Source organism: Artemia sp. Qi Xiang Cuo, chromosome 12, assembly GCF_049724085.1.
Source record: "Artemia sp. Qi Xiang Cuo chromosome 12, ASM4972408v1, whole genome shotgun sequence".
Classification (NCBI taxonomy): domain Eukaryota; kingdom Metazoa; phylum Arthropoda; class Branchiopoda; order Anostraca; family Artemiidae; genus Artemia; species Artemia sp. Qi Xiang Cuo.
The window spans coordinates 637161-709249 of record NC_142805.1 but is presented as its reverse complement, the minus strand read 5'-3'; the positions used below and the strand labels follow the sequence as shown (position 1 = coordinate 709249).

Here is a 72089-nt window from a genome sequence, read left to right as displayed (position 1 = left end):
AGAAATAAAAACAATAATAATTATTAATAAATTCTTATTTTTTCAAAAAAAAAGTAAGGAAAAAAAAGGTAAAAAAAACAATTTACATTGTCACACTCTAACCATCCTCAGCCTTCCCTCCCCCCCCCTTCCCTATTCCATCCCCCTCCCTCCTTCCCTCTTCCTCCCCCCAATCTCCAAAAATTATCCTCCTTTTTCAACAAAAAAAATTCTTTAACTTTTTCTTAAATGAAACTAAATTATCGGCCGCTCTAATACTATCCGGGAGACCATTCCATACGCAAAAACTTTCAACAATTATTATGCATCATATGGTAACCAATGCCACTTAATATGAGTGTAATCAGTTGTCGTTGGGTTCATCGTTGATGACCTTGAAACAGCAATTTTTATTGTTGTGGTAAAAAAAAATCGCTTTAGCATTCAAGTATCTGGTGAGTAACGCAGTTATGCTCTGAAACTGGAAAAATACTCGTTAGTGCACAGATGAACTTGGGAATTTACGTGCTTGACCTTGAAGAAAATCATGTTTCATATATGGGTGAAGTTACTAATAATGTGAACAATACAGATTTGGATGCCTTTCTAATAACAACTGCTAGCTACTCCGTGCAATGCACTTATTAACAAACAAACCTTAGAAGATAATAGCTCAGCAGATCAAGCTTCTTTTAAAGGTATGTTGGGAAGCATGTTGAAAAAGGAACGAATGGTAGCCACCCATATCCTTCTTTTGCCCCTTTAGAGTCTTTCCTTGAACTGATTGAGATCTTAAAAAGTAATTTATTCGAAAAGTCACAATGTCTAATAACTAATCCTCTGGAGATATAATGCACCCAGGGCAAAGAATATACACTTTTCTCCTTTTTACATGCAGATTGTATCATAGGGAGCGCTAGAGCGCTGCCTAAGTAAAGAACGATGTGAGCATAATGTCTTATTTTTTGTTTGTTTGTTTGTTTGTTTCAAAGGGCTAGCGGCCTTTTTGATAGTCGAAAGTGATTGGAGGGTTAACTAACCCCCTCTCACGTAAACCATTTCCCCAAACGCATCCAATCAAAATTTTGAGATAGAGATTTTGTTCAAAGTAGTTGACAGGTCCGGAAATTATGTCTTTGAGGATGACACTCCCCTCTCAGCTCTCAGGGCATTGAGGCATTTTCTTCAACGTAGTTGAAAGTTCTGGATATTATGTCTTTGATGATGATACACCCCTCAGGGCAAGGAATGTAAGTTATGCCCTGGGGTCATATTAGGTTTTCATAGAGAGCATTGTCATAGAAACTTCGAAAGGGGCTCATTCAATTGGAAATTGAAAGGGATCGTGCCCTTTTTAATAGTCGAAATCGATTGGAGGGTAATTAACCCACTCTCACACCCAGCCTTTCCCCAAACACATCCAAGCAAAATTTTGAGATAGCCATATATTTATGGCTATCTCAAGTGGTTTAAAAAACCTCTTTTCCATATCATCGAAGAGGTAAAGATCTTGGTACTTTTTTGTTAGAGGTCTCGGCAGTTTCTTTTTCTCGTTAAGATTAGTCAAACATTACTTGTAAATTCTACAAGCAAGTCAGTATTTCATTGTCTTGTATGCGAAGATGCAGGTTTTTCCCAAAAAATATATTTTATTATACTAACATGTTTAAATACTTTTAAAATGCACTAGATCATTTAATTTTCTTATGAGCCCTTAAACACCTTTTTATGTTGGATTGGTACTCTTTTTTTTCTGGTTTGATCAAGTGGTTGGGGGTTTTTTTTTTCAGGTTTTTTATTTTTTTCATAGGTTTTTTATAACTACACATTTTTTTTTTTTTTTTTTTATGAGTTTTTAAATCTTAATAACCTCAGGCCTTTGATTGATCTTTACTAGGTTGCAGCTTTCGGTTCCACCATGACCATGGTTGTTTTTTGTGACCATGAATAACTTCCTTCCCTTCCTCCCCACGGTCCTGGGTATAGCTCTGATCATAAATTTATCCGTTGTTTGCATCTCGTGATACTTCACATCTTCTTTGTTAATTGGTTTTCTCCAATTCTTGACCCAGTGAAAAGCTTCCTACTAAGAGACTGTAATACATTTGTCAATTACATATATTATTTGATATTATTTTAAAATGTGTAATTATTTATTTATCTGTCATTTTTTTAGACATAGACATTTTTACTTTACCAAAAAAAAAACCTTCAACAAACATCAGAAATAACTAGACAACCACATTAAGATTTGAAAAAATAATCCTGTTGGTGGCTGTATCTTCTAACCGCCCTTTAATCAAAAATAAATAAAAACAATAATAATTATTAATAAATTCTTATTTTTTCAAAAAAAAAAAGTAAGGAGAAAAAAAAGTCAATAAAACAATTTACATTGGCACACTCTAACCATCCTCCCCCTTCCCTGCCTCCCCCCTTCCCTATTCCCTCCCCCCTTCCCTCTTCCTCCCCCCCAAACTGCAAAAATTATCCTCATTTTTCTACAACAAAGTTATTAAACTCTTTATTAAGAGAAACAAATCTATTGGCCATTATAGTACCAACCGGGAGACCATTCCGTCCCGAAACGTCTGTGGTCAGTCAAGAAAAACTTGAACTTGTTGAATGTCGTATCTCACTGACGAAATGGTCAACATTTCGTGTAGAATATTCGCGGTAGAGAAACTTGCGGGAAAATACATTCCAAAAGTATTCAGGAGATAACATTCAGAAAATATACAAAAGGAACTGCAACAAAAACTAAAATTCTAAGACAACGGGTGTAGACAAAACTTTTAAAGTCCTGCTGTGGTAATCATCTTACAGCTGCAAGATATGTTTCCATTTTCGTGACAGTTTATTATTGAAATCCAAAATCCTTGTTGCAACGGATTAATTATATTATGTCGATTAGACACAAAAGACTTTGGTTCCAGTGTCGGAGGCGAAGGAAATATTTTGAAAAACGGCAATAGCACGATCTGATTTGCTCAATATCTGTCTTGGTAAAGATTCTTTAAAATGGAGCGTTATGCAGTATGTGCGGCTGAGCAAGAGCATTGAGAAATCTTGCAAAAACTAAACGGTTAAATCGCGGATTATTTGTAACACCGTTCCCAGGGGCAGCTGATATTTACTTCTTGATATGCGCAAGAATCAAGACCCTTGTTGCACGGATGGATCTATCAATAGTTAAACCGAATATTTGGGGAGCGACTCACCGAATATGTGACTGGTAGGTGATTAGTAAGCAGCAGAAAGGTAAACAGTAGAATATAGGGTAATAGGGATATGGGTGGTTTGGTGCTGCGACGAGTTGTTAGTGGTAGTAGTAGAAATTTGGAAAAATCTAGTTTTTTGCTGCTGAAAATATGTTTCGCAAAAACTTTCAACAATTATTATGCAGCATATGGTAATCAATGCCACTTAATATGAGTGTAATCAGTTGTCGTTGGTTTCATCGTTGATGACCTTGAAACAGCAATTTTTATTGTTGTGGTAAAAAAAAATCGCTCTAGCATTCAAGTATCTGGTGATTAACGCCGTTATGCTCTGAAAATGGAAAAATGCTCGTTAGTGCACAGATGAAATTGGGAATTTACTTGCTTGACCTTGAAGAAAATCATGTTTCATATATTGGTGTAGTTACTAATAATGTGAACAATACAGATTTGGATGCCTTTCTAATAACAACTGCTAGCTACTCCGTGCAATGCACTTGTTAACAAACAAACCTTATGGTTCGTTTATACATTGCGGAAATTCATGCGGATTTAGCAATCCGTGCGGAAATTCCGTCCGTTTTCGTGCTAGAAAAAATCTCTAGCTTTCCGCAACGTTTTGGTCAAATCATGCCGGAATCTTGGCAAGGTTTTTAAATGAATAAAATCATGAGTATGGATTATCAAAAACTACACGATCTTATAACTTTGGTTCAAGGCTACCCCAGCTTCTATGATCCTGCACACCCAGGCTATAAAAAAAACTAAGAAAAACGGTGTCATTTGGCTCTCTATTGTTCAACAGCTTTCAGAAGGGGGTAAAAACATAGGTCATGCTGTTGCAATAATTTGAAATCTTTGCCTTAAAACGCAGCGTTATTTTAGCCATAGTTCGAACGGAAACGGACGGATTTCTGCATGGATTTCCGTAATGTGTAAACGAACCATTAGAAGATAATAGCTCAGCAGATTAAGCTTCTCGGAATTCGACTGTCCACTGCAATATAACGAGAACAACTGATGGTATTAAGTTTATACTTTCAGACATTGTTGAGGATGATGTTAAAAAGTTGTTGGACGGCAACCATTCCCTCTCCAAAGCTGCTCTTCCTCCAAAGATATCTTATCAAAATTTTGGAATTGCCATCTTATTAGAACTATTTCATAAAATCAATAACTATACCTCTAGGGATGACAAAACCCCCACAACCCCTGGCACAAGTATTTTAAGTTATGTAAGTTGCACATTGTTTATACACAGGGTTGGTTCTTGGGAAATGTGGTATGTTTGATCCTCCAAAAAGTATAAGAATATTAAGGTAAAACTTTTTGAAATTGTTGAGAGGGACGTCAAACAGAATCAAAGCACACTATATGAAGGGGAGTTTTCAAAAAGACCCAACCAAAATATCTAAAGAATGGCTAGTTGAAATTTTAAAGGTATGTTGGGAAGCATGTTGAAAAAGGAACGAATGGTAGCCGCCCCTCTCCTTTCTTTTGCCCTTTTAGATTCTTTCCTTTAAGTGATTGAGATCTTAAAGAGTCAATTATTCGAAAACTCACAATGTCTAATAACTAAGCCTCTGGAGATATCAAGCCCCCAGGCCAAAGAATGCAATTTTCTCCTTTTTACATGCAGAGTTTATCATAGGCAGCGCTATAGCGCTGCCTAAGTAAAGAACGATGTTGGCACAATGTATTATTTATCCTTTGTTTGTGTCCTTTAGACCAGGGCACTTCGTGTCAAAGGACTTTTCGTAAAAACTTCAAAAAGGACTCATTCGATTGGAAATTGGAATGGCTAGTGTCCTTTTTAATAGCCCAAAGTGATTAGAAGGCAACTAACACCCCTTCCTTTTTATAGAAAGTATGTTCGTAGAAACTTCAAAAAGGGCTTATTCGATTGGAAATTCAAAGGGCTGGTGGCCTCTTTAATAGTCGAAAGTGATTGCAGGGCGAATAACCCCCCTCTCACGCCCACCATTTTCCCAAACAAATCCAATCAAAATTTTGAGGTAGACATTTTGTTCAACGTAGTTGAAAGATCTGGAAATTATGTTTTTGAGGAGGACGCTCCCCTCACAGCCCTCAGGGCAAGGGTTGTAAGTTATGCCTTAGGGTCAAATAAGGTTTTTATAGGAAGCGTTGTCGTAAAAACTTCAATAAGGGCTAATTCGATTGGAATTTCAAAGGGCTAGCGGCCTTTTTGATAGTCGAAAGTGATTGGAGGGTTAACTAACCCCCCTCTCACGTAAACCATTTCCCCAAACGCATCCAATCAAAATTTTGAGATAGACATTTTGTTCAAAGTAGTTGACAGGTCCGGAAATTATGTCTTTGAGGATGACACTCCCCTCTCAGCTCTCAGGGCATTGAGGTATTTTCTTCAACGTAGTTGAAAGTTCTATATATATATATATATATATATATATATATATATATATATATATATATATATATATATATATATATATATATATATATATATAAGCCAGAATATAATTTGTACTGTACTGAAAAAAATTCTTTTAAATGTTTTCACTTTTATAACTATAAGAAATCAAAAATTAATTAAGATGTTAAGTAATAAATATCTGCATATATATACTAAACTGACAATGCAAATTTATTTCTGTAAATTCATTTGAATTTTTTAAGTAAAGTACAAATTATATTTTAGCTTTTAGAAAGCATAGGGTTTAGAACTCTGCTCAGATTAATTTCTGGTCGTGTTGAATTTGACTTATTTTAATTTATGTTTGTTTTGTTATTCATTTATTTATTGATACTGATTTTTGCTAATTGTATGCTTGGTGATTATTTGATTCTATTTTTGTTAATTTTTGGTTTAATGGAGTTCTTTACTTTTTTTTGTAAAAAATAATTTTTAAAAAAAGTTTTGCAAATATTTTTGTTCCAAATGAATAAAAAAAAGGAAAAGGTGGAATTTTTTATCCTGGATTATTTGAAAAAAACTACGTTTTCTAAAGAGTTAAAGAGGCTGAGTTACAAGGTCGAACCTTAAAACGTACAGGGATTAGGAGGCACAGTTGGGGGGCTGCCGCCCCCCAAACCCCCGTTTCCGTAGCCTTTAAATAAAAAAAAAAAAAAAAATTTAAAATGAAAGTAAGGAGCGACATTAAATCTTAAAACGAACAGAAATTATTCCGTATATGAAAGAGGCTGTGCCCTCCTCAACGCCTCGCTCTTTATGCTAAAGTTTGACTTTCTCACAACTCTTTTTTTAAACAATAAAAACTTTAGCGTAAAGAGCGAGGCGTTGAGGAGGGCACAGCCTCTTTAATATACGGAATAATTTCTGTTCGTTTTAAGATTTAATGTCGCTCCTTACTTTCAGTTTAAATTTTTTTTTTTTTTATTTAAAGGCTGCGAAAGCGGGGGTTTGGGGGCGGCAGCCCCCCAACTGTGCCTCCTAATCCCTGTACGTTTTAAGGTTCGACCTTGTAACTCAGCCTCTTTAACTCTTTAGAAAACGTAGTTTTTTTCAAATAATTTCTGCACGTTTTTGTACAGTTTATTACTTATTATTGCTTGACTAACTGTTAGCTGATCGTGTCAGGAGTTAAAGTTGGGGGGCTGCCGCCCCCTAACCCCCGCTCTTGAACATTCTTGTGTTAAGGCTTTTAATTCCTGAATACTCAAATCACGTCGCACAGGGTGCCTCCTAATCCCTGTACGTTTTAAGGTTCGAACTTGTGACTCAGCCTCTTTAACAGTCCCCCCAACTGTGCCTCCTAATCCCTGTACGTTTTAAGGGTTGACCTTGTAACTCAGCCTCTTTAACTCTCTAGAAAACGTATTTTTTTTCAAGTAATTTATACATGAAGAGAAGACTTCCAAAATGTGGTGCACAATCAGTTTCAAGTGCAACCCGCAAGATGTCCCTTATGTGGGTGTGTCTTACCAATCGGTAAAACTAGGAAAGGAATGTGGAAACAGTGATGTTAGCCGGCTTGCATTTACGATTATATTTAGCGTAATTGCAACCCGTTGCCACTTCCCCGCCAGGTGGAGGCGCCACTTTTTGTACTCTGTTGTGTGTTTGGACCGTTTTTTGGCTTACTGCTCTTTCTGGGTTGAGTCTGGTTTTTAAATATGGAAGATATGACCGACGACAGACATCAGAATACGGGGAAGAAATGGTAGTCTCCCTGCCTAACCGCGGCAGATCATGGACTGTTTTTCATGGATTGTTTTTGTTGTCTTTAGAAAAACAAATGTGGGCAATTGTTTTCAGAAAAACAGATTGTTTTACAAGTTTGTTGCTTTTGGAGACCATTAGAGCCTTAAACGAGACTAAAAGTGATGTTAATTACTGAACTATAATTTTTGGAGCACCATGAATGTTATACCTGAAAAGTGTATTTCCGAAGCATTTTTGATGACTCGAACTTCAGAGTCGTGTGAATTTCAACCATCCCCTTACACGTGTCGTCGGTAACACAAGGAGTTGGCGTTGTTTCCAAAGCTGGAGCCCGTAATAATATCAACCGTCCTTTCACGATAAATTAATTAAGACATTGTACCGAGGGTGTAGATGTCGTCATGCTTGAGGTCCACGTCTTCTGTTCGATGCAGAATAAGTTTTTCTGGATCAAAGTCAACAACATAGCGCGTGATCTTGTGTTTAAGTGTTCGCCTGTCCAAATTTAGAGCTAAAAATTCGGGAGTTTGAGTGAAAAATGTTCTCAGTTTGGTGACGTGATCGTTGGGACATGTTTCACCAGGCTATTCCGGGATTAGAACCGAATTGAAAGATATATCGCTGTTGTCGATAACTTCGTTGATTGCGGGCTCGTTTGGATTGAGTACACCTGGGATTGGGAAGGAACAGTCGGGAGTGCCTTCGAGATGTACTTAGGTTCTAGACCAGTGACATGTGCTACATACATTGAATCGATGGATTTTGTATTGGTAGAGAGATCGCAAGGCACTCACGTCATTGGCTCAATTTTCTGCGTCGAGCTGTTGGAATAGGTGAAACCAAAATTCGCACAATGATTGCTGATCTCTGCTTTGGTACTTGTACTGCGGCGGTAGGAGTTTACGAACAGCGTCCATTGTTTCGTACGTTTTCAGTGAACTGGTTGCCAAGCGTTTCAGTTCTTCTGCAAGGGGACCATGCATTAAAGAGAGTACGTCAAAAAGATAGCGTCGCATGGCAAAAAGGCACTGCATTGCTGCATTTGCATAAAACGCTGAGCCGTCTGTGTTTCTGAGGCCTTGTCGACCTGGGCCTATGCCACTGCGATATTCTTGATTGACAGCTGTTTCAATACCCGTTTTTTGGGGGGGGTATCAAGCTTTTGACTTTTTCAGTGTTTAGTCTCTTGGTGTTGGCTTTTTTCTTACTCTCAGCGTTTGTGGGTTCCGCTTTCACACCAGAAGCTGAGCAAGACCTTCGATTATCTTTGAATGCAGATGATTTGGACTTTTTAGGCGGTTTATCTGTGCCAATAGTTGTGGTCGTATCCCGTTTTAATTGTTGCTTTTTCGCCTAGGGAACTTTGGAAACTTTGAAGGGCTTAACGATTGTGAATTGAGAAAGATAGGGATGGTATTTTTGTCGAAGTCTATTGTACTCGACTAGAGATTCTGTGTCTGCACAAATTTTGGTTTTGTCAAGATCGATCAGGTGAAGACCTTCGCTCCCTAACCGCGGCAGATCATGGACGATTGTTTTTGTTGTCTTTAGAAAAACAAATGTGGGCAATTGTTTTCAGAAAAACAGATTGTTTTACAAGTTTGTTGCTTTTGTAGACCATTAGAGCCTGAAACGAGTTCGGACAACGTTAAAGGGGGGCTGTGGTGGGAGGGTCCAAACTTCCGGCCCAGTTTACCCCATGAAGATAAAGTCGGAGGAGGATGAAATTTTGCAAGTTTCTTAGTTTGAGCTTGGGCTACAAAATGCGATTACCGCCGTCTCTCTGCGACCTCTAGGACCTGAAATCGCTTAACATTGTGGTGGGTCGCCTCTTTATAGAGGCACAAGTGTGCCTCCTTGATTATTGCTTGACTAACTGTTAGCTGATCGTGTCAGGAGTTGAAGTTGGGGCTGCCGCCCCCCAAACCCCCGCTCTTGAACATTCTTGTGTTAAGGCTTTTAATTCCTGAATACTCAAATCACGTCGTACAGGGTGCCTCCTAATCCCTGTACGTTTTAAGGTTCGAACTTGTGACTCAGCCTCTTTAACAGCCCCCCCCCCCAACGGTGCCTCCTAATCCCTGTACGGTTTAAGGTGTGACCTTGTAACTCAGCCTCTTTAACTCTTTAGAAAACGTAGTTTTTTTTCAAATAATACACATAAACAGGTTAGACATGCTTTGTTATGAAAATTGACGCGCAGGATATTTTCATAACATAGCATGTCTAACCTGTTTATGTGTATTATTTGAAAAAAACTAAGGTTTCTTGTAAATGTAAATTCGGGAGATAATATTTTCGGTCTGAAAATATCAAAAGGCCCTAACAGGTCGAATTCTGCTTCGAATGAGTCCTCATTCAACCGGATCCGTTGCCAACTGTGGCCTGTAGGCGTGGCTAAGAAAAAAAAAGAAATGATGAATTTTAAGTGGCGATATTTGGTTTTTTGAAAAGCTGAAATTTCGAGGATAAGCTCCTGGGCCCTAGGAAAGCTTAACTTCTAAATTTCAGCCCAATCGGACAACGTTAAAGAGGGGCTGTGGTGGGAGGGTCGAAACTTCCGGCCCAGTTTACCCCATGAAGATAAAGTCAGAGGAGGATGAAATTTTGCAAGTTTCTTAGTTTGAGCTTGGGCTACAAAATGCGATTACCGCCGTCTCTCTGCGACCTCTAGGACCTGAAATCGCTTAACATTGTGGTGGGTCGCCTCTTTATAGAGGCACAAGTGTGCCTCCTGGATATGTCCTAAAAGGCTAAGTGTATTGAGGCAAAATTATGGGAAATGCTGACCAAAATCAAAAGAAAATATGAGTATCCAAGTTTTCAAAATAGCTCATCTGCAGTAAATTTGATATGGTTATACAAATCTATAGGACGCATGCCCATAAAATTAAAGTGTAGTAGGATTGGATATGTTATTTCATGCTGTTCCCACAAACTTGCACACACCAGTTCCCCCAGGCCCTTAATATCGTTACGCCATATATCACACAGAGGAAAAAGCCTTAGTTGGATCATGGTTTCAGCTGTAGCTGCAACCTACCAAAAGACGATCCACAGCCACCAGTAATCAACCTATGAAAAACGCGTTGTGAAAAAAGCTTACAAATGACAAAAAACTTCTCTCTGACACTGATTCAGAATGGTACCTATTTTTTCGGTTAATCTTAGAAGTAAAAGTTTATATCGACAAGAAAATTATGGTGGTTTAAAAGAAAATCCGGAAACTCCTTGAAAGTGGTTTCAGATCGAAATAAAAACTGCGCCATTGGAGTTAGCAGGGTCGAAAACAATTTAAAAGAGAATCATAGTCTTCCACAAGAAAATCACTTTTTGGCATAGGCAGTACTGAAATGTCTCCTGTTTGTTTTGTTTTTTTGTTTTCTTATATTAAAGATGCTGCCACAGGGAATCTGGTAGAACAGTATCTCAAATGTGACATATCCTAGAGAAGCAACTTTTTTTTAAAGATATGTATTATATTATGTTGTTGAAAGATGTATGTATTTCATCGTCTTGTATGCGAAGATGCAGGTTTTGCACAAAAATTCTATTTTATTATACTAACATGCTTAAATACTTTTAAAATGCACTAGATCATTTAATTTCCTTTCAAATGAGCCATTACACTCATTTTTATGATGGATTAGTACTCTTGATTTTATCTTTTGATAAAGGGGCAGGGGGTTGTATTTTTCAGGTATGAGATTTTTAGCATCGGATTTTTGTCACTACACATTTTTTTTTTTAACGCGTTTTTCAATCTTACTCACCTCAGGCCTTTGATTGATCTTTACTAGGTTGCAGCTGTCGGTGCCACCATAACCATGGTTGTTTATATGACCTTGAAGAACTTCCGTCCCTTCCTCCCCACGGTCCTGGGTATAGGTCTGATCATAAATTTATCCGTTGTTTGCATCTCGTGATACTTCACATATTCTGTGTTAATTGGTTTTCTCCAATTCTTGACCCAGTGAAAAGCTTCCTACTAAGAGACTGTAATACAGTTTTCGATTAAAGCTATTATTTGAGATGATTTTAAAATATGTAATACTTTATTTATCTGTAATTTTTTTAGACATAGACATTTTTACTTTACCAAAAAAAACATTCAACAAACATCAGAAATAACTATACAACCACATTAAAATTTTATAAAAAAATCCTGTTGGTGGCTGTATCTTCTAACCGCCATTTAATAAAAAATAAATAAAAACAATAATAATTATTAATAAATTATTATTTTTTCAAAAAAAAAGTAAGGAGAAAAAAAAGTCAATAAAACAATTTACATTGTCACACTCTCACCATCCTCCCCCTTCCCTGCCTCCCCCCTTCCCTATTCCCTCCCCCCTCCGTCCCTCTTCCTCCCCCCAATCTCCAAAAATTATCCTCCTTTTTCAACAAAAAAATTCTTTAACTTTTTCTTAAATGAAACTAAGTTATCGGCTGATCTAATACTATCCGGGAGACCATTCCTTACCGAAACACCTATGTTCCGTAAAGCAAAACTTGACCTTGTTTAATTTCTGATCTCACTGACGAAATGGTCAACATTTCGTGTAGAATATTCATGGTAGAGAGAATTGCGGGAAAATACATTCCAAAAGTATTCAGGAGATAACATTCAGCAAATATACAAAAGGAACTGCAACAAAAACTAAAATTCTAAGACAACGGATGTAGACAAAACTTTTAAATTCCTGCTGTGGTAATCATCTTACAGCTGCAAGATATGTTTCCATTTTCGTGACAGTTTATTATTGAAATCCAAAATACGTGTTGCAACGGATTAATTATATTATGTCGATTAGACACAAAAGACTTTTTTTCCAGGGTCGGAGGCGAAGTAAATATTTTTAAAAACGTCAATAGCAAGATCTGATTTGCTCAATATCTGTCTTGGTAAAGATTCTTTAAAATGGAGCGTTATGCAGTATGTGCGGCTGAGCAATAGCATTGAGAAATCTTGCAAAAACTAAACGGTTAAATCGCGGATTATTTGTAACACCGTTCCCAGGGGCAGCTGATATTTACTTCTTGATATGCGCAAGAATCAAGACCCTTGTTGCACGTATGGATCTATCAATAGTTAAACCGAATTTTTGGGGAGCGACTCGCCAAATATGTGACTGGTAGGTGATTAGTAAGCAGCAGAAAGGTAAACAGTAGAATATAGGGTAATAGGGATATGGGTGGTTTGGTGCTGCGACGAGTTGTTAGTGGTAGTAGTAGAAATTTGGAAAAATCTAGTTTTTTGCTGCTGAAAATATGTTTCGCAAAAACTTTCAACAATTATTATGCAGCATATGGTAATCAATGCCACTTAATATGAGTGTAATCAGTTGTCGTTGGGTTCATCGTTGATGACCTTGAAACAGCAATTTTTATTGTTGTGGTAAAAAAAATCGCTCTAGCATTCAAGTATCTGGTGAGTAACGCAGTTATGCTCTGAAACTGGAAAAATGCTCGTTAGTGCACAGATGAACTTGGGAATTTACGTGCTTGACCTTGAAGAAAATCATGTTTCATATATGGGTGAAGTTACTAATAATGTGAACAATACAGATTTGGATGCCCTTCTAATAACAACTGCTAGCTACTCCGTGCAATGCACTTGTTAACAAACAAACCTTAGAAGATAATAGCTCAGCAGATCAAGCTTCTCGGAATTCGACTGTCCACTGCATATATCACGAGAACAACTGATGGTATTAAGTTTATACTTTATACTTTCAGACATTGTTGAGGATGATGTTAAAAAGTTGTTGGACGGCAACCATTCCCTCTCCAAAGCTGCTCTTCCTCCAAAGATATCTTATCAAAATTTTGGAATTGCCATCTTATTAGAACTATTTCATATAATCAATGACTATACCTCTAGGGATGACAAAACCCCAACAACCCCTGGCACAAGTATTTTAAGTTATGTAAGTTGCCCATTGTTTATACACAGGGTTGGTTCTTGGGAAATGTAGTATGTTTGATCATACAAAAAGTATAAGAATATTAAGGTAAAACTTTTTGAAATTGTTGAGAGGGAGTTCAAACAGAATCAAAGCACACTATATGAAGGGGAGTTTTCAAAAAGACCCAACCAAAATATCTCAAGAATGGCTAGTTGAAATTTTAAAGGTATGTTGGGAAGCATGTTGAAAAAGGAACGAATGGTAGCCGCCCCTCTCCTTTCTTTTGCCCTTTTAGATTCTTTCCTTTAAGTGATTGAGATCTTAAAGAGTCATTTATTCGAAAACTCACAATGTCTAATAACTAAGCCTCTGGAGATATCAAGCCCCCAGGCCAAAGAATGCAATTTTCTCCTTTTTACATGCAGAGTTTATCATAGGCAGCGCTATCGCGCTGCCTAAGTAAAGAACGATGTTGGCACAATGTCTTATTTATTTTTTGTTTGTTTGTTTGTTTCCTTTAGACCAGGGCACTTCGTATCGAAGGAGTTGTCATAGAAACTTCGAAAAGGGCTCATTCGATTGGAAATTGGAAAGGCTTGCGCCCTTTTTACTAGCCCAAAGTGATTGGAAAGCTACTAAAACCACTCCCACGTCCATCCTTTCCCTAAGAATATACAAACAATGGTTTGATAGAGACAGTTCTTTCAATGTAGTTGAAAGTAATGGATCAATTTCCTTTGAGGAAGAAACTCCCCCCAAAGCCCCCAGAGTACGGGTTGTAAGTTATGCGCTGGGGGCATATAAAGTTTTTATAGAATGTGTTTTCGTAGAAACTTCAAAAAGGGCTTATTCGATTGGAAATTCAAAGGGCTGGTGGCCTCTTTAATAGTCGAAAGTGATTGCAGGGCGAATAACCCCCCTCTCACGCCCACCATTTCCCCAAACACATCCAATCAAAATTTTGAGATAGCCATTTTGTTCAACGTAGTTGAAAGATCTGGTAATTATGTCTTTGTGAAGGACACTTCCCTCAGAGCTCTCGGGGAAATAATTGTAAGTTATGCCGTGGGGTCAAATAGGGTTTTTATAGGAAGCGTTGTCGTAAAAACTTCAATAAGGGCTCATTTGATTGGAAATTCAAAGGGCTAGCGGACTTTTTGATAGTCGAAAGTGATTGGAGGGTTAACTAACCCCTCTCTCACGTAAACCATTTCCCCAAACGCATCCAATCAAAATTTTGAGATAGAGATTTTGTTCAAAGTAGTTGAAAGGTCCGGTAAGTATGTCTTTGAGGATGACACTCCCCTCTCAGCTCTCAGGGCATTGAGGCATTTTCTTCAACGTAGTTGAAAGTTCTGGATATTATGTCTTTGATGATGATACACCCCTCAGGGCAAGGAATGTAAGTTATGCCCTGGGGTCATATTAGGTTTTCATAGAGAGCATTGTCATAGAAACTTCGAAAAGGGCTCATTCAATTGGAAATTGAAAGGGATCGTGCCCTTTTTAATAGTCGAAATCGATTGGAGGGTATTTAACCCACTCTCACACCCAGCCTTTCCCCAAACCCATCCAATCAAAATTTTGAGATAGCCATATATTTTTGGCTATCTCAAGTGGTTTAAAAAACCTCTTTTCCATATCATCGAAGAGGTAAAGATCTTGGTACGTTTTTGTTAGAGGTCTCGGCAGTTTCTTTTTCTCGTTAAGATTAGTCAAACATTACTTGTAAATTCTACAAGCAAGTCAGAAACTAGTAGCCGGTTTACGATTTTTCTACTGTAGCCACTAATCCTCTCCTTGATTTTTATCAATTATATTTACTCAAGTTCAATATATATATATATTTATATATATATATATATATATATATATATATATATATATATATATATATATATATATATATATATATATATAAAAATATATATATATATATATATATATATATAAGCCAGAATATAATTTGTACTGCACTGAAAAAATTCTTTTAAATGTTTTCACTTTTATAACTATAAGAAATCAAAAATTAATTAAGATGTTAAGTAATAAATATCAGCATATATATACTAAACTTACAATGCACATTTATTTTAGTAAATTAATTTTAACTTTTTCAGTAAAGTACAAATTATATTTTAGCTTTTAGAAAGCATAGGGTTTAGAACTCTGCTCAGATTAATTTCTGCTCGTTTTGAGTTTGACTTATTTTAATTTATGTTTGTTTTGTTATTCATTTATTTATTGATACTGATTTTTGGTAATTGTATGCTTGGAGATTATTTGATTCTATTTTTGTTCATTTTTTGGTTTAATGGAGTTCTTTACTTTTTTTTGAAAAAAATATTTTTTGAAAAAAATTTTTAAATTATTTTTTTTCCAAATGATTAAAAATAATGAAAGGGTGTAAATTTTTTTTCTGTATATGTCAAAAAATGCTAAGGGTTTTGAGGCAAAATTTTGGGAAATGCTGACCAAAATCAAAAGAAAATATGAGTATCCAAGTTTTCAAAATAGCTCATCTGCAGTAAATTTGATATGGTTAAACAAATCTAAAGGAAGCATGCCCATAAAATTAAAGTGTAGTAGGATTGGATATGTTATTTCATGCTGTTCCCACAAACTTGCACACACCAGGTCCCCCAGGAACTTAATATCGTTACGCCATATATCACACAGAGGAAAAAGCCTTAGTTGGATCATGGTTTCAGCGGTAGCTGCAACCTACAAACAGACGATCCACAGCACATAGTAATCAACATATGAACAACGCTTTTTGAAAAAAGCTTACAAATGACAATAAATTTCTCTCTGACACTGATTCAGAATGGTACCTATTTTTTCGTTTAATCTTAGAAGTAAAAGTTTATATCGACAAGAATATTATGGTTTTTTAAAAGAAATCTAGAAACTCCTTGAAAGTGGTGTCAGATCGAAATAAAAAAAGCGCCATTGGAATCAGCATGGTCGAAAACATTTTAAAAGAGAATAACAGTCTTCCACAAGAAAATCACTTTGGCATAGGCAGCACTGAAATGTCTCCTTTTTGTTTTGTTTTTTTTCTGTTTTCTTATAGTACAGATGGAGCCCCAGGGAATCTGGTAGAACAGTATCTTAAATGTGACATAATATCAAAGAGACGAAACTTTTTTTTAAATATATTTATTATATCATGTTTTTTAGATATGTATTTATTTCATCGTATTGTATGAGAAGATGCAAGTAGAAAGGCCTTATTGACTCCGAACAGCACCACGTGGTTTATGGTTTTCTCACTGAGAATGAAAAAACAGAATTTTTCTCACTTGAAAAAACAGGAATTTCTCACTTTTATGGATGTTTCTTGGACGATTATGTGTGTTGGTCAATTTATTTGATGTTTTTCATGGATGTCAACATCAATTTATGTCTGTTTTATGGTTTTTGTCAGTGAGAATGGAAAAACAATATTTTTCTCACTTTGATGGATGTTTTCTGGATTATTGAGTCTAATATCACCTTTTAGAATTGTTTCCGGGGAAGTTAATTAATGTCTGACAGATGACGTCAAGTTAATTAATGTCTTTGATGTATTTCCAAAGAGAATTGTTTCCGGGCGAATGTTTATTAATACCTGACAGATGATGTCATGATTGATTGATTTGTCACGAAACGGGAATTAATTTGTTGTTTCTAAGGAGAATTATTGATTCACGAAAGGGAAATTAATTTGTTATTTCCAAAGAGAATTATTTCCGAGCGAATGATTATTATTGTCTTTGGAGTTCTACCAAGAAAATTATTTATTGGCGAATGTTTTTATGTTAGCGATGAAGTGATTAGCGCGGTACAGGGTTTCTTAGTAATTTCAAATGTGACAGCACAGGGATGCCAAAAACAAAAGGAACTCGCTGAAATTACGTTTAGGGATTATTTGGGCGAAACCGTTTTAGACATTTTAGGGAATTATTTCGGCGAAACAGTTAGAGACATTTTAAAAGATGATTTTAGAAGATGTTTTAGAAGAGTATTTGAGGGTGAAACTCTGTGGTCATTATAGTAAACAAGTTGTATTTGAACAGTGTTGTGAGGTCCTCTACCCCGACCCCAAAGGGCTCCGATCCCCCTACCCCAACCCCGAAGGAAGCCCCCCGGCCCCCAAAGGTTCCCCCAGGCTCCCAAAGGGTCCACCGGGCCCCCCAAAGGGCCCCAAAGGGCCCTCAGAACAATTTCCTTTCTTAATGTCCCTCCTAAACCAATTTTACAAGTTGAATTACTTATCTTTTTCATCCACAACTATACTTTACAGCTTTTTGGGTACCTCAACACCAAGAAATACTTTTCAAAGACCATTTCAGAGCAAGTTACTTTCTTAATGTCCCTCCTAAACCCATTTTACAACTTGATGTACTTATCTTTTTCAACCACAACTATACTTTACAGCTTTTTGGATACCTCAACACCAAGAAATACTTTTCAAAGACAATTTCAGAGCAAGTTACTTTCTTAATGTCCCTTCTAAACCTATTTTAAAAGTTAAAGTACTTATCTTTTTCACCCACAACTATACTTTACAGCTTTTTGGATACCTCAACACCAAGAAATACTTTTCAAAGACCATTTCAGAGCAAGCTACTTTCTTAATGTCCATCCTAAACCTATTTTACAAGTTGAAGTACTTATCTTTTTAACCCACAACTATACTTTACAGCTTTTTGGTTACCTCAACACCAAGCAATACTTTTCAAAGACCATTTCAGAGCAAGTTACTTTCTTAATGTCCCTCCTAAACTAGTTTCCAACTTGAAGGACTTATCTTTTTCACCAACAACTATACTTTACAGCTTTTTGGATACCTCAACACCAAGAAATACTTTTCAAATACCATTTCAGAGCAAGTTACTTTCTTAGTGACCCTCCTAAACCAATTTTCCGACCTGAAGTACTTATCATTTTCACACACAACTATACTTTACAGCTTTTTGGATACCTCAACACCAAGAAATACTTTTCAAAGACCATTTCAGATCAAGTTGCTTTTTTAAAATCCCTCCTAAACCTATTTTCCACCTTGCAGTACTTATCTTTTTCATCCACAACTATACTTTACAGCATTTTGGTTACCTCAACACCAAGAAATACTTTTCAAAGACCATTTCAGAGCATATTACTTTCTTAATGTCCCTTCTAAACCCAATTTCCAACTTGAAGTACTTATCTTTTTAATCCACAACTATACTTTACAGCTTTTTGGTTACCTCAACACCAAGAAATACTTTTCAAAGACAATTTCAGAGCAAGTTACTTTATTACTGTCCCTCCTACACACATTTTCCGACATGAGGTCCTTATCCTTTTCAAGCACAACTATACTTTACAGCTTTTTGGTTACCTCAACACCAAGAAATACCTTGCAAAGACGATTTCAGAGCAAGTTACTTTCTTAATGTCCCTCCTAAACCTATTTTATAAGTTAAAGTACTTATCTTTTTCATCCACAACTTTACTTTAGAGCTTTTTGGATACCTCAACACCAAGAAATACTTTTCAAAGACCATTTCAGAGCAAGTTACTTTCTTAATGTCCCTCCTAAACCCATTTTCCAACATGAAGTACTTATTTTTTTCATTCACAACTATACTTTACAGTTAGAGTTCTAGTTTAGTTTAGTTTTAGTTTTAGTTAAGAGTTTAGAATTTTAGCTTAGAGTCTTAGCTTAGAGTTTTTGTTAGAGTTCTAGTTTATTTTAGTTTTAGTTAAGAGTTAAGAGTTTTTAGCTTAGAGTCTTAGCTTAGAGTTTTGTTGAAGTTCTAGTTTAGTTTAGTTTTAGTTAAAAGTTTAGAGTTTTTAGCTTAGAGTCTTAGCTTAGAGTTTTTGTTGGAGTTCTAGTTTAGTTTAGTATTAACTTAGAGTTTTTTGATAGAGTTCTAGTTTAGTTGAATTTTAGTTAAGAGTTTGATGTTTTACCTTTGAGTTTCAGTTAGAGTTCTAGTTTAGTTTAGTTTTAGTTAAGAGTTAGTTAGCTTAGAGTTTTTGTTAGAGTTCTAGTTTATTTTAGTTTTAGTTAAGAGTTTAGAGTTTTTAGCTTAGAGTCTTAGCTTAGTGTTTTTGTTGAAGTTCTAGTTTAGTTTAGTTTTAGTTAATAGTTTAGAGTTTTAGTTTAGACTCTTAGCTTAGAGTTTCTGTTAGACTTGAAGTTTAGTTTAGTAATAGTTAAGAGTTTAGAGTTTTAGCTTAGAGTCATAGCTTAGAGTTTTACTTAAAGTTGTAGTTTAGTTAAGTTTTAGTTAAGAGTATCGAGTTTTAGCTTAGAGACTTAGCTTAGAGTTCTAGTTTAGTTTTAGTTAAGAGTTTGGTGTTGTACTTTGGAGTCTTAGCTTAGAGTTTTAGTTAGAGTTCTAGTTTAGTTTAGTTTTAGTTAAGAGTTTAGAATTTTAGATTTGAGTATTGTCTTAGAGTTTTTGTTAGAGTTCTAGTTTAGTTTAGTTTTAGTTAAGAGTTTAGAGTTTTTAGCTTATAGTCTTAGTTTAGAGTTTTTTGTTGAAGTTCTATTTTAGTTTAGTTTTAGTTAAAAGTTTAGAGTTTTTATATTAGAGTCTTATCTTAGAGTTTTTGTTAGAGTTCTAGTTTACTTTAGTATTAACTTAGAGTTTTTTTTATATAGTTCTAGTTTATTTTAATTTTAGTTAAGAGTTTGATGGTTTAACTTTGAGTTTCAGTTTGAGTTCTAGTTTAGTTTAGTTTTAGTTAAGAGTTTTGTGTTTTAACTTATAGTCTTATCTTAGAGTTTTAGTTAGAGTTATAGTTTAGTTTAGTTTTAGTTAAGAGTTTAGAATTTTAGGTTAGAGTCTTAGCTTAGAGTTTTTGTTAGAGTTCTAGTTTATTTTAGTTTTAGTTAAGAGTTTAGAGTTTTCAGATTATAGTATTAGCTTAGAGTTTTTGTTGAAGTTCTAGTTTAGTTTAGTTTTAGTTAATAGTTTAGAGTCTTAGCTTAGAGTTTTTGTTAGAGTTCTAGTTTAGTTTAGTAATAGTTAAGAGTTTAGAGTTTTAGCTTAGAGCCATAGCTTAGAGTTTTACTTAAAGTTGTAGTTTAGTTAAGTCGTAGTTAAGAGTTTCGAGTTTTAGCTTAGAGACTTAGCTTAGAGTTCTAGTTTAACTTCAACTTTAACAAAAACTCTAAGCTAAGACTCTAAGCTAAAACTCTAAACTCTTAACTATTACTAAACTAAACTATAACTAAAAAAAAAAATATATGATAAGACTCTAACATAAAAAATCTAAACTCTTAACTAAAACTAAACTAAACTAGAACTCTAACAATAACTCTAAGCTAAGACTCTAATATAAAACTCTAAACTCTTAATTATTATTAAACTAAACTTCAACTTTAACAAAAACTCTAAGGTAAGACTCTAAGCTAAAACTCTAAACTCTTAACTAAAACTAAACTAAACTACAAGTCTAACAAAAACTCTAAGTTAAGACTCTAATCTAAAACTCTAAACTCTTAACTAAAAATAAACTTAACTAGAACTATAAGAAAAAATATAAGCTATGACTCTAATGTAAAACTCTAAACTCTTAACTATAAATTTACTAAACTATAACTTTAACTAAAACTCTAATATATGACTCTTAGCTAAAACTATAAATTATTAACTATAACTAAACTTAACTATAACTATAACAAAAACTCTAAGATAAGACTCTAAGCTAAAAAAACACTAAACTCTAAATAAAACTAAACTAAACTATAACTATAAGCTAAGTCTCTAAGCTAAAACTCGAAACTCTTAACTAAAACTTAAATAAACTACAACTTTAAGAAAAACTCTAAGGTATGACTCTCATATAAAACACTAAACTCTTAAATATTACTAAAATAAAATTCAATTCTAACATAAACTCTAATATAAGAGTATAAACTAAAACTCTAAACTATTAACTAAAACTAAACTAAACTAGAACTTCAACAAAAACAATAAGCTAAGAATCTATGCTAAAAACTCTAAACTATTAACGAAAACTAAAATAAACTAGAACTCTAACAAAATCTTTAAGCTAATACTCTAAGCTAAAATTCTGAACTCTTAACTAAAAATGAACTAAACAATAAGTCTAACTAACACTCTAAGCTAAGACTCTAAGGTAAAACTCTAAACTCTTAACTAAAACTAAACTAAAATATAACTCTAACTGAAACTAAAAGTTAAAACATCAAACTCTTAACTAAAATTAAACTAAACTAGAACTCTAGAAAAAAAACTCTAAGTTAAGACTAAACTAAACTAGAACTCTAACAAAAACTCCAAGCTAAGACTCTAAGCTAAAAACTCTAAACTTTTAACTAAAACTAAACTAAACCAGAACTTCAACAAAAACTCTAAACTATGACTCTAAGATAAAAACTATAAAATCTTAAATAAAACTAAAATAAACTATAACTCTAACAAAAACTCTAAGCTAAGACTCTAAGATAAAATTCTAAACTCTTAACTAGAACTAAACTAAACTAGAACTCTAACTAAAACTATAAGATATGACTCTAAGTTAAAACAACAAACTATTAACTAAAACTAAACTAAACTATAACTCTAATATAAGTCTCAAAGCTAAAACTAGAAACTCTTAACTAAAAATTAACTAAACTACTACTTTAAGTAAAACTCTAAGATATGACTATAAGATATAACTCTAAACTCTTAAATATTACTAAACTACACTTCAAGTCTAACAAAAACTATAAGTTAAGACTATAAGAAAAAACTCTAATCTCTTAACTAAAACCTAAACTGAACTAGAACTTCAAGGAACACTCTAAGCTATGACTCTAAGCTAAAAACTCTAAACTCTTAAATAAAACTAAACTAAACTAGAACTCTAACAAAAACTCTAAGCTAAGACTCTAAGCTAAAACTCTAAACTCTTAACTAAAGCTAAACTAAACTAGAACTGTAACTTAAACTCTAAGCTATGACTCTAAGGTAAAACACCAAACTCTTAACTAAAACTTAACTAAACTACAACTTTAAGTAAAACTCTAAGCTATGACTCTAAGCTAAAACACTAAATTCTTAACTGTAACTAAACTAAACTTCAACTCTAACTAGAACTCTAAGCTAAGACTCTATGTTAAAACTATAAACTTTTAACTAAAACTAAACTAGAACTCTAACAAAAACTCTAAGCTAACACTCTAAGCTAAAAACTCTAAACTCTTAACTAAAACTAAACTAAACTAGAACTCTAACAAAAACTCTAAGCTAAGACTCTAAGCTAAAAAACTCTAAACTCTTAACTAAAAGTAAACTAAACTAAAACTCTAAGCTAATAATCTAAGCTAAAACTCTAAACTCTTAACTATTACTAAACTAAACTTCAACTTTAACAAAAACTCTAAGCTAAAACTCTAAACTATTAATTTTTACTAAACTAAACTTCAACTTTAACAAAAACTCTAAGCTAAGACTCTAGACTAAAACTCTAAACTCTTAACTATTACTAAACTAAACTAGAACTTCAACAAAAACTCTATGCTATGACTCTAAGCTAAAAAACTCTAAACTCTTAACTAAAACTAAACTAAACTAGAACTCTAACAAAAACTCTAAGCTAAGACTCTAAGCTAAAACTCTAAACTCTTAACTATTACTAAACTAACTTCAACTTTAACAAAAACTCTAAGGTAAGACTCTAAGCTAAAACTCTAAACTATTAACTAAAACTAAACTAAACTAGAGCTCTAACACAAACTATACGCTAAGACTCTAAGCTAAAACTCTAAACTCTTAACTAAAACTAAACTGAACTAGAACTCTAACAAAAACTCTAATCTATGACTCTAAGGTAAAACTCTAAACTCTTAAATATAACTTTACTAAACTATAACTTTAACTAAAACTCTAAGCTATGACTCTAAGCTAAAACTCTAAATTCTGAACTATAACTAAACTAGAACTCTAACAAAAACTCTAAGCTTAGACTCTAAGCTAAAAAACTCTAAACTCTTAACTAAAACTAAACTAAACTATAACTCTAAGCTAAGTCTCTAAGCTAAAACTCGAAACTCTTAACTAAAACTTAACTAAACTACAACTTTAAGTAAAACTCTAAGCTATGCCTCTTAGCTAAAACTCTAAACTCTTAACTATTACTAAACTAAACTTCAAGTCTAACAAAAACTCTAAGCTAAGACTCTAAGCTAAAACTCTAAACTATTAACTAAAACTAAACTAAACTAGAACTTCAACAAAAACTCTAAGCTAAGACTCTAAGATGAAAACTCTAAACTCTTAACTAAAAATAAAATAAACTAGAACTCTAACAAAAACTCTAAGCTAATACTCTAAGATAAAATTATAAACACTTAAATAAAACTAAACTAAAGTAGAACTCTAACTAAAACTCTAAGCTAAAACTCTAAGGTAAAACACCAAACTATTAACTAAAACTAAAATAAACTATAACTCTAACTGAAACTCAAAGGTAAAACATCAAACTCTTAACTAAAATTAAACTAAACTAGAACTCTATAAAAAAAAACTCTAAGTTAAGACTAAACTAAACTAGAACTCTAACAAAAACTCTAAGCTAAGACTCTAAGCTAAAAACTATAAACTTTTAAATAAAACTAAATTAGAACTTCAACAAAAAACTCTAAACTAAGACTCTAAGCTAAAAACTCTATAAGCTATGACTATAAGGTAAAACACCAAACTCTTAACTAAAACTAAACTAAACTAGAACTCTAAGCTAAGTCTCTAAGCTAAAACTCGAAACTCTTAACTAAAACTTAACTAAACTACAACTTTAAGTAAAACTCTAAGCTATGACTCTAAGCTAAAACTCTAAACTCTTAACTATTACTAAACTAAACTTCAACTTTAACAAAAACTCTAAGCTAAGAATCTAAGCTAAAACTCTAAACTATTAACTAAAACTAAACTAGAACTTCAACAAAAACTCTAAGCTAAGACTCTAAGCTAAAAACTCTAAACTCTTAACTAAAACTAAAATAAACTAGAACTCTAACAAAAACTCTAAGCTAACTAACTCTTAACTAAAACTAAACTAAACTAGAACTCTAACTGAAACTCAAAGGTAAAACATCAAACTCTTAACTAAAATTAAACTAAACTAGAACTCTATAAAAAAAAACTCTAAGTTAATACTAAAGTAAACTAGAAATCCAACAAAAACTCTAACATAATACTCTAAGCTAAAACAATAAACTTTTAACTAAAACTAAACTAAACTAGAACTTCAACAAAAACTCTAAACTAAGACTCTAAGGTAAAAAATCTAATCTATAAACTAAAACTAAAATAAACTAGAACTATAACATAAACTCTAAGCTAAGACTCTAAGCTAAAATTCTAAACTCTTAACTAAAACTAAACTAAACTAGAACTCTAACTGTAAAGTATAGTTGTGAATGAAAAAAATAAGTACTTCAAGTTGGAAAATGGGTTTAGGAGGGACATTAAGAAAGTAACTTGCTCTGAAATGGTCTTTGAAAAGTATTTCTTGGTGTTGAGGTATCCAAAAAGCTTTAAAGTATAGTTGTGAATGAAAAGATAAGTACTTCAACTTGTAAAATCGGTTTAGGAGGGACATTAAGAAAGTAACTTGCTCTGAAATGGTCTTTGAAAAGTATTTCTTGGTGTTGAGGTATCCAAAAAGCTGTAAAGTATAGTTGTGCGTGAAAAGGATAAGTACTTCATGTAGGAAAATGGGTTTAGGAGGGTCATTAAGAAAGTAACTTGCTCTGAAATTGTCTTTGAAAAGTATTTCTTGGTGTTGAGGTAACCAAAAAGCTGTAAAGTATAGTTGTGGATGAAAAAGATAAGTACTTCAAGTTGGAAAATGGTTTAGGAGGGACATTAAGAAAGTAACTTGCTCTGAAATGGTCTTTGAAAAGTATTGTTTGGTGTTGAGGTACCCAAAAAGCTGTAAAGTATAGTTGTGAGTCAAAAAGATAAGTACTTCAACTTGTAAAATAGGTTTAGGAGGGACATTAAGAAAGTAACTTGCTCTGAAATGGTCTTTGAAAAGTATTTCTTGGTGTTGAGGTATCCAAAAAGCTGTAAAGTAGAGTTGTGGGTAAAAAAGACAAGTACTTCAAGTTGTAAAATAGGTTTAGAAGAAACATTAAGAAAGTAACTTGCTCTGATATTGTCTTTGAAAAGTATTTCTTGGTGTTGAGGTATCCAAAAAGCTGAAAAGTCTAGTTGTTTTTTAAAAGGTTAAGAACATCAAGTAGGAAATTGGGGTTAGGATTGTCAATAAGAAATTGACTTGCTCTAATACTGTCTTTGATAAGTATTTCTTGGTGTTGAGTTAACCAAAAAGCTGTAAAGTATAGTTGTGGATGAAAAAGATAAGTACTTCAATATGTAAAATAGGTTTAGGAATGACATTAAGAAATTAACGTGTTCTGAAAAGATATAGTAACGCCTAATAAAAGTATTTAAAAATGAGGGCTCAGGGGTCTTTGGGGCGCGGGGGGCCCTTTGGGGGGCCCGGTGGATCCATTTGGGTGCCCGGGGGACCCTTTGGGGGCCGGGGGGCTTCTTCGGGGTTAGGTTTTGGGGATCGGAGCCCTGTGGGGTTGGGGTAGAGGACCTCACAACACTGTTCAAATACAACTTGTTTACTATAATGACCACAGAGTTTCACCCTCAAATTCTCTTCTAAAACCTTTTCTAAAATCATCTTTTAAAATGTCTCTAACTGTTTCGCCGAAATAATTCCCTAAAATGTCTAAAACAGTTTCGCCCAAATAATCCCTAAACGTAATTTCAGCGAGTTCCTTTTGTTTTTGGCATCCCTGTGCTGTCACATTTGAAATTACTAAGAAACCCTTTTGCGCGCTAATCACTTCATCGCTAAGATCAAAACATTCGCCCGGAAACAATTCTCTTGGTAGAACTCCAAATACATTAATAGACATTCGCTCGGAAACAATTCTCTTTGGAAACAACAAATTAATTCCCCTTTCGTGAATCAATAATTCTCCTTAGAAACAACAAATTAATTCCCCTTTTGTGAAAAATCAATCAATCATGACATCATCTCTCAGGTATTAATAAACATTCGCTCGGAAACAATTCTCTTTGGAAATACATAAAAGACATTAATTAACTTGACGTCATCTGTCAGACATTAACAAACTTCCCCGGAAACAATTCTAAAAGGTGATATTAGACTCAATAATCCAGAAAACATCCATCAAAGTGAGAAAAATATTGTTTTTCCATTCTCACTGACAAAAACCATAAAACAGACATAAATTGATGTTGACATCCATGAAAAACATCAAATAAATTGACCAACACACATAATCGTCCAAGAAACATCCATAAAAGTGAGAAAATTCCTGTTTTTTCAAGTGAGAAAAATTATGTTTTTTCATTCTCAGTGAGAAAACCATAAACCACGTGGTGCTGTTCGGAGTCAATAAGGCCTTTCTACAGATGCATGTTTTTCAAAAAAAATATATTTTATTATACTAACATGTTTAAATACTTTTAAAATTCACTATATCAGTTAATGTTATTATGATACAATACACACATGTTTTTGTTTGATTGATACTATTTTTTTTATCTGTTTATATAGTAGGAGAGTGGTTTTTTGGTTAGGTTTTTTTTTTTTTTCATTTTTTGTTTGTAAAGACACATTTTTTTTTTTAACTAGTGTTTAAATATTAAAAACATACGGCAGGGTTTTTTTATTGAAAATTCTTAATAGGTATGTTCCACCATAACAATGGTTGTTTTTGTTACAATGAATAAATTCATTCCCCTCCATCCCACGGTCTTATCCGTTGTTTGCATCTCGTGATACTTCACATCTTCTTTGGTAACTGGTTTTCTCCAATTCTTGACCCAGTGAAAAGCTTTCTACTAAGAGACTGTAATAAATTTTTAAATTAAATATATTATTTGAGAGGATTTTAAAATATGTAATTCTTTATTTATCTGTCATTTTTTTAGACATAGACATTTTTATTTTACCAAAAAAAAAACCTTCAAAAAACATCAGAAATAACTAGACAACCACATTAAGATTTAAAAAAAAATAATCCTGTTGGTGGCTGTATCTTTTAACCGCCCTTTAATCAAAAATAAATAAAAACAATAATAATTATTAATAAATTCTTATTTTTTCAAAAAAAAAAAGTAAGGAGAAAAAATTCAAGAAAACAATTTACATTGGCACACTCTAACCATCCTCACCCCTTCCTCCCTCCTCCCCTCTTCCTCCCCCCAATCTGCAAAAATTATCCTCCTTTTTCTAAAAAAAAGTTCTTTAACTCTTTCTTAAGTGAAACAAAGCTATCGGCCCCTCTAATACTATCCGGGAGACCATTCCATATCGAAACGCCTATGTTCCGTAAAGCAAAAATTGACCTTGTTGAATGTCGGGTCTCACTGACCAAATGGTCAACATTTCGTGTAGAATATTCATGGTAGATAGAATTGCGGGAAAATACATTCCAAAAGTATTCAGGAGATAACATTCAGCAAATATACAAAAGGAACTGCAACAAAAACTAAAATTCTAAGACAACGGATGTAGACAAAACTTTTAAATTCCTGCTGTGGTAATCATCTTACAGCTGCAAGATATGTTTCCATTCTCGTGACAGTTTATTGTTGAAATCCAAAATCCTTGTGGCAACGTATTAATTATATTATATCGATTAGACAAAAATGACTTTGGTTCCAGGGTCGGAGGCGAAGTAAATATTTTTAAAAACGTCAATAGCAAGATCTGATTTGCTCAATATCTGTCTTGGTAAAGATTCTTTAAAATGGAGCGTTATGCAGTATGTGCGGCTGAGCAATAGCATTGAGAAATCTTGCAAAAACTAAACGGTTAAATCGCGGATTATTTGTAACACCGTTCCCAGGGGCAGCTGATATTTGCTTCTTGATATGCGCAAGAATCAAGACCCTTGTTGCACGGATGGATCTACCAATAGTTAAACCGAATTTTTGGGGAGTGACTCGCCAAATATGTGACTGGTATGAGATTAGTAAGCACCAGAAAGTTAAACAGTAGACTATAGGGTAATAGGGATATGGGTGGTTTGGTGCTGCGTCGAGTTGTTAGTGGTAGTAGTAGAAATTTGGAAAAATCCAGTTTTTTTGCTACTGAAAATATGTTTCGCAAAAACTTTCAACAATTATTATGCAGCATATGGTAACCAATGCCACTTAATATGAGTGTAATCAGTTGTCGTTGGGTTCATCGTTGATGACCTTGAAACAGCAATTTTTATTGTTGTGGTAAAAAATAATCGCTCTAGCATTCAAGTATCTGGTGAGTAACGCAGTTATGCTCTGAAACTGGAAAAATACTCGTTAGTGCACACATGAAATGGTGAATTTAATTGCTTGACCTTTAAGAAAATAATTTTTCATATATTGTTGTAGTTACTAATAATGTGAACAGTACAGATTTGGATTCCTTTCTAATAACAACTGCTAGCTACTCCGTGCAATGCAGTTGTTAACAAACAAACCTTATAAGATAATAGCTCAGCAGATCAAGCTTCTCGGAATTCGACTGTCCACTGCAATATAACGAGAACAACTGATGGTATTAAGTTTATACTTTCAGACATTGTTGAGGAAGATGTTAAAAAGTTGTTGGACGGCAACCATTCCCTCTCCAGAGCTGCTCTTCCTCCAAAGATATCTTATCAAAATTTTGGAATTGCCATCTTATTCAAACTATTTCATAAAATCAATAACTAGACCTCTAGGGATGACAAAACCCCCACATCCCCTGGCACAAGTATTTTAAGTTATGTAAGTTGCCCATTGTTTATACACAGGGTTGGCTTTTGGGAAAGGTAGTATGTTTGATCCTCCAAAAAGTATAAGAATATTAAGGTAAAACTTTTTGAAATTGTTGAGAGGGAGGTCAAACAGAATCAAACCACACTATATGAAGGGGAGTTTTCAAAAAGACCCAACCAAAATATCTAAAGAATGGCTAGTTGAAATTTTAAAGGTATGTTGTGAAGCATGTTGAAAAAGGAACGACTGGTAGCCACCCCTATCCTTCTTTTGCCTCTTTAGATTCTTTCCTTGAACTGATTGAGATCTTAAAAAGTCATTTATTCGAAAAGTCACAATGTCTAATAACTAAGCCTCTGGAGATATCATGCCCCCAGGGCAAAGAATATACAATTTTCTCCTTTTTACATGCAGATTGTATCATAGGTAGCGCTAGAGCGCTGCCTAAGTAAAGAACGATGTGAGCATAATGTATTATTTTTTGTTTGTTTGTTTGTTTGTTTGTTTCCTTTAGACCTGTGCACTTTGTATTGAAGGAGTTTTCGTAGAAAATTCGAAAAGGACTCATTCGATTGGAAATTGGAATGGCTAGTGTCCTTTTTAATAGCCCAAAGTGATTAGAAGGCAACTAACACCACTCTCACGCACATAATTTCCCCAAGAATATTCAATCAAAATTTTGAGATAGCCATTTTGTTCAATGTAGTTGAAAGATCTGGAAATTATGTTTTTGAGGAGGACACTCCTCCCACAGCCCTCAGAGTAAGGGTTGTAAGTTATGCCCTGGGGTCATATAAAGTTTTTATAGAATGTGTTTTCGTAGAAGATTCAAATAGGGCTTATTCGATTGGAAATTCTAAGGGCTGGTGGCCTCTTTAATAGTCCAAAGTGATTGCAGGGCGAATAACACCCCTCTCACACTCACCATGTTCCCACACACATCCAATAGATACTTTAAGATAGCCAGTTTGTTCACTATAGGTTACTGTTGCGGAAATTATGTTTTTGTGGATGACGCTTCTCTCACAACCGCCGGGGAACTGGGGGCAATTCATGACTTAGGGTCATATAAGGTTTTTATAGGAAGCATTGTCATAAAATCTTCAATAAGGGCTAATTTGATTTTAAATTCAACGGGCTCGCGGCCTTTTTGATAGTCGTAAGTGATAGGAGGGTTAGCTAACCCCCCTCTCGCGTAAACCATTTCCCAAAACGCAACCAATCAAAATTTTGAGATAGAGATTTTGTTCAAAGTAGTTGAAAGGTCCGGAAATTATGTCTTTGAGGATGACTTTCCCCTCTCAGCTCTCAGGGCATTGAGGCATTTTCTTCAACGTAGTTGAAAGTTCTGGATATTATGTCTTTGATGATGATACACCCCTCAGGGCAAGGAATGTAAGTTATGCCCTGGGGTCATATTAGGTTTTCATAGAGAGCATTGTCATAGAAACTTCGAAAGGGGCTCATTCAATTGGAAATTGAAAGGGTTCGTGCCCTTTTTAATAGTCGAAAGCGATTGGAGGGTATTTAACCCACTCTCACACCCAGCCTTTTCCCCAAACACATCCAATCAAAATTTTGAGATAGCCATATATTTTTGGCTATCTCAAGTGGTTTAAAAAACCTCTTTTCCATATCATCGAAGAGGTAAAGATCTTGGTACGTTTTTGTTAGAGGTCTCGGCAGTTTCTTTTTCTCGTTAAGATTAGTCAAACATTACTTGTAAATTCTACAAGCAAGTCAGAAACTAGTAGCCAATTTACGAGTTTTCTACTGTAGCCACTAATCCTCTCCTTGATTTTTATCAATTATATTTACTCAAGTTCAATATATATATATATATATATATATATATATATATATATATATATATATATATATATATATATATATATATATATATATATATATATATATATATATATATATATATATATATATATATATATATAAATATATATATATATATATATATATATATATATATATATATATATATATATATATATATATATATATATATATATATATATATATATATATATATATATATATATATATATATATATATATATATATATATATATATATATATATAATTTGTAATGTACTGAAAAAAATTCTTTTAAATGTTTTCACTTTTATAACTATAAGAAATCAAAAATTAATTAAGATGTTAAGTAATAAATATCTGCATATATATACTAAACTGACAATGCACATTTATTTCTGTAAATTCATTTGAATTTTTTCAGTAAACTACAAATTATATTTTAGCTTTTAGAAAGCATATGGTTTAGAACTCTGCTCAGATTAATTTTTGGTCGTTTTGAATTTGACTTATTTTAATTTATGTTTGTTTTGTTATTCATTTATTTATTGATAATGATTTTTGATAGTTGTATGCTTGGTGATTATTTGATTCTATTTTTGTTATTTTTTTGTTTAATTTAGTTCTTTACTTTTTTTTGAAAAAATTATTTTGTAAAAAAAGTTTTTGTGCAAAAATTTTTGCAATTATTTTTTTTCAAAAGGATTAAGAATAAGGAATGGGTGGAAATTTTTTTCCTGGATATGTCCTAAAAGGCTATGTGTATTGAGGCAAAATTTTGGGAACTGCTGAGCAAAAAAAAAAAAAAAATATGAGTATCCAAGTTCTCAAAATAGCTCATATGCAGTATATTAGGTACAGGTAAGGGTATTAAGAAGTTTAGAGGGATTTCAATGAAAAAGGCGTGGGAGGGGGCTGGTGACACCCCAACCACTTTTTAAAACTCCCCCAACATGTCCTGAAAGTTCTAACTCAATAACCTCACCCGTTCAGTATTGTAGATCCTCCATCTTGATAAACTAAATGCACATAGTACATTTTGATTTAGCATAATTTACCCCTCAGCATATTCCATAGTTTCACCTTAATGCCCTTTGCCTTTTTGGATGCGCCCAGAATCAACATTTTCCCCTTTTCCTGATGGTAAATCCTGCATGCTTAATTGCATAATTCATAATCCTTGCCCTGGTGCTGTGAGGGAATGTCATTCCTGTAAGTTATGCCTTTCATTTGACATGATTATTTCATTTTGTAAAGTAGATTAAACAAAAGAAAACAAGTTTTTTTTTAACTGAAAGTAAGGAGCGACATTAAAACGAACAGAAATTTGTCCGTATATGAAAGGGGCTGTCCCCTCCTCAACGCCTCGCTCTTTACGCTGAGTTAACCTTCAGCGTAAAGAGCGAGGTGTTGAGGAGGGGATAGCCCCTTTCTTATTACAGAATAATTTCTGTTGTTTTAAGTTTTAATGTCGCTCCTTAATTTCAGTTAAAAAAAACTTTTTTTTTATTTAATTTCTGAACGTTTTTTGATTAATGCAGCTTTGGTCTTGGCTCACTGTACATGAATAATTAGAATGAAATTTGCATAATAATTTTACTTGTTTCGACTAAATGGCTTTCTCGATATTTTGTTCAGACGTAACTTACGAATTAACTTACGTAACGAACTATTTGTATGTTTATAGTATATTAGGGAGTTTATTTCTATTCAATACCTCGCTCTTTACGCTAAAGTTGAAATTTTGTTCGAATCACAAACACCTGAATCACAAAGGCCGTTTAATTATAATAGATAGCCATTTTTAAATTTATAAAAAACTTTAGCGTAATGGGCGAGGTCTTGACTATGAGGCGAACCCCCTCATATACGTAATAATTTCTGTTTGTTTTAAGTTTTAATGTTGCTCCTTACTTTCAGTTGAAAATACTTGTTTTTTCTCATTTAATTTCTGATCGTTTTTTAATTAATGCTTTGAAATCCGGCGCCCCCTTCATAGAAATCCAACCCCCCTCCCCCTCCACCAGAAAAAATATCCCTCCTGAAACGTCTGTATACTTCCCATTAACCAATGCCATATGTAAACAATGGGCAAAGTTCATAACTTGCAGCCCTTCCCCTGGGAACTGGGGGGGGGAGGATCAAGTCATCCTCAAAGACATATTAATTAGATTTTCGGCTATACTGAACAAAATGTCTATTTCAAAATTTTAATTGGTTGACTTCCGGAAAAAAATGAGCGTGAGAGGGGGCCAAGTTTCCCTCCAATTTTTTTGGTCTCTTAAAAAGTGCAATATAACTTTTTTTTTAAGTTCATATGATACCTTTAATTATATACTAGGAATACATGATTGATACGATCACCCCTTGGGAAATAAAAATAAACCCCCATCCGTGATCTTTCTTCGTGAAAAAAAAAAAAAAATTTCCACATTTTTGCAGATGAAAGCATGAAACTTCTAAAGCAGGGTTCTCTGAAACGCTGAATCTGATGGTGTGATTTTCATTAAAGTTCTATGACTTTTAGGGGTTGTTTCCCCCTTTTTTCGAAAATAAGGCAATTTTTCTCAGGCGTGTACCTTTTGGTGGGTAAGACTAAACTTAATAAAACTTATATATTTGAAATCAGCATTAAAATATGATTCTATTGATGTATCTATTGGTATCAAAATCGCGGTTTTTAGAGTTTTGGTTACTATAAAGCCTGGTCGCTCCTTACTTACAGTTCGTTACCACGAACTGTTTGATACTCTGAATGAACAGTTTTCTTGAAGTTAAGACTCGATCTAATAAGTCGAAATTTTACGTCCGAAAAAGGAACAAAAAGTCAATTCCCATCTAATTTGTCCTCTTGTGTGAAATTTCGAGACTGTAAAAAACTAAAAGGTTCTGAGTTGTAATATTTGTAACAAATACAATCCCAGTTAGACATGTTTAAGCGCCATTTTTTTGTCCGAAGATAATGGAACAAACAATAAGAAATTTGAACAATAGAAAGTAGTGGTCAAAAATTTGGAGTGGACAATGGGGGCATTTCCCCCTCATTCCCAAGTTGGTTTGCCCCTATCCCTTTGAATTTAAGAAAAAATACTTTTTGGCTAATTCAATTTAAAAAAAAATCATTAATATGCATCCCCTCTTTTTTTTACAATAACTGAACCCCCCCCCCCCCCTTTAGCTGTTAATACAGTTGTTAAAAATAGCGCTTTATTTAAATTTTTGTCTGTGTTTAATTTATACCCAAAAATAAAATAACAGTGAAATTGGATCTTTTCTGATGCAAAATTGTTGGGTGAGGTGCCTTTTGAAGGGGGCTAAGTGGAAATATTTCCCAATAGAGTGGGTAGTCCACCCATTCGAGTAGTTCAATATCAGCAGTTATTGTAATATTCATGTTGTGACTAATCTGTGAAAGAAAATGACAATCCGTTAACATTGTAACAATTCTTGTAATATATGTTTTCCTGGTGTTAATTTATAACTTGTGCTAATAATATATGTGACGAACAATTTTTGTCGAATTCTGAATAGAATTAAGTGCAGTTCTTGCCAAAAATTGCAGAATGGACAAAAAATTGTTTTTAAGTCTTGGAATGATGTCGTAACTAAGTGAGAGGAAAATAAACCCGGACAAAGGAAGTACATGGACAAAAAAAAATATTGTATTATTTATTCATAGAGCGTTCTATCCTGTTACAGTTTCACCAACGCCTCTGAAAAAGACAGCTCATCATAGATAAATGTTTTTAGTTTCTGTTTCTATTGGCACGATTAAAGGAAAGAAATGATCGTTTTTCTTTTAATTGGATTGACAGCTAATGTAAGAAAGATTATACTAATTATCATTTATGCAAGGGTGAATAATCAACCCTTTAGAAGTTTTTGTTTCTTCCATCTTATTGCTTCATTTTTATGCGAAAAAAAAAATTTAAGCTGTGCACAGTCTTAGAGGTGCGTTTATGGCCAGGGATGTAGCCAGGATTTACCAGCAGGTAACGGTTACTTTGTAAAATTATTTTTTTTAAATACTTAAGGGCATGTCTCAACTATGGTATTGACGATTTTTTTTTTTTTTAATCTAGCCCTATCCTTATAAGAAAAGTCAAGCCATGATATATAACATAGAACAAGGGACTATTCGCAGAAAAATATTATATCTTTAGCCCCTTGTATTTGAAACTTATGTATCATCGATGATTCTAAAAAGAAGCTTTTCATTTTTAATATTGATTAAAAATTATTAACTAACGTTCATATTAAGGAAATAACTAACTCTAAAGTAAGACATTTAATCAACCCCATCCTTATTGCGAACTAGATGTAAAAACAAAACAAAGAGAAAGTCTGGTAAGCAAGAAACGCCTGTGTTTAGAGCGTCGTCAATTTCTATTAGGTACAGTAATTTGATTTTCTTCCTCTTAGAATGTACGGATCTAATTACTCTTCAATCTTCAACTTTTATAATCCTTTTACTGCTGCAGCTAGGATCTGGAATAAAATTAAATTTTACTTTTTTTAAAATCATAATAAGTGCTGTATCACCGCCTAGGTAAAGTGACATGTGCCTTTTGGAAGGTAAAGAAGGTACTTTTCAGGTAAAACCCCCCAAAGTATCCAGATTATCAAAGCAACAAGGCACATCAGGCAAACACATGTGCGCCAGATCCTCCTACACCCCAGTCTTTAGAAAGCTTTACTTTTTACTCCCTTCCTTAAAGTTCCTATCTCTTCCGAATCCTTTTTCATGGCATCTTTCCACTCTATTCCAGAATGCCCTTCCTTTCGCTTGCCCCAGATGGATTGCCAAAAAACAAGATAATTGGCACTCGACCATTTAAAGATGAATCGATGCAGCCACGTTTTTCTTCCAAAATCTATTGTTTTCGTTAACGGCCCAGAGTTCAGTTTACTTACAATGGACATTAAAAAAAAAAAAGTTCATCGTTTTTCTTTTTTTCTGAGCTACTCACGTTTCAGAACCATACAAATTTTACCTCGGTCATTATCGTATCTTTCAATATTTTAGTCTTGGTTCGTAGGTTTATCTTTAGTGTTCTAAATGTTTTCAGCTGGCACTGCTTATTAGGATAAGCTCCCAAAAAAGCTAATGTACTTACCCGATAAAATTTGGTCTATTTTATTCCATTAGTTGCTTGACCAAGGGATAAAAATGCCAAATTTGGGAACTAAATTGGTGACTGTAAAGGGTAAATAACAGTATTTTTTTTTAAATACACATTTTTGGTTTTCATTGCTGAATTAAAAGGCTTGAGAAACATACTGGTTGTGGTGGGTGCTAAACCTGTTTCATCTGAAGAGAACGTAAAACCCAGCTTAGCTGACATTTATGCGAGTAACTCTTGGCAGACCAGGACAGCTTATTCGTTTCTTTAACTCAATTGAATATATTTCTTTGTGTGCGTTTTTACATTTAATTCGTAGTTACTGTTTACTATCAACTAGTTTAGGGGAATAATGTTCAGCAATATTGCCGTTGGTGACTTGAATGAAAATTTTTCTCGTCTCCAAAAGAGAATCTGAAAAAATAAACGAAATCGTTTGAAATTCCACGAAGTTAATGGTAGCGAACTGTAAGTAAGGAGCGACGTGGCTAAATAGTAACCAAAACTCTAAATAACGAAATTTGTATATCAATAGATATATATAAGAAATCGGCTTATTATGTGGATTTCAAATAGATAAGATTCATTAAGTTAGTTTATTGTTACGCATCAAAAGCTACGAGCCTGAGAAAAATTTGCCTGATTTGAAAAAAAGGAGATAAATACCCCCTATAGGTCAATGAATCCTAATGAAACTCACACTATATTATTTAGCGTATCTGAAAGCCTTATCATAGAAGTTTCAATTTCCCATCTGCAAAAATGATGAATTTTGTATTTTTTGCCAGAAGAAATATTACGGACGTTTTTTTTTTTTTTTGTTGGGTTTTGGTTTGTTTTTTTTTTTTTCCCTGTGGTGATCGCATCAAATTAATAGTCCTATAATATCGAGAGAGGGCTAATTTTGTTCAGCATAGTTGAAAAGTTAGATAACCATGTCTGTAGGGATAACTTGACCCCCCAGTATACAGACATTTTTTGGGGGGAGGGGGGTTGATTTTTCTGCATGGGAGATTTTCCATAGGGAGAATTTTGCGTGGGGAAGGAAGTTTCCAGGTGGTGAACTTTCTAGGCTTTGAGGGGAATACTACTGACGAGGGAGGGGGGTATTTTATGTAGTAAGAACTTTTCATTGGGAGATTTACCATGGGGGGAGGGCATTTTCCATGGAGGGGAGCCAGATATCCTGGCATTATTTAAAAACGATAAGAAATTAATTTTTAAAAAACAAGTTTGTTTCAGCTGAAGATAAGGAGCGACATCAAAACTTGAAACAAACAAAACTATTGCGTAGATGTTGAGATTGTCCCGTCCTCAATACCTCACTCTTTACGCTATAGTTTGACTTTCTATCCAGATTCTTTAAGAACGGTTTCTGAAACACGAGGGCCGTTTAATTAGAAAAATTAGCCTTTTTATAAGTTTTAAAAAAGCTTTAGCGTAAAGAGCATGGTCTTGAGAAAAGGGGAACCCTCTCATATGCGGAATAATTTCTGTTCGTTTTAAGTTTTTGATATTATCCTTAATTTCAGTCGAGAAAAATCATTTTTTTATTCAATATTGAAAGAGGTGATTTTGATTCATACCAGGTTAAAAAAAATGCACATTTGAATTATATATATAAACAAGACTTTGCTGCGTAAATAAATGTGTTTCAACCAAAATTTATAAACTTCATTCCCTATACAAGGTTTTCTCTGAAATTTCTTACATTCTTTTGTAGGAAGGGCTCTTTTCTGTTGTTCATCATTTCAGCCTTGTTTTAAGCCCACTCATATTTTAAAAGTTTAGACAAAGAAAAGTAGCGGAAAGTTTTAAGTAGAATTAACGTTTGAATAACCTGACACACACATTACACAACGATATAATTGGTTTTGGAGGCCATTAGTAATATCTGTTAATAACACGATAAATTTCCAGATTTTGGACACGATATATATATATATAATATATATATATATATATATATATATATATATATATATATATATATATATATATATATATATATATATATATATATATATATATATATATAAGTAGAGAGGGGTCAGGAGGTCCCATCCCTCACCCCTGCTGCCACCTATAACTTTTTTTACATAATTCATGGATGGTTATGTGTGTCGGTCGATTTATTTGATGTTTTTCATGGATGTTTAATGGTTTTTGTCAGTGAGAATTTGAAAAACAGGAACTTTGTCACATTTATGGATGTCAACAGCAATTCATGTCTGTTATATGGTTTTCTCAGTGAGAATGAAAAAACAGGAATTTTCTCACTTGGAAAAACAGGAATTTTCTCATATGGAAAACCATAAACCACGTGGTCCTGTCACGAGTAGCACCTGTGAACTTGATTTACATAATCGCTAGGGGAAATTATTGATTCACGAAGGGGAGAATTAAGAAACATTAAGGCTTCTTTAATCTTAGGTCTGAGGGATAAACGTTCTTTAGGTCAGAGAGAAAAATTAATATTCTATTTTTAAATAGGGCTTCATTGATCTTTAGTGTCAGGAATTATAATTGACATCACTTGTTATCTTGGAATTATGCGGGAGTCTAAAGAAATAGAAATTCTATTTTTAAATACGGCTTCACGGAGCTTTAAGTCGGAGAGATAAATTGATATTCTAACGAAACCCTAATAGTTTAGCTAGGAAAATTTATGAGATGAAGAGATTAACGTAGGAAAGGGTTTCCTAGAAATTTGAAATACGTTAGCGCAGGGATGCCAAACAAAAGGAACACTCTGAAATTACGTTTAGGGATTATTTGGGGCGAAACCGTTTTATCCATTTTATGGGATTATTTCGGCGAAACAGTTAGAGACATTTGAAAGAAGATTTTAGGAAAGGTTTTAGAAGAGAATTTGAGGGTGAAACTCTGTGGTCGTTATAATACACAAGTTCCATTTGAACAGTGTTGTGAGGTCCTCTACCCCAACCCCAAAGAGTTCCGATCCCCCACCACCACCCCGAAGGAAGCCCCCGGTACTCAAAGGTCCCCCAAGCTCCCATAGAGCCCCAGCCCCCCAAACGCCCTCCTCAGACCCTCAAAGGCCCTCCTCTGGTCCTCAAAGGGCCCCCGGACCCCCAAAGGGCACCCCGGACCCCAAAGGCCCTCCCCCCGGTCCTCAAAGGTCCCCCGGGCTCCCAAAGATCCACCGGCGCCCCCAAAGACCCACCCAGACCCCCAAAGGCCATCCCCGGGCCCCCCAAAGGCCCATCGAGCTCCCAAAGGACCAACGGGGTCCCAAAGGCCCTACAGCGGTCCCCAAATGTCCCCCAGACCCCCAACTGTCCCCCCGGACCCCCAAAGGCCCTCCCCCGGCCCCCAAAGGGCCAACAAGCTCCCAAAGGACCAATCGGTCCTCAAGTGTCCCCCAGCCGCCCAAAGGCCCCCCCGGTTCTCCAAAGGCCCGCCCCCGGTCCCCAAAGGTCCCCCGGACCAGAGAAGCGCCTCCGGGATGCGCCGTGGGCCCGGAGCGCACCACAGGATGTGCCACAGGGATGCGCCGCGGGTCAGGAAACCGCCGCGGGGGATGCGCCGCAGGGAGGCACTGCAGGAAAGCGCCGCAGGATGCGCCGCAGGGATGCGCCGCAAAAAAAAGTAAACTAAAAAGTAAAAATTTCGAAATGTTATCCCCCAAACGCCCTCCTCAGACCCCCAAAGGCCCTCCCCTGGTCCTCAAAGGTCCCTCGGGCTCCCAAAGGGGCAACCGGCCCCCCCAGGGGCCCCCCAACACCCTCCCAGGGCCCCCCCACGAGGCCCCGCGCCCTTTTTTTAACTACTTTTTTATGGCTTTATTATATCTTTTCTGAACAAGTTCAATTAATAATGTCATTCCTAAACACATTTTCCAACCTAAAAGAGTCCCCTACCCAATTCGTAAATACTTTCTTGAATTTTTTAACATGGTATTTTTTTAAATTTTTTGCGTATCTTAAAATGACATGAAATATGCTTACGGCTCTACCAATCATACTCTGTGTTTGTTCATGGACACGACGTGGCTTTCCCACTGGTACTCTATGGCAGGTTATTGACACTACCTAGTTTATTGCATGCATTAAATCAGCATTTTTTACGCAGTGGAAGGATAAACACACAATTCATATCTGTAAAAAAGTGAGGATGAATTATTCGACGAACGTATGTGCACATGAAAAAATCATTGTCGTATTGAATACTGACAAGGAGAAATACCTGAGCTATGAAACAAATGCAAACGGTAACACTATTGGAAATGTATTCATGCGTTGTCATGACAGCGAGAAGTTAGATTTCTTTTGAGTACCGAAGAATTTCAATCGTGTAAACGATGGATATTCAAGAGCATCATTACCAGAGAAATTAGTGCTCAAAGAGAATGCAAACTTAAAAATAATTGTCGATGATCGGGGACAACTCCTTGCTAGGGTTTCTGGTAACACATTACCTGTTGATAAATTCTATCATCATCTTTCCGGTATTAGCATTTTAAAGAGAACAAGAAGGAGAAGACAGGCATACTCCTGCAATAATGTCATTAATCATATCTTGTCAATATGCCAAAACTTCCATCTATGTAAATATAATGTGACAGTATACAGTGAAATCACAGGCAGAATAAAAAGGACATTAGCAGACAATATCATCAATGAATATAAAGATGAATTGACGGAAAGTGAAGCGCAAGTGTACTAATAATGTGTAATAATGTATTTAATGTATTTTTATATTAATATTCTACATCTCATTATTTCATTAAAAATATTTTATGCATTATTTTGTTAAGTGTTCATTATTTTAGGGTATTCTAGAACGTCAAACGTTCAGAATATCTATTAAAAAGGTCAGAGATGAAAGAAAAAGAAATTTTAGAGATAAAGATACTACTAGCAGGCTCAATGTTTCATAGAAGATAGAAAAGTTCAAGATCTCTTCTGAATTTTACCAAAGAACACAATTCACTTCTAATTTCACCAGAGAAAATAAAATGCTTCCACTTCAGTTTTAAGTTCACTGAGACATAAAAAATTTAAAATTCACTTCTAAATTTTTCTGTAGAAGATAGGAAAAGTTATGCTATGATTATGATTATTTTCCATGGAGATAAAAAGTTTCACTTTAATTCTAAATTTTCTTAAATTCAATTCCGACCTTTCTTAAAGAGTCAAATTTAAAGTTCTATTCCAAATATTTTCCCGGAAGACGAAAAGTTCAACTTCGATTCTGAAATTTTCTCAATGAAAATGAAATAAGCTATTGATCATTTCTATTTTCCCAAAATAATATAAAAATTTTCCCCTTCAGTTCAGATTTTTCTCAAACAAATGAAAAAATTTAAAATACTGTTTCAAATTTTTCATAGAAGATATAAAAGTTCAAGTTCTCTTCTGAATTTTATCAATAAAAATTAAATAAGTTACTGATCAATTCTAATTTCACCATAGAAAATAAAAAGCATCCACGTCAGTTTTAAGTTCACCAAGACATAAACAATTTTAAGTTCACTTCTAAATTTTTCCGTAGAAGATAGGAAAAGTTATCCTATGATTGTGTTTATTTTCCATGAAGATAAAAAGTTTCACTTTAATTCTAAATTTTCTTAAATTCAATTCCAACCTTTCTCAAAGAGTCAAATTTAAAGTTCTCTTCTAAATATTCCCCCGGGAGAAGAAAAGTTCAACTTCAATTCTGAATTTTATCAATGAAAATGAAATAAGTTATTGATCATTTCTATTTTCACAAAATAAATATAAAAATTTTCAACTTCAGTTCAGATTTTTCTCAAACATATTAAACAATTTTAAATACTGTTTCAAATTTTTCATAGAAGATAGAAAAGTTCAAGTTCTCTTCTGAATTTTACTAAAGAACACAATTCAATTCTAATTTCACCAGATAAATAAAAAGCTTCCACATCAGTTTTAAGTTCACCAAGACATAAAAAATTTTATGTTCAATTCAACATTTTTTCGAAGAAGATAGGAAAAGTTATCCTATGATTGTGATTATTTTCCATGAAGATGAAAAGTTTCACTTTAATTCTAATTTTCTTAAATCCTGAAATGACATGAAATATGCTTACGGCTATGCCAATTGTACTCTGTGCTTGTTCATGGACACGACGCGGCTTTCCCACTGGTACTCTATGGCAGGTTATCGACACTACCTAGTTTATTGCATGCATTAAATCAGTATTTTTTACGCAGTGGAAGGATAAACACACAATTCATATGTGTAAAAAAGTGAGGATGAATTATTCGACGAACGTATGTGCACATGATAAAATCATTGTCGTATTGAATGCTGACAAGGAGAAATACCTGAGCTATGAAACGAGTGCAAGCGGTAACACTATTGGAAATGTATGCTTGCGTTGTCATGACAGCGAGAAGTTAGATTTCTTTGGACTATCGAAATCATTCAAAATTGCTCAAGGTGGATATGCGAGAGTGAGAGCACCAGAGATGATAGTGCTAAAGGAGAATGCCAACTTAAAAATAATTATCGATGATCGGGGACAACTCCTTGCTTACAGTTCTGGTAGCACGATACCTATTGATAGATCCTATTCCCATCGTTCTGGTATTACTATTCAAATGAAAGCAAAGAAGAAAAGAAAGGCCTACTGCTGCACTAGTGTAATAAACCATATCATGTCTACCTGCCAGAACTGCCATCTATGTAAAAATAATGTGAGAATAGACAGTGAAATCACAGGCAGAATAAAAATGACATTAGCAGACAATATCATCAATGAATATAAAGATGAATTGACAGAAAGTGAAGCGCAAGTGTACTTGTAATGTGTAATAATGTATTTAACGTATTTATATATTAATATTATACATCTCATTATTTCATTAAAAATATTTTATGCATTATTTTGTTAAGTTTTCATTATTTTAGTGTATGCTAGAACGTCAAACGCTCAGAATATCTATTAAAAAGGTCAGAGATGAAAGAAAAAGAATTTTTAGAGATAAAGATACTACTAGCAGGCTCAATGTTTCATAGAAGATAGAAAAGTTCAAGATCTCTTCTGAATTTTACCAAAAAACACGATTCAATTCTAATTTCACCAGAGAAAACAAAAATTTTCCAATTTAGTTCATTATTTCCCAAAGACATAACGAAATTTAAAGTTCAATTCTAAATTTGTTTGTGGAAGATAGGAAAAGTTATGCTATGATTAAGATTATTTTCCATGGAGATAAAAAGTTTCACTTTAATTCTAAATTTTCTTAAATTCAATTCCGACCTTTCTCAAAGAGTCAAATTTAAAGTTCTGTTCCAAAAGTTAACCCTAAAAGGTTAAAGAATTTTTCTGAAATTATCTTAAGCCTGAGACGTGTTTATTCTTTAGAATAGTACTACGCCACCAAAAATATACATTAACATTAAAAAATCCATGGCAAACACATTAAAGTTAAACAATTTTGAGAAAACAAAAAATTAAAACAAAAAAATGTTAGTTAAACCAAAAAGGTTAAAGAATTTTTCTGAAATTACACTTTCAGATCCAGTATGTCAGGAAACACACTTTCAGGTTCAGCATGTAGGAGAACCCTAAATGCTCATCCCTAAAAAGGGAAGTTAACTCTAATGGTTAAAGAATTTCTCTATTTATGTAGAGTTTCAACTAGCTATGGATAAGTTTGTTAAAGACAAACTATTTTCTTGCGAAAACACACAAAATCAGAAAAAATGTTCAATGTTCCTTTAGTACCTACGCAATTAGGCTTAAATGAAGATATTTATGCAGAGTTTCAACTAGCTATGGCTAAGTTTGCTAAAGACAAGCTATTTTCTTGTGCAAACACACAAACTCAGAAAAAATGTTCAATGTTCCTTTAGTACCTACGCAATTAGGATTAAATGAAGATATTTTTGCAGAGTTTCAACTAGCTATGGCTAAGTTTGCTACAGACAATCTATTTTCTTGCGAAAACACACACAATCAAAAAAAAATTATTCCATATTCCTTTAGTACCTACGCAATTAGACTGAAATGAAGATATTTATGCAGAGTTTCAACTAGCTATGGCTAAGTTTGATAAAGACAAGCTATTTTCTTGTGAAAACACGCACAATCAGAAAAAATGTTCAATGTTCCTTTAGTACCTATGCAATTAGACTAAAAATGAAGATATATATGCAGAGTTTCAACTATCTATGGCTAAGTTTGCTAAAGACAAGCTATTTTCTTGTGAAAACACACAAAATAAGAAAAAATGTTCAATGTTCCTTTAGTACCTACACAATTAGACTAAAAATGAAGATATTTATGCAGAGTTTCAACTAACTATGGCTAAGTTTACTAAAGACAAGCTATTTTCTTGCGAAAACACACAAACTCAGAAAAAATGTTAAATTTTCATTTAGTAAGTACGAAATTGGGCTTTAATGAAGATATTTATGAAGAGTTTCAAATAGCTATGGCTAATTTTGCTAAAGACAATCTATTTTCTTGCGAAAACACACAAAATCAGAAAAAATGTTCAATGTTCCTTTAGTACCTACGCAATTAGACTAAAAATGAAGATATTTATGCAGCGTTTCAACTAGCTATGGCTAAGTTTGCTAAAGACAAGCTATTTTCTTGCGAAAACACACAAAAATCAGAAAAAAATGATCAATGTTCCTTTAGTACCTACGCAATTAGACTAAAAATGAAGATATCTATGCAGAGTTTCAACTAGCTATCGCTAAGTTTGCTAAAGACAAGCTATTTTCTTGTGAAAACACACAAAATCAGAAAAAATGATCAATGTTCCTTTAGTACCTACGCAATTAGACTAAAAATGAAGATATTTATGCAGAGTTTCAACTAGCTATGGCTAAGTTTGCTAAAGACAAGCTATTTTCTTGTGAAAACACACAAAATCAGGAAAAATGATCAATTTTCCTTTAGTACCTACGCAATTAGACTAAAAAATGAAGATATTTATCCAGAGTTTCAACTAGCTATGGCTAAGTTTGCTAAAGACAAGCTATTTTCTTGCGAAAACACACAAAATCAGAAAAAATTTTCAATGTTCCTTTAGTACCTACACAATTAGACTAAAAATGAAGATATTTATGCAGAGTTTCAACTAGCTATGGCTAAGTTTACTAAAGACAAGCTATTTTCTTGTGAAAACACACAAAATCAGAAAAAATGTTCAATGTTCCTTTAGTACCTACACAATTAGGCTTAAATGAAGATATTTGTGCAGAGTTTCAACTAGCTATGGCTAAGTTTGCTAAAGACAAGCTATTTTCTTGCGAAAACACACAAAATCAGAAAAAAAAATGTTCTATATTCCTCTAGTACCTACGCAATGAGGCTGAAAGGAAGATATATACGCAGAGTTTCAACTAGCTATGGCTAATTTTGCTAAAGACAAGCTATTTTCTTGCGAAAACACACAAAATCAGAAAAAATATTGTTAGGTTAGATTAAGTTAGATTAGGTTAGGTTAGCCTACGTACGTGCGCATATAGGTTAGGTTAGGTTTGATTAAGTTAGGTTAGGTTAAGTTAGGTTAGGTTAGATTAAGTTAGGTTAGGTTAAGTTATGTTAGGTTAGGATAGGTTAGATTAAGTTAGGTTAGGCTAAGTTAGGTTAGGCTAGGTTAGCCTACGTACGCGCGCGTACGTAGGCTAACCTAACCTAACTTAGCCTAACCTAACTTAATCTAACATATCGTAACCTAAATTAACCTAACCTAATTTAATCTAACCTAACTTAACCTAACTTAATCCAACCTAACCTAACCTATCTGCGCGCGTACGAAGGCTAACCTAACCTAATCTAACTTAATCTAACCTAACAATATTTTTTCTGATTTTGTGTGTTTTCGCAAGAAAATAGCTTGTCTTTAGCAAACTTAGCCATAGCTAGTTGAAACTCTGCATATATATCTTCATTTCAGCCTAATTGCGTACGTACTAGAGGAACATTGAACATTTTTTTTCTGATTTTGTGTGATTTCGCAAGAAAATAGCTTGTCTTTAGCAAACTTAGCCATAGCTAGTTGAAACTCTGCATAAATATCTTCATTTAAGCCTAATTGTGTAGGTACTAAATGAACATTGAACATTTTTTTCTGATTTTGTGTGTTTTCGCAAGAAAATAGCTTGTCTTTAGTAAACTTAGCCATAGCTAGTTGAAACTCTGCATAAATATCTTCATTTTTAGTCTAATTGGGTAGGTACTATAGGAACATTGAACATTTTTTCTGATTTTGTGTGTTTTCGCAAGAAAATAGCTTGTCTTTAGTAAACTTAGCCATAGCTAGTTGAAACTCTGCATAGATATCTTCATTTTTTAGTCTAATTGCGTAGGTACTAAAGGAAAATTGAACATTTTTTCTGATTTTGTGTGTTTTCACAAGAAAATAGCTTGTCTTTAGCAAACTTAGCCATAGCTAGTTGAAACTCTGCATAAATATCTTCATTTTTAGTCTAATTGCGTAGGTACTAAAGGAACATTGATCATTTTTTCTGATTTTGTGTGTTTTCACAAGAAAATAGCTTGTCTTTAGCAAACTTAGCGATCGTTAATTGAAACTCTGCATAAATATCTTCATTTTTAGTCTAATTGCGTAGGTACTAAAGGAACATTGATCATTTTTTCTGATTTTCTGTGTTTTCGCAAGAAAATAGCTTGTCTTTAGCAAACTTAGCCATAGCTAGTTAAAACTCTGCATAAATATCTTCATTTTTAGTCTAATTGCGTAGGTACTAAAGGAACATTTATCATTTTTTCTGATTTTTTGTGTTTTCACAAGAAAATAGCTTGTCTTTAGCAAACTTAGCCATAGCTAGTTGAAACTCTGCATAAATATCTTCATTTAAGTCTAATTGCGTAGGTACTAAAGGAACATTGAACATTTTTTCTGATTTTGTGTGTTTTCTCAAGAAAATAGCTTGTCTTTAGTAAACTTAGCCATAGTTAGTTGAAACTCTGCATAAATATCTTCATTTTTAGTATAATTGTGTAGGTACTAATGGAACATTGAACATTTTTTCCGATTTTGTGTGTTTTCACAAGAAAATAGCTTGTCTTTAGCAAAGTTAGCCATAGATAGTTGAAACTCTGCATAGATATCTTCATTTTTAGTCTAATTGCGTGGGTACTAAAGGAACATTGAAAATTTTTTCTGATTTTGTGTGTTTTCACAATAAAATAGCTTCTTTTTAGCAAAATTAGCCATAGATAGTTGAAACTCTGAAGAAATGTATTCATTTCAACCTTATTGCGTAGTTACTAATTTAACAATGTACATTTTTTTTTCTGTTGTGTTGTTTTGAAACAATAAACTTTATTTTGTTGATAAAAATAGGCAAAAGCTCCATGAATTTCTTCAAAAATATATTAATTTCATACTAATTGAGTAGGTACTAATGGAACATTGAACATTTTTTTTGAGTTTGTGTGTTTTCGCAAGAAAATAGCTTGTCTTTATCAAACTTAGCCATAGCTAGTAGAAACTCTTTATAAATATCTTCATTTAAGCCTAATTGCGTAGGTACTAAAGGAACATTGAACATTTTTTCTGATTTTGTGTGTTTTCGCAAGAAAATTGTTTGTCTTTAACAAAATTAGCCATAGCTAGTTGAAACTCTACATAAATAGAGAAATTCTTTAACCATTTAGGGTTAACTTCCCTTTTTAGGGATGAGCATTTAGGGTTCTCCTACATGCTGACTCTGAAAGTGAGTTCCCTGACATACTGGATCTGAAAGTGTAATTTCAGAAAAAATATTTAACATTTTTGGTTTAAATAGTATTTTTATATATTAATTTATAGGTTTCATAACATTTTCTACATAGAATTGGCGTGCCCGAAATTGTCGATTTTTAATTCATATTATCAGTGGCGTATTACACATCTAAAGAATAAAAACATATAAGACTTAATATACTTTAAGATTTATTTTATATAATTGTATGGTTAAATTTGTTAACAAAAATTTAAATTTGAATCTTTGAGAAAAGTACTGGCTTTAATTTAATTTAATTTATAATTAAAGTGAAACTTTTTATCTCCATGGAAAATAATCACAATCATAGCATAACTTTTCCTATCTTCTACGGAAAAATTTAGAATTGAACTTTAAATTTCTTTATGTCTTTGTGAAATAATGAACTTAAGTGGAAGATTTTTGTTTTCTCTGGTGAAATTAGAATTGAATCGTGTTTTTTGGTAAAATTCAGAAGAGATCTTGAACTTTTCTATCTTCTATGAAACATTGAGTCTGCTAGTAGTATCTTTATCTCTAAAAATTTTTTTTCTTTCATCTCTGACCTTTTTAATAGATATTCTGAGTTTTTGACGTTCTAGCATACCCTAAAATAATGAACACTTAACAAAATAATGCATAAAATATTTTTAATGAAATAATGAGATGTAGAATATTAATATATAAGTACGTTAAATACATTATTACACATTATTAGTACACTTGCGCTTCACTTTCCGTCAATTCATCTTTATATTCATTGATGATATTGTCTGCTAATGTCCTTTTTATTCTGCCTGTGATTTCACTGTCTATTCTCACATTATTTTTTACATAGATGGCAGTTCTGGCAGGTAGACATGATATGATTTATTACACTAGTGCAGCAGTAGGCCTTTCTTTTCTTCTTTGCTTTCATTTGAATAGTAATACCAGAACGATGGGAATAGGATCTATTAATAGGTATCGTGCTACCAGAACTGTAAGCAAGGAGTTGTCCCCGATCATCGACAATTATTTTTAAGTTGGCATTCTCCTTTAGCACTATCATCTCTGGTGCTCTCACTCTCGCATATCCACCTTGAGCAATTTTGAATGATTTCGATAGTCCAAAGAAATCTAACTTCTCGCTGTCATGACAACGTATGCATACATTTCCAATAGTGTTACCGCTTGCACTCGTTTCATAGTTCAGGTATTTCTCCTTGTCAGCATTCAATACGACAATGATTTTATCATGTGCACATACGTTCGTCGGATAATTCATCCTCACTTTTTCACACATATGAATTGTGTGTTTATCCTTCCACTGCGTAAAAAATACTGATTTAATGCATGCAATAAACTAGGTAGTGTCGATAACTTGCCATAGAGTACTAGTGGAAAAGCCGTTTCGTGTCCATGAACACGCAGATAGTACGATTGGCATAACCATAATAATATTTTAGGTCATGTCATTATTTAAGAAAATTAAATTTACAGTCGAACTTTTCATCTTCATGGAATATAATCACAATCATAGGATGACTTTTCATCTCTTCTTAAAAAAAATTTTTAATTGAAAATAAAATTTGATATGTCTTGGTTAACTTAAAACTGATGTGGAAGCTTTTTATTTCTCTGGTGAAATTAGAATTGAATTGTGTTCTTTAGTAAAATTCAGAAGAGAACTTGAACTTTTCTATCTTCTATGAAAAATTTGGAACAGTATTTAAAATTGTTTCATCTGTTTGAGAAAAATCTGAACTGAAGTGGAAAATTTTTATATTTATTTTGGGAAAATAGAAATGATCAATATCTCATTTCATTTTCATTGATAAAATTCAGAATTGAACTTGAACTTTTCTTCTCCCGAGGGAATATTTAGACGAGAACATTAAATTTGACTCTTTGAGAAAGGTTGGAATTGAATTTAAGAAAATTTAGAATTAAAGTGAAACTTTTTATCTTCATGAAAAATAAACACAATCATAGGATAACTTTTCCTATCTTCTACGGAAAAATTTTAAAGTGAACTTAAAATATTTTATTTCTTGGTGAACTTAAAACTGACGTGGAAGCTTTTTATTTTCGCTGGTGAAATTAGAATTGATCAGTAACTTATTTCATTTTTATTGATAAAATTCAGAAGAGAACTTGAACTTTTCAATCTTCTATGAAAAATTTGGAACAGTATTTTAAATTTTTTCATATGTTTGAGAGAAATCTGAACTGAAGTGGAAAATTTTTATATTATTTTGGGAAAATAGAAATGATCTATTGCTTATTTCATTTTCATTGTGTTAATGTCAGAATAGTAGTTCGTATTTTCTTCGCGAGGTACAATATTTTGCGTATAACATTATATTTTACTCTATAAGACAGGTATAACCTGAATTGAAGAAAAGATATAATTAAAGTGGGAACTATTATATGTCTAGGCAATAATCACAAACATAAAATAACTTTTCATATCTTCTACAGAAAAATTTAGAAGTGAACTTTAAATTTTTTATGTCTCAGTGAACTTAAAACTGAAGTGGAAGCATTTTATTTTCTCTGGTGAAATTAGAAGTGAATTGTGTTCTTTGGTAAAATTCAGAAGAGATCTTGAACTTTTCTATCTTCTATGAAACATTGAGCCTGCTAGTAGTATCTTTATCTCTAAAATTTCTTTTTCTTTCATCTCTGACCTTTTTAATAGATATTCTGAACGTTTGACGTTCTAGCATACCCTAAAATAATGAACACTTAACAAAATAACGCATAAAATATTTTTAATGAAATAATGAGATGTAGAATATTAATATAAAAATACATTAAATGCATTATTACGCACTATTAGTACACTTGCGCTTCACTTTCCGTCAATTCATCTTTATATTCAATGATGATATTGTCTGCTAATGTCCTTTTTATTCTGCCTGTGATTTCACAGTGTACTGTCACATTATTTTTACACAGATGGCAGTTTTGGCATATTGACAAGATATTATTAATGACATTATTGCAGGAGTATGCCTGTCTTCTCCTTCTTGTTCTCTTTAAAATGCTAATACCGGAAAGATGATGATAGGATTTATCAACAGGTAATGTGTTACCAGAAACCCTAGCAAGGAGTTGTCCCCGATCATCGACAATTATTTTTAATTTTGCATTCTCTTTGAGCACTAATTTCTCTGGTAATGTTGCTCTTGAATATCCATCGTTTACACGATTGAAATTCTTCGGTACTCCAAAGAAATCTAACTTCTCGCTGTCATGACAACGCATGCGTACATTTCCAATAGTGTTACCGCTTGCACTCGTTTCATAGTTCAGGTATTTCTCCTTGTCAGCATTCAATACGACAATGATTTTATCATGTGCACATACGTTCGTCGAATAATTCATCCTCACTTTTTTACAGATATGAATTGTGTGTTTATCCTTCCACTGCGTAAAAAATACTGATTTAATGCATGCAATAAACTAGGTAGTGTCGATAACCTGCCATAGAGTACCTGTGGGAAAGCCACGTCGTGTCCATGAACAAGCACAGAGTATGATTGGTAGAGCCGTAAGCATATTTCATGTCATTTTAAGATACGTAAAAAAGTTAAAAAAATACCATGTTAAAAAATTCAAGAAAGTATTTACGAATTGGGGAGGGGGCTCTTTGAGGTTGGAAAATGGGTTTAGGAATGACATTATGAATGGATCTTGTTCAGAAAAGATATAATAAAGCAATAAAACATTATTTAAAAATATGGCGAGGGGACTCTGTGGGGGGCCCTGGGAGGGTGAGGGGGGGGCTGGGTGCCCCTTTGGGAGCCCGAGGGACCTTGGTGGACCAGGGGATGGCCGGTGGGGGTCTGAGGAGGGCGTTTGGGGGATAACATTTCGAAATTTTTACTTTTTAGTTTACTTTTTTTGCGGCGCATCCCTGCGGCGCATCCTGCGGCGCTTTCCTGCGGTACCTCCCTGCGGCGCATCCTCCGCGGCACTTTCCTGACCCGCGGCGCATCCCTGCGGCACATCCTGCGGTGCTTTCCTGGCCCACGGCGCATCCCGGCGGCGCTTCTCTGGCCCGGGCGACCTTTGGGGACCGGGGGAGGGCCTTTGGGGCACAGGGGAGCCTTTGGGAGTCTGGGGGACACTTGAGGACCGTTTGGTCCTTTGGGCGCGGGGGGGACGTTGGGGGGCGGGGGGTGGGCCTTTGGGGGTCGGGGGGGACAGTTGGGGGCCTGGGGGACATTTGGGGACCGCTGTAGGGCCTTTGGGACCCCGTTGGTCCTTTGGGAGCTCGATGGGCCTTTGGGGGGCCCGGGGATGGCCTTTGGGGGTCTGGGTGGGTCTTTGGGGGCGCCGGGGGCTCTTGGGGCGCCCGGGGCCCCTTGGCGGCCCGGGGGGAGGGCCTTGGGGGCCCGGGGGGCCGTGTGGGGGGCCGGGGGGCCGTTGGAGGACCAGAGGTAGGCCTTTGAGGGTCTGAAGAGGGCGTTTGGGTGGCTGGGGCTCTTTGGGAGCTTGGGGGACCTTTGAGTACCGGGGGCTTCCTTCGGGGTTGTGGTGGGGGATCGGAACCCTTTGGGGTTGGAGTAGAGGACCTCACAACACTGTTCAAATGGAACTTGTGTATTATAACGACCACAGAGTTTCACCCTCAAATTCTCTTCTAAAACCTTTCCTAAAATCTTCTTTCAAATGTCTCTAACTGTTTCGCCAAAATAATCCTATAAAATGGATAAAACGGTTTCGTCCCAAATAATCCCTAAACGTAATTTCAGCATGTTCCTTTTGTTTGGCATCCCTGCGCTAACGCATTTCAAATTTCTAGGAAACCCTTTCCTACGTTAATCTCTTCATCTCATAAATTTTCCTAGCTAAACTATTAGGGTTTCGTTAGAATATCAATTTATCTCTCCGACTTAAAGCTCCGTGAAGCCGTATTTTAAAATAGAATTTCTATCTCTTTAGACTCCCGCATAATTCCAAGATAACAAGTGATGTCAATTATAATTCCTGACACTAAAGATCAATGAAGCCCTATTTAAAAATAGAATATTAATTTTTCTCTCTGACCTAAAGAAAAAATAATTTCTGAGACCACACTGGCTAATCATGATAAACAAAAAATCGCGAAGAAAGGAAACGAGGACAATTAACATCCAGTGAAAAAATTGAAAAATTATGCAAATATTTCGGTCAAGACCTCCGCTTGACCGTCCTCAGTGCAGAATAAAACTGATAAAAATATAAAACCAAACCTTAAAATAAAAACACCAAACTAAAATTGGACGACCCTTTCCTAGTAACGGTGAAAGGGTAACTGAATAAAAAACACAAGTCTAAATGGCATTTCAGAATTTAATTTTGCGTAAAGCACTTTTAAAGGCTGATCGCTTTCCAGTTTGATTGTTATCGGAGACTCTATTCGATTGCACAATATAACTTTGTGGATGTATGTAAAAACGATCAGAATTAATAATTTTGTCATAAATGGGACTTAGAAAAATTTCTCCAGTGTCTCTATTGAGAGCTACCTTTTGGTGAATGTGCTTTTTTATTTCAACTGCCTCCCTGAAAACTTGCGTGAGACCGTTAACGGGGGCAACGATAGAGGCCTCGTCAAACAAAATGAAATGGTGTGGATTCTCGTACACATGTTGCGCCAAGGTGGAATCAAAAACCTCAGGCCTTTGGCGTAACCTCATTGCCTTGTCGATTGAGGACTTGTGCTCAGATAACCTCTCCCCCAATTCCTGTTGGGTTCTACCAACATAACAACAGCCACAAGAACAAGGAATTCTATAAACACCACTACCCAGAATGGGGCTGGTTTTATCTTTGCCGTTGTTAAAAAAGTTCTGTGTAATGTTTGAATTTTTAAAGGCGACGCTAAGTTTATGTTTTTTAAGGATTCTTTTCAATTTGTCACTCAATTTAGGAATGTAGGGTAGAACAGTGAAAAGTTTCTTATCATCCACCAATGGGACGGTATCTGTTGGGGCTTGTGGACCTGATGCCCTCCCCTCTGCCTTTTTTCGTCTTCTGTCTATAATGGTCTCAAGTAATTTTATAGGGTAGCCATTGCAAAATAAAATGTCCTTAATATAGTTCAATTCTGAGTCTATGTGAGGCTCCGACCATATTCTTATTACTCGGTCAACCAAAGAAATAACAACTCCTCTTTTTATGCAGGGAGAGTGGTTGGAGGAAAAATGCAAATACCTATCGTTATGCGTAGGCTTTCTATAAATAGAAAATTCAAGGCCAGGATACTTATTGAAAATTAAAACATCTAGGAAAGGAAGTTTGTGGTTATGTTCTAGTTCTAAAGTGAACTGAAGGTTAGAGTCCAAAGTGTTTAGATGAGTTAAGAAGGAGTTAAGTGACTCTCCTCCATGCTCCCACAGAGAAATAACATCATCGACAAACCTACACCAGAAACGGTGTTTTATCGGAAAATTTTCCAGAGCAGAGATTTCTATGAATTCCATATAAAAAGTTGCCAAAAATGGTGAAAGACTTGTACCCATGGGTAAACCCCTAATTTGGGTGAAAAATTGATTATTATATCGGAAATATGAGGAGGAACTATTGCAAAGACGGACGAGACGCATAATAGTTTCTATATCCAGTGTTTTGTAGTCTATTTGATCAATATTATCTTCAAATATCTTCAATAATATCTGATAAGAAACTTTTCACTGTTCTACCCTACATTCCAAAATTGAGTGACAAATTGAAAAGAATCCTTAAAAAACATAAACTTAGCGTCGCCTTTAAAAATTCAAATCTTACACAGAACTTTTTTAAAAACGGCAAAGATAAAACTAGCCCCATTCTGGGTAGTGGTGTTTATAGAATTCCTTGTTCTTGTGGCTGTTTTTATGTTGGTAGAATCCAACAGCAATTGGGGGAGAGGTTATCCGAGCACAAGTCCTCAATCGACAAGGCAATGAGGTTACGCCAAAGGCCTGAGGTTTTTGATTCCGCCTTGGCGCAACATGTGTACGAGAATCCATACCATTTCATTTTGTTTGATGAGGCCTCTATCGTTGCCCCCGTTAACGGTCTCACGCAAGTTTTCAGGGAGGCAGTTGAAATAAAAAAGCACATTCACCAAAAGGTAGCTCTCAATAGAGACACTGGAGAAATTTTTCTAAGTCCCATTTATGACAAAATTATTAATTCTGATCGTTTTTACATACATCCACAAAGTTATATTGTGCAATTGAATAGAGTCTCCGATAACAATCAAACTGGAAAGCGATCAGCCTTTAAAAGTGCTTTACGCAAAATGAAATTTTGAAATGCCATTTAGACTTGTGTTTTTTATTCAGTTACCCTTTCACCATTACTAGGAAAGGGTCGTCCAATTTTAGTTTGGTGTTTTTATTTTAAGGTTTGGTTTTATATTTTTATCAGTTTTATTCTGCACTGAGGACGGTCAAGCGGAGGTCTTGACCGAAATATTTGCATAATTTTTCAATTTTTTCACTGGCTGTTAATTGTCCTCGTTTCCTTTCTTCGCGATTTTTTGTTGACCTAAAGAACGTTTATCCCTCAGACCTAAGATTAAAGAAGCCTTAATGTTTCTTAATTCTCCCCTTCGTGAATCAATAATTTCCCCTAGCGATTATGTAAATCAAGTTCACAGGTGCTACTCGTGACAGGACCACGTGGTTTATGGTTTTCCATGTGAGAAAATTCCTGTTTTTCCAAGTGAGAAAATTCCTGTTTTTTCATTCTCACTGAGAAAACCATATAACAGACATGAATTGCTGTTGACATCCATAAATGTGACAAAGTTCCTGTTTTTCAAATTCTCACTGACAAAAACCATTAAACATCCATGAAAAACATCAAATAAATCGACCGACACACATAACCATCCATGAATTATGTAAAAAAAGTTATAGGTGGCAGCAGGGGTGAGGGGTGGCGCCTCCTGACCCCTCTCTACTTATATATATATATATATATATATATATATATATATATATATATATATATATATATATATATATATATATATATATATATATATATATATATATATATATATATATACTTTCACTTAATAATTTCATTTTTTCCTTCAAAATGCCTAGATATGAATAAGTGTTTTCAGTTTCCTTCTTGAATTCTTAAATTATTTTTTTTAGATAATATTCCAGCATTTTCACAATGTTTTCTTATGATGTAATTCATGTGTCTGAAAGCACACAAATAACTGGTTGTGATAATTTATTTGAGTGCCAGAAAACTCAAGTTAACAGTTTTTGAACATTTTCTCTAATGCCGTACTTTTATTTCAATATGCCAATGTTTTCAACGGCTTCAAAGATATTTTCGAAATTTCTATGTTTAGCAACTATTTTTTAAGTTTAAGCTGGATATTAGTTATTATTCCTGAATCAGTGTTTCCTGTGGTGGGGCGAAGTGGGTTTGATCTCAGCTTGGTAATACGGGACCCAATTTGAGTTCTAACTCAACTGTAGCAACACGCTGTCAGGCCAAAGTAAGGACCCTAGTTGTCAGGAAACGTCCTTAATCAAGCACTTTGATCAGCATGAAATTTCGTCTCTTTTGCATTTGAAAATTCTTCTTAAAACATCTTTTTTAATATTCGGTTACTGGGAGCTCTGGCTCAATATTTACTATGTCACAGCTCTTGCTTCAATCATGATTAAACACAGGCGGTCATCTCTTCTCAGAAACAAAATATAATTCAGACTACGTCACTGCCTATAAGCTAAAAGCAATGATTATAATCCATCTTTTTCTTAGGCATACTTATACCTGTCAGTTAAATATTACATAATACAATTTATTCTAATTTAGTCTGTCACACTGGGCCAAGAATCAGCACCAGCTCTCAGTAATAACCTCTGCTATTGGAGTGGTTCGCCTCCATTCTGCACTGGAACGTGTAATGACGGAGAATCACATGTAAGGGCTTCGGCAAGTGGAGACAATTCAATGTGTATTACCGGTCAAAAGGTATATTGTTGTCGATCAGAACTGGGTATTGCTCCAGCAGATAGGCTCAAACCAGGCTGCATCTGGAAAGGCACTGCCCCCTTTTGTGCTGGAACCTGTGACGTCAACTTTAGATTGGAAAAATTTAGTGACGTTGGTGACGGTAATACATGCTGGACAGGAAGAAAAGCCCTCTGCTGTCCGCTGGTATAATTACTTTTGGTGCTATTCCAATTAATAAATTTGTTTGTTTTGTCTCTGGAAATAAAACAGTTTACTGGCAGTGGAACCTTGGTAATTTTTTTTCCAATCTTCTGGTTTCTATTTGGTCTCGACAATCTAAACCTTCATTCCTTGGATTTTTTTTTCTATCCTTTAGAATCCATGCTCTAAAGTTCCTCACTAATCAATTATTGCAACAAATTAGTTTCATTTTCCAAACCACACTAAAAAAAATTGTTTTCTTTTCGCTGTGGCCAGACTATACTCGCGTGTGCGACCAAACGTACACATTTGTCTTTCCGTTTATTTTTTAAGGAGTATTATATATATTGGACAGGTGCTTTGCTTCACTTTAATTGCTCAAAATTTTGAGCTTAAGAAATTGTGAGGGACAATATAGCCACTATACTGAGAAGAAATCAGTTGTTGTTTGTATTAATTCAAAAACGTCTATCTAGATTTTACATCGCAGCACAGAAGCGCTGACAAACAAAAAAGTGAAATATCCTCGGTGTATTGTTGTTTTTTTCCCCTTCACCAAGCTACTTCATATTTAAGGAGTGTTCATACAAATTTTAGAGGGATCTCATTTGATGGGAAACATAAAATCTTATTGCTCTTTTTAAGAGTCATAAAAGATTGAAGGGTGAGCAGTTCCCCTCCTAAACTATCTTTTCTCTGTACACCCTCCCTCAACCTCAAAGACATTAGATGTGTTGAAAATAGCTGGATGTTAAAGTTCTTTAATATCCCATAAAAATTTTTCACAAAACTTTCAAAATAATCACCCACAGTGAGGTGAACTTGTGTCTGGGTCATACAAGCCACAATCAAAATAAGTATTACTATCTCCAATTGCCAGAATAAAAAAAAAATTGCTGCAATTTGCCACACGTGACAAAACACTCAATAAATTTGAAACAATAACCAAATAAAAAATAAAAAAAATGGAGAAATAAATAAAATTCCTCCACCAAGGAATTTAGCTTAAATTGCTATCTACTGACTATATGATTCTTTAAACTAATCTTATTATTAACTAGGGATTTATTTACATCTACAAAACTACAAAATTTATTCAAATTATAGATAATGCTATGCAGTGGTGTAAAATGGACCCTATCAGATCTTATTAAAGGCTGACGAACTCCAGAACTAACACGCGTCAAATAAGCATGTGACAGCTGATTATTATCCAGAAATAATGTGTAATGCAAATTAAAGCGATTAGGCAAAACACGTTGAACATTTCTTATCATAGGCAGCGCAATAGCGCTGCCTAAATAAAGAGCGATGTGGGTAAAATGTTTTTTTTTCACTTCGTATCGAAGGAGTTGTCGTAGAAACTTCAAAAAGGGCTCAGTCGATTGAAAATGGGAAGGGCTAGTGCCCTTTTTGATAGTCAAAAGTTATTGGAGGGTAACTAACACCCCTCCCACGCCCACCATTTCCCCAAACATATCCAATCTAAATTTTGAGATAGCTCTTTTATTCAACGTGGTAGAAAAGTCCAGAAAATATGTCATTGAGTATAACAAACCCTCCACAGTCCTCAGGGCAAGGGTTGTAAGTTATGCCCTGGGTGCAAATGAGGTTTAAATAGAAAGGCTGATCGCATAAACTTTGGAGGGGGCTCATTAGATTGGTAATCAGAAGGAGTGTGTTTTTGTTGTGTGTGTATGTGTTTGTTGTGTGTGTGTGTGTGTGTGTGTTTGTTGTGTGCGTGTGTGTGTGTGTGTTGTGTGTGTGTGTGTGTGTGTTTTGTGTGTATATGTGTTTTTTGTGTGTGTGTGTGTTTGTTGTGTGTGTGTGTGTGTGTGTGTTTGTTGTGTGTCTGTGTGTGTTTTCGTTGTGTTTGTGTGTTTGTTTTTTTTGTGTGTGTTTGTGTGTGTGTTTTGTGTGTGTGTGTGTGTTTTTTGTGTTTATGTTTTTGTGGTTTGTGTGTATGTGTGTGTTTGTTGTGTGTGTGTGTGTTTGTTGTGTGTGTGTGTGTGTTTGTTGTGTGTGTGTGTGTGTGTTTGTTGTGGGTGTGTGTTTGTTCTGTGTGTGTGTGCGTTTGTTGTGTGTGTGTGTGTGTGTGTGTTTTTTGTGTGTGTATGTGTGTTTGTTGTGTGTTTGACTTTGTGTTTTTTGTGTGTGTGTGTGTTTGTTGTGTGTCTGTGTGTGTGTGTGTTGTGTGTGTGTGTGTGTGTGTTTGTTGTGTGTGTGTGTTTTTTGTGTGTGTGTGTGTGTTTGTTGTGTGTTTGTGTGTGTTTTTGTTGTGTGTGTGTGTGTGTGTGTTTGTTGTGTTTGGTTGTTTGTTGTGTGTGTGTGTGTTTTTTGTGTGTGTATGTGTTTGTTTTGTGTGTGTGTGTGTTTGGTTTGTGTGTGTGTGTTTTTGGTGTGTGTTTTTTGTGTGTCTGTGTGTGTGTTTGTTGTGTGTGTGTGTGTTTGTTGTGTGTGTGTTTGTGTTTTTTGTGTGTCTGTGTGTGTGTTTGTTGTGTGTTTGTGTTTGTGTTGTGTGTGTTTGTGTTTGTTGTGTGTGTGTGTGTGTTTGTGGTGTGTGTTTTGTGTGTGTGTTTTTGTGTGTGTTTGTTGTGTGTGTGTGTGTTTGTTGTGTGTGTGTGTGTTTGTTTGTTGTGTGTGTGTGTGTGTGTTTGTTTTGTGTGTGTGTGTGTGTTTTGTGTGTTTTTGTGTTTTTTTGTTTTGTGTGTATGTGTGTGTTTTTGTTGTGTGTTTGTGTGTTTTTTGTGTTTGTTTGTTGTGTGTGTGTGTGTTTGTTGTGTGTGTGTGTGTTTGTTGTGTGTGTGTGTGTGTGTGTTTGTTTTGTGTGTGTGTGTTTTTGTTGTGTCCGTGTGTGTTTGTTGTGTGTGTGTCTGTTTGTTTTGTGTGTGTGTGTTTGTTGTGTGTGTGTTTTTTTTGTGTGTGTGTGTGTGTGTTTGTTGTGTGTGTGTGTGTGTGTTTGTTTTGTGTGTGTGTGTGTTTTTGTTGTGTGTGTTTGTGTTTTGTGTGCGTGTGTGTTTGTTGTGTGTGTGTGTGTTTGTTTTGTGTGTGTGTGTGTGTGTGTTTTGTGTGTGTGTGTGTGTGTGATTTGTGTGTGTGTGTGTGTGTGTGTTTTTTGTGTGTGTGTGTGTGTTTGTTGTGTGTTTGTGTTGGTTGTGTGTGTGTTTGTGCGTTTGTTGTGTGTGTCTGTGTGGGTGTTGGGTTTGTGTGTGTGTGTGTGTTTGTTTGTGTGTGTGTGTGTTTTTTGTGTTTATGTTTGTTGTGTGTGTGTGTGTGTTTTTTGTGTGTGTGTATGTTTGTGTGTTTTGTGTGTGTGTGTTTGTTGTGTGTGTGTGTGTGTTTGTTGTGTGTGTGTGTGTTTGTTTTTTGTGTGTGTGTGTTTGTTGTGTGTGTGTGTGTTTGTTGTGTGTGTGTGTGTTTGTTGTGTCTGTGTTTGTGTTGGTTTTGTGTGTGTGTGTGTGTGGTTTGTGTGTGTTTGTCTGTGTGTGTTTTTTTGTGGTTTGTTTTTGTGTGGTGTGATTTTGTTTGTTGTTGTTGTTTATTTGTTTTTTTTGTTTGTGTGTGTGTGTTTATGTTTTTTGTGTGTGTGTTTGTTTTGTTTGTGTGTTTGTATTTTTTTTGTGTGTGTGTGTGTTTTTTGTGTGTGTGTGTTTGTGTGTTTTGTGTGTGTGCGTGTGTTTTTGTGCGTGTGTGTTTGTTGTGTGTGTGTGTGTTTTTGTTGTGTGTGTGTGTGTGTTTGGTGTTTTTATGTGTGTGTTTGTTGTGTGTGTGTGTGTGTGTTTGTTGTGTGTGTGTGTTTGTTGTGTGTTTGTGTGTTTGTTGTTTGTGTGTGTGTGTTTGTTGTGTGTGTGTGTGTGTGTGTGTTTGCTGTGTGTTTGTGTTTGTTGTGTGTGTGTGTGTGTTATTTGTGTGTGTGTGTTTGTTGTGTGTGTGTGTGTGTGTGTTTGTTGTGTGTGTGTGTATGTTTGTTGTGTGTGTATGTGTGTGTTTGTTGTATGTGTGTTTGTTTGTTTGTTGTGTGTGTGTTTGTGTGTTTGTTGTGTGTGTGTGTGTGTTTGGTGTGTGTGTGTGTGTTTGTTGTGTGTGTGTGTCTGTTGAAAAAAGTTGAAAAAAAATGTTAAACAAAAAAAAGAAAAAAGAAAGTATTTTAAATAATGGAGGGAGGGGCCTAAAAAGTTGGGGGGAGGGGGGCGCCTTGAGGGTTTGTTCATGGGACCTTACAACACTGTTCAAATGGTACTTCTGTATTATACTGAACACAGTTTAGAACCACCCAAATAAAAAATATTACATAACATAACCAACATAACATCAATATAGCATAACAACAATAACCATGAAACAACACTGTTCAAATGGTACTTGTGTATTATACTGAACACAGTCGAGAACCACCCAAATAAAAATATTACATAACATAACATAACATCAAAATAACCGTGAAATAACATCAACATAACATAACAACAATATCCATCAAACAACATTAACATAACATAACCACCATAACATAAAGCATCCATATACCAGTCTTCTCTCTTTAATTGATACAGTAATGTCCTATCTGTCTGCTACCTTTAATTGACACAGTACCTGTCTTGTTGTATGGTGGGGGGACTGTCCGCTTCCTTATATTATAGCTACACTGCTCCAGTATTGGGGATGTCAACCTTCCAAAGTCCTAAGCACAAGGGTTGTAAGTTAGGAAATTCGTTAGGAAATTCGTAAGTTAGGAAATTTGGAACTTTACTTTCGAAGAAGACGAAGGGTATTCAGGTGACCCTTTCAGGAGCTTTGAGGGGAGTGTTGAGCAAATTCAAAACACATCATGTGTTTACGAATTTACAAAAGGGTACAACACAGGAATAACTGGGTATATTAATTTGAAAATTCAGGAAATGATCAAAAAGGCAATATCTGCATGCTATCAATGCTACTACAACTATCACCACTACTACTACCACACTACCGCATTTACAGTATTGATGGGAAATTTAAACTAAATCAAAAGACGCTATATGCATGCACATTGTCAAAATAGAGAATCTCAAGAATTGATGTGGGTATTAAGTTGGAACTTTTAGAGAATATTTAAGGAGGAAGATCTTCTCGCCAAAAGGCGATAGGGGCACACTACTGCTAATGCTACTTTTACTGCTATATTTACTGCTACTGCTACTACTACTTCAATTGCAACTACTTGTAGGGCTAATAACACTGAGATGAATTCTGTGTTGGAATTCTGCTCCAAAGGTCACAGGTTCATATACTGCCGAAGGCAATTTTTTTTGTGAGCAGAAAACCATATAGACTTTTTCAGTGATTTTTGTGCTAGTTTTAGTTACCATGATCAGGCAGATTGAAGCCTCCACTGAGTTTATTCGGCTAAAATCACTTAGTAAATTAAATTCAACCGTTTTGACGCCATCTATACTAGCGGTTTTAAGTTCGCTGAACTTACAGCAATCTAAAGCAGTTGACCACCACACTACGCGTAAAAGAAAACATAAAAAACGTTGTGGATGTAGAGCCGGCGTTAAAGCCAGAAGGTGAAGACCCCTTGATTGTCTACCAATATCTGTTATTATGACTGAGAGACACTCACGCACAAACAACCGGTGCCCTTTGACCTACCAGAACATTGTCTCGATTCGACTTACGGAGCTCCCACCTTTACTCTTTCCGGCAGCTGCTAGTTCACCTATCAACTATACCTATTGCCCACCACCAGTACTAAGACTTGAATCACCATGTCTGAAGAGAATAATGCCCAATGTGTTACTCTGTAACACCCGATCCCTCTCTAACAAAATGGATAAACTTGAAACTGTCCTGTGACAAAATAACATAGCTATTGCTGCAATTACCGAATGCTGGAATGTGACTGAACAAAATTGCTCAGTCGATGGCTTCGCCACAAGAATTGTAAAAAGAGAAAACAGAGGCTTAAGTCGCAACTGTGGAGGTATTGCTATTTTATGCAGGAGCGATATTCCCTATAGGTTCTTGGACAATCTACAAGATTCAGACCATGAGTCTCTATGGATTTACACAAAGCCCAAGTCACTACCTCGCCATTTCTCTTGGGTTGTTTTATTGGCAGTTTACTACCCTGAGAGTGCCAGAAATAGTAAAGAACTGATTTTACACCTCCAGAAAGGAGTTGACTATTGCCGCACCAAATTCAGTTGACCGGCCATCGTTGTATGTGGCGATTTTATCCAAATTAACTAACAGTGCTTGGCTCACAGCCTCAGACTTAAGCAAGTTATAAAATATCCAACCCATATAGCCGGTCGAACATTGGACCTGACCCTAGCTAATTTTGACGAGTTTTACAACGACCCGGTCTGTTTGAGTGCACTAGGAAAATCTGATCACTTTACCGTTCTTTGGAAAGCAAAAGCTCCGATAAAAAGACCAAAACGAACACAGTTTGTCGTGCGTCCCACCACTGAGTCAAATATTTGTTCTTTCAGTCGCTGGATTAGCCAACATGATTTCTCAGAAATCATAAATCAGCTGAATTTTGACAAGAAGACTCAGTTTTTCAACTCCGTCTTGTACAAAAAATACAAGGAGCACTTTGCAACAAAAACAGTCTATAGATCTTATACTGACCGACCGTGGATCACACCTGAGATTAAAGCCTTTGTCAAACAGCGGGGCCAGTCGCATGATGCCCGATTGCGCAACAAAGTCGTTGCTCTTTGTCGCACAGCCAGAAGAACTTACGCATCTAACCATGTTGATCCTACCCTATTCAGTAACAACAAAAATGGCATGACTCAGGGAAAAGGTTAATAGGTAAAACCCGTGATCCTCACTTAAAAATCCTGAAAGAGGACGACACTTACGTGACAGCTACTAAGGTTAATGGGATTTTTGCTGGTATTTGCACCACTTACCCGAATTTCTCACAAGAGAAACTAGCTGCAGTCCTTGACACTAGTGCACCTTGTGAACAACCCGCCGTCAGTTGAGCCCCATCAAGTTTGCACAGAACTACTGAAGCTCAAACCTCGTAGCTTCTCATATCCTGGAGAAAACCCAGTGTGTCTCCTTCGCGAATTTGCACCATTCCTTGCTACCCCTCTCGCTAGTTCATCAACCTTTGCATAACACTCGGCAAATTTCCCAACCCCTGGAAAAAATCCTACATCAAAGTGATCCCTAAGAAATCCCTGCCAAAAATCTTACGATAACATAAGGCCTATCTCGCTGACTCCCCGCATGGCCAAGGTAACAGGGACCTTCGTTTTAGGACTGCTGATGAGTGATCGAGAATCAAATAAAGATCCTTTCCAGTGCGGATGCCTCAGCGGCTCCAACGCATCAGTGTACTTAGTGCGTCTGTATGACGAGATTCTATCGTGGCTCGAGAAAGGGAAAACCTTCGTAGACTTGGCCATCGCTGATTACAGAAAAGCCTTCGATCTCATCAAATACATTATCGCTCTCAATAACCTAAGTGAAAGGGGCGGCAAAAGTGACTTCCTGCATCTAGTCGCTGATTTTCTGTCCCCGCGGAAACTGTGCGTGTTCACTCTGAGTGAAGACAATTCAGACTATTCTGGCCTCCAACTCCAGTACGGTGCCCCACGGGACACTAAGCTAGACTGAATTATTGACTTTAATGTGATAAAATTCATTCCGTTTCCTGTCAACAACAGATACAAATTCGTTAAGGATCTGCCATTCTTACTGAGATACTTATTACAAGACCATTCAGAGACCCCCCTTTTTGATCCTAGTCTACCCACGGTTGAAACAGAATGAATGTGAGTGAGCTAGCCTTACCCTCAATGAGCAGAAGTGAAAGTGTTGTGTTTCAACCCTCTTAAATCGGACTTTCAGGAGCCCCCTACCTTGTTTAAAACAATTTGCAGTGAGAAAATTCTGGGGGTAAATTTCTCCGTTCACTGCAAGTTCAACAACCACGTAAGTGACCTTGTGCGAAAAGGGTATGCACCGATGCAGTCACTGATTACCATGAAGCGGTTTGGTTTCAGTGTGAATTCCATGAAGCTTGCCTTTAAGACCTATATCCTACCCATCATTGAATGTGCGTGCCCAGTGTTGGGCCCTAGTGTACAATTGAGTGCTGGGATGTGTCAAGATATCGAAGCTATCCAAATTCGGGCTTGTAAGATTATGCTGGGCCAGGCCTTCACTATTTATGACAATGCGCTTGAGGTTCTTGGCATCGAGTTGCTTTTTAACCACCGTCAGAGACTTATTTGCCAGTTCGGCCATTTCCTGCACCGTAGTAGCAAACACAGGACGATCCTATCCCGGCTAGCCCCCGTTACGTCCCGTACCCGGAGAAAATACAAGCTCAACCCAATGACATGCCCTACAACTCGCTACCAGCATTCCTTTGTCCCCTTTTTTACAGACATGGTCAACAAATCCTAAGAGAAGTAATATGGTTTTATTCATTTGTTATAATCGTATTTGTTATTTAACTTTGTCGTATTTGTAAAACCCCTCGGTATTAATCCTTTTAGTGCTAAAAAGAGTAAGTTTAATAAAATATGTCTATGTCTATGACTATCAAAATTTCAAGAAGCATATGAAGATACAGGTTATCAAGAGGACATATCAGCAATATTATAGCTATGGCCAATTGTATTAAGTTGAAACTTCCAGGACTTGAGGAGATAAATGTTCAACTGACGAAAAGGCAATAGGTTAATACTACTACTTCTAGTAATACTACCGCTATTCAATACTATTGCTAGCAATATCAATACTACTACTATGCTCACTATTACAACTATGCCTAAGGGCAGGAAGGTGAAATAATCAAAAATTAGTTTTTGGGAGGAGGGAGCTGAACTGAATCAGAACACGTCCTCTGTATGCAGGTTGTCTAAAGGGTGTAACATCAATATCTCAGGAACAGTTTGGTATGTGAAGTTGAAACTAACAGGGTTTTCTGTGAGGAATGTTCTATTCATACTACTGCTACTGTTACTATTATTTCTACTTCTATTACTACTACTGCCACTAAAGTTTATGCTACTGCAATTAATTCTACTATTCCTACTACTACTATTGCTATTAAAACTAATAATATTAAGGCGTTAAATTTGGAATATATAGAAAATGTATGGAACTAAATTGAAAAACATTATATCCACAAAGGTTGTCAAGCGGACGCATCAGGAATGGTTGATGGTATGTATTAAGCTGAAACTTTCATCAAATGTGTTATAGGGGATGTTGAAGAAACCAAAGTGTTATGCGCATACTACTACTAATGCTGCTACAACTATTGCTACTGCGCAAGCCAAAGGTATCAAGGTGAAGTTTTATAGGAACATTTAGCCGGACGTTAAATTAAATAAAAAAAGCTAGGAGCATGTGGACTTTCAAAAAGGTGACAAAGCAATATCTGAAAAATTACTTATATTATTAATTTAGACCTTTAAGGTTAAGTTGTGGGGATTTTAAACTAGCCGGAAGGCACTATATGTATACTTTTTATACTACCACTAAAGTTAATGTCATTAATGACGCTAAAGGTATTAAGATGAACATTTTAGGGAACTGTATGCATACAGGTCTTGAAAAGGGCATATAAGCAATATCATAGGCAGCACAACTCTATAATAGTTAGAAATATCATTTCAACTTTTAAAGCAGTTAATTCATTTCAAAATTGAAAATGCTGGTGCCTGTTTTAAGAGTAACAAGAGATTGGAGGGCAAGCAGCCTTTCTCTCAAGGCCATTCATTTTCCAAACACATCCAGTAGTAGTATGGGTCAATTATTCCGAAAAGGGTCCTATCCCAACGTTCCAAGTGATGCCCTATCCAAATATTCCGAGTGGTGCCGGTGTCAAGAAACGAATTTTAATAAAGAAATTCAGAACAATCCTTAGAAATCCTTAGAAATCAACTAGTGAGATGATTATGGGTTTGTACCATCAAGGATCGCAACCACCAATGGCCCTAGCCACTAAGGACGTTAACCTCCAAGGGTCCCCTATCCCCAACCTCCAAGGGACCCCCTCCCTCTACCTTTTTGAGACCATTCCTCTATTTTTTTAATACTTTTTTTAAGTTTTTTTTCAATTTTTATTTTTCAACATGATAATTTTCTTTAACTTTTTTATATGTCTTAGAATCACATGAAAGATACTTAAAAAATAAAAAAATCACGTGTAATGTTTTCCGAATTCAAAATGAGAATGATATAGATATTTTAGTCATGACTTACTATTAGAAAAATAATGTTTGTAATAGCACTTTTTTTTGACTGTATTTTTTTGGACTTCAAAATTATTCAACTTTTTACGAATTTTCAGATGACATGTAATATGCTTGTGGTTGTACCAATCGTAATCTATGCTTGCTCTTAGACACGACGCGGCTTTCCCAGTGGTACACTAGGGGTACTTATCGAGACTACCTAGTTTATTATGCATATTAAATTTGTAATTTTCTTACATTGGCAGGATAAACACTTGAATCACATTTAAAAAAAGAGAAAATGAATTATTCCAACAAAGTGTGTACACATAATAGACTTGTCGTAGCAATGAATGCTGACAAAGAACAATATTTGAACTATAAAACAAGCTCTCGAGGTAACACTATTGGAATGTATGGGTGTATTGTTATGACAGTGAGAGATTAGATTTCTTTGGAGTACCGAAACCATTCAACATCATTCGTGGTGGATATGCGAGAGTATCATTCCCGGAGATGATAGTGTTCAAAGAGAATGCAAATTTGAAATTAATAGTTGAAGAAGAGGGGCAACTTCTTGCTCATAATGCAGGTAACACGTTACCTGTTGATAGACTCTATCACCACTGTTCTGGTATCAGCATTCAAATGAAATTAAGGAGAAAAAGAAAGGCATACTTTTCCACCAATATTATAAATCATTTTTTATATGTATGCCAAAACTGTCAGCTATGTAAAAATAATGTGGTAATAGGCAATGAAATCGAAAGCAAAATAAAAATGTCATTGGTAGATATTATCACTAATGAATATAAAGATGATGGAAAATAAAGCGCAAGTGAACGTAATTACTACTATTAATCATGTAGTCAATCAACCTAATAATACCAAAGAGGAAACACATATTGAACCTGTAGATGACACCCCAGTAAAAATAGTACATGACTCAAAATGGAATAATGATTATTCTACTGGTTCATATCTAAGAGAAGAGAGTAACCATTAGTATCAAGAGAAAACATGATGAATTATTTTATGGAACAGATTCAAAATGTACAAAGTTAATCAATGATGTTAATAATGTATAATAATGTATGAAACATATTTTATATTAATATTCTACATCTCATTATTTCATTAAAAATATATAGTACATTACTTTGTTACGCAATCATTATTTTTAGGGTATGCCAGAACGTTAAACGTTTAGAATATCTATTAAAAAGTTGGAGATGTAAGAAATGAAATTTACAGAAATATAGATACTACTACTAACAGGCTCAGAGAGGATATATTAAAATATTAGATAGGTTAAAAGAACTTTTACCAAAGTCTGAGAGAGATGACCTGAATTTTTTTTCCTCAAATATATCCAGAGACAAGCAAACACCCGTCCAGACACATAGCCAGAGAGAGTTTTCAGTTTTCAGAAACAGGGACATCCACATTTAAAATAACTCTGATTCTATTAATAATATTTGATTTTTAATAAAGTCGTAACAAAATCTTTCTTGAATTCGCCTCTTGGATACTCAATACATACATTTCATTCAAGAAATTATAAAAGTAAATGACATGAAACATGCTTGCGGCTATACCAATCGTACTCTAGGCTTTATCTTAGGCACGACGTGGCTTTAGCAGTAGCACTCTATGGGTACTTATCGAGACCACCTTGTTTATTATGCATATTAAATAAGCATTTTTCGTACATTGGAAGGATAAACACTTGCATTACATTAAAAAAAAAGGGAAAATGAATTATTCAAAGAAAGTTTGTAAACATAATAGAGTGGTCGCAGCAATGAATGGTGACAAAAACATATATTTGAACTATGAATTAATCACTAGAGATAACACTATCGGGAATATATGTGTGTATTGTAATGACAATGACAGATTAGATTTCCTTGGAGAACCGAAAGCATTCAACTATGTTCGTGGTGGATATGCGAGAGTATTATTCCCAGAGATGATGGTGTTCAAAGAGAATGCGAGCCTGAAACTGATAGTTGATGAAGAGGGGCAACTTCTTGCCCACACTGCGGGTAACGTATTACCTGTTGGTAGACTCTATCACCAACTTTCTGGTATCAGAATTAAAATGAAATCAACGAGAAAAAGAAAGCTATACTGCTGCACCAATGTCATAAACCATATCTTATCTGTATGTCATAACTAGCAGCTATGTAAAAATAATGTGGTAATAGACAATGAAATCGAAAGCAAAATAAAAATGTCATTGGTAGACAGTTTTTGTAATGAACAAAAAAGTGAATTGATGGAGAATAATGCGCCAGAAAACATTATTGGTGCTATGGACTATATAATCAATCAACAAAATAATACCAAAGATAGAATGCATATTAAACCTGTAGATGAAAACACAGTGAAAATTGTGCATGAGTCAAAATGGAACAATAATTATTCAACTGGTTACGAACTAAGAGAAGAGAGTCCCTATAGTATTAAAAGAGAACATGATAAATTATTTTATGGAACAGATTCAAACTGTCCGAACTTTTTCAATGATGTTAATAATGTATAAAAATGTATGAACGTATTTTTATATTACGATTCTACATGCAATTACTTCATTAAAAACATATTTTACATTACTTTGTTTTATATCCATTACTTTTAGGGTACGCAACCACCGAAAACGCTTAGAACATCTATTTAAAAGTTGGAGATGTAAGAAAAGGAATTTTCAAAAATATAGATACTAGTACTAGCAGGCTCATAGAGGACATATTAGAAAATGAGATAGGTTAAAAGAACTTTTACCAAAGTGTCAAAGAGATGACCTGAATTTTTTTCCCTCAAAAATCTCCACAGACAAGCAAACACCCGTCCAAACACACAGTCCGAGAGAGTTTTCAGTTTTCAGATACAGGGACATCCACGTTTAAAATACATCTTATTCTATTAATAATATTTGATTTTTAATAAAGTCATAAACTCTTTCTTGAATTCGCCTCTTGGATACTCAGTACAGACATTTCATTCAAGAAATTATGAAAAAAATTACATGAAATATGCTTGCGGTTATATCAATCGCACTCTATGCTTGCTCATAGACAGGACGCAACTGAAACCATGCCAAAAGTTGTGTATTGCCCGGAAACGCAATAAGTGTCATGTCAAGAGAGAACATGGTGAATCATTTCATGGAAAGAATTCAAAACATTCAGTTTTTTATAATGATATTAACAAATATTTTATATTTTACAAGTTAAGTTATGTAACAATTTCCACGCCCCATTTGCATGCAATAGATACAGAGTCTTATGACTCTCCCCAGAGTGAATTATATGGGTTTTATGACTCCTCCCCACAATGAACTCAGATGGGTTTAGGACTGCTCTCCTTGCCATAAGTCTTTTTAACCTTGAAAAAAGGTATAAGAGTTTGATGAAATACTTCTCTGCTTGAATATTACATTAATAGCTTCCATGATGATAGGACTATATGACACAGAAATTATTGGTTTGAACAAATCATCTCTTGGTGTTATATTTGAATGCGAATTTTTATTATTGTCTATGGAACTCGAAGAAATTGACTGTTATCATTGGATGGTGAACTATAATAAATTTGAGTATGATAAAAGCTTGTGGAGTAGTACATTACGCCGTATAAACAGACTCGGATTCTACGATAGAGTGATTACATCACATAATAATTACTTTGTTACGCGATCATTATTTTTAGGGTATGCCAGAACGTCAAACGTTTAGAATATCTATTAAAAAGTTGGAGATGTAAGAAATAGCATTTACAGAAATATAGATACTACTACTAGCAGGCTCAGAGAGGATACATTTGAAAATTAGATAGGTTAAAAGAACTTTTACCAAAGTCTGAGAGAGATGACCAGAATTTTTTTTCCTCAAATATCTCCAGAGGCAAGCAAACACCCGTCCAGACACACAGCCAGAGAGAGTTTTCAGTTTTCAAAAACAGGGACATCCACCTTTAATATAACTCCGATTCTATTAATCATATTTGATTTTTAATAAAGTCGTAACAAACTCTTTCTTGAATTCGCCTCTTGGATACTCAATACAGACATTTCATTCAAGAAATTATGAAAATAAATGACATGAAATATCCTTGTGGCTATACAAATCGTACTCTATGCTTTATCTTAGACATGACGCGGCTTTCCCAGTGGTACTCTATGGGTACTTATCGAGACTACCTAGTTTATTATGCATATTAAATCAGTAATTTTCTTACATTGGAAGGATAAACACTTGCATCAAATTTAAAAAAAATGAAAATGAATTATTCCAAGAAAGTGTGTACACATAATAGAGTTCGAAAGCAAAATAAAATGTGATGAAATACAATGAAATCGAAAGAAAAATAAAATGTAATTGGTAGACAATATCACTAATGAATATAAAGATTAATCTATGGAAAATAAAGCGCGAAAGAACATTATTACTGCTATTGATTATGCAGTCAATGAGCCAAATAATACCAAAGATGGAATGCATATTAAACCTATAGATGACAATCCAGTGAAAATTGTGCATGATTCAAAATGTATCAATAATTATTCAACTGGTTACGAACTAAGAGAAGACAGTAACTATAGTACCGAGAGAGAACAAGATGAATTATTTTATGGAACAGATTCAAAATGTCCAAAGTTGTTCAATGATGTTAATAATGTATGAAAATGTATGAAACGTATTTTCATATAGCGATTGTACATGCAATTGCTTCATTAAAAATATATTTTACATTACTTTGTTATATATCCATTACTTTTAGGTACGCTACCACCTCAAACGCTTAGAATATCTATTAAAAATTTGGAGATGTAAGAAAAATAATTTTCAGAAATATAGATACTAGTACTAGCAGGCTCATAGAGGATATATTAGAAAATGACATAGGTTAAAAGAACTTTTACCGAAGTCTCAGAGAGATGACCTGAATTTTTTCCCTCAAAAATCTCCACAACAAGCAAACGCCCGTCCAGACAC

At 34.7% G+C, this 72089-nt stretch overlaps 1 protein-coding gene across 1 annotated transcript; it reads left to right on the top strand.

The window, feature by feature from the left end:
• Positions 1-34611: 34611 nt before the first annotated feature.
• LOC148945643 (uncharacterized) lies at positions 34612-56975 on the top strand. The gene is made up of 2 exons (XM_089097858.1): positions 34612-34716; positions 56549-56975. Exons 1-2 carry the CDS (start codon positions 34681-34683, stop codon positions 56897-56899), a joined length of 387 nt encoding a protein of 128 aa, XP_088953984.1. The 5' UTR covers positions 34612-34680; the 3' UTR covers positions 56900-56975.
• Positions 56976-72089: the final 15114 nt, after the last annotated feature.

What these genes read in the sequence shown, in the direction of transcription:
- LOC148945643 (XM_089097858.1), top strand. Translation starts at nt 34,681, where the DNA reads ATGATCGTTTTTCTTTTAATTGGATTGACAGCTAAT. An exon ending in TAATTGGATTGACAGCTAAT is followed by an intron (nt 34,717 to 56,548) that starts GTAAGAAAGATT and finishes ATTCTAATTTAG; the next exon opens with TCTGTCACACTGGGCCAAGA.